Below are 72,089 nucleotides of genomic sequence, written 5' to 3'. Positions count from 1 at the left end.
TCTGTGGCCTTAAAAAGGGTTTCCTTGGCACAATAAGATGACCTTATCCTTGAACAAAACAGTATTATATGTCAGAAACATCTTTATTTCCTTACGCAGCAGGACAGAAAAGCCACTTTTTTTCCAAGCAATCCAGTTTGTAAGTACAAAACCTAAAGAGAATGAACACATCATGACACCTCAATACTGATTGCCTGACTCTTGAGATACGGGTGAGTGCCTAATAGCTAGTTTCCAGACAAAGCGCACTCAGCTAAGCACCAGGGTATGCGTCAAGGAGGTTTTAAAGGGGAACATTACTCACAGCTCAACAGCAACTAAAGAACATTGAAAGAGGTTGCAGAACTCTCTCTTCTTTCATTACACCCAGTGAAGGGGGAAAAAAAATCCCACAAACCCATAAAACTTCTCTGTCCCTTTCCTATCTGGAGTACCACCTTCGCTGGTTGTGTGCACCTCTATGCTGATCTTCAATGTGTTTGCTACAAGAGGCAGCACGCCACTTCCAGGATTCAAGGGTAGTCTCATTGATGTGACCAGACCCTGCATGAGGACTCTGCCACACTGGCCAGTTTCAAAGCCATTTGTAGCAAAAAGCATTTACCACAGAGCAAGGTCCATAAATCAGAATTCTTCAAAACATCACAGCTAATGTAACTGCAACCAGTAGTTCTCAGCCTGCAAAAGGGCATCTAAACTTTTGAATTGCTGGTTCCATTGCCTTTTGTTCTTGTGACATTTCTGATTTTCCCTCTGAAAGACGATGATAATTTACTCACTAACTTGTTTCTTGTCTATTGTTTATGGCAGGTACCATAGCTGTAGGCTGCACAAGGAAAAAAAAAATCTCCAGCACAAAGCTCTTTGCTTCTTTGCCCAGGACACCTTAGAATCATAGAATAGTTAGGGTTGGAAAGGACCTTAAGATTGTCCAGTTCCAACACACCCCCACACCCCCCCCCCCTCAATGGGCAGGGACACCTCATAATAAACCATGTCACCCGAGGCTCTGTCCAACCTGGCCTTGAACACCACCAGGGATGGAGCATTCATAACTTCCCTGGGCAACCCATTCCAGCGCCTCACCACCCTTACAGTAAAGAATTTCTTCCCTCATGGGGAAGTTTAACAGTCAACACAAAAATCCTTTCTACATTTCCAGTGAACTTGATTCTCCTTCTCCTCCACCTTTTCAACTGGAAAAACACAGTTCTTTGGACATACCTAGTATCAGTTCTTACATGGGAAACTATGGACTCTTCCCTTTAGTATATATAAACCTATTTTTAATCAGTGCTGATTTCCTTACTTACTTCTGGTTATCTCTGAACCTATTTGTTGTATTTGGAAGAACAGAGCAATTACCTTCTCCAGATCTCAGTGGTTTCCTTTGTTGTTCTTTGTCATGATCTTGTGAGTAGGTGTATGCCAATGGACCTTTGTGCTGGACTAGCTTTCACTGTTGGATAAAGGTCTAACATTTTATTTCTCAGAAGCATTTTTGTAAACAATCCATTTCCAGTGTAAGACTGTAACTGATGAGTTTGTGTGTGGGAAAGATCAAAGGCCCTGAAAAAATGGAAATATCATGGTTTTATGTTAGTTTAAAATCTGTTCTTGGAGCTTGTTGGTGACTAAGCCACTGAAAACTGGACCAGTCTATCAGAGTTTAGGAGGATAATCCATCAGAAGAGATTCACAAAGAAGTTGTTTTATTTTCCCCATTAATAGCTCATTTTCTGCACAAAGTAGACCCATATATTACATTAAATAGGTCCTCTGCAGTTTATTGTTTATTTATAGGCCTGGTCTTTAAAGGATAAGCCAATTCCCTGCCAAATGCAGCTCATTTCTCTTTGACCCATTTGACTCATTTCTCTTTGACCCATTTGACTCATTTCTCTTTAACAGCTGCGACAATCTGTTTGTCACAGAGCTTAGTACATACTGATTTATATATTAAAAGTAGCTGGAGGTGGAACAGTCCCATTTGTGGGTTTAGGACCTTAAAACATGGTGTGAAAATTCACCAGATTACTCCCTGTTTTTCAAATGATGACATTGCTTTCTAATTTTGTACTTCAGTGAGTTCTCTTATGAGAGTTACTCTTACCTGGACAAAAATAGTGTCCTGAAATGTCCTAATTATCCTCCATGTTACAAGTATGACAACATGATAGCATGGAATACATCAGGCTGAGGCCAATAGCAGGCTGTTTGCCATTCTGAGGAGAATTGTTTCTGGCTCGGTACCATATGCCTGATGGTGGCATGTGTCTTCTCAGGAAGGACAAATTGCTCTCCTTCATGTTTGGCAGGCTCCTGCTGGAATGCCAGGGAGGCCTATATTTAGTACTGGTATTGTTTACCCAACAGGATAGAAAAATTGTTATGATGATGTGACTAGAGATTTACTAAGGCTGTTTTCCAAGAGCTGAAGAAGATGTGCTTGAAGTGGGCGTTGGATTTCCAGCTCTGAATCTTATTGTTCCTATTTTCTTTGGGTACAGTACATCCTGCTCCCAAGCCTAGGCCTGTGGTGTTGCAGCCTGAGCAAATCACAGCTCATTTACTGTGATTTGGCATTGAATTCCTACAGAGCTGCTTATTTTGATATTCAGCCTGGCACCCAAAACTTTGATCTCCTTGTTCTCTTGAACTCTGACTGCAGTTGCTTCCTTTTCTGCTACCTTGATGACGTGTGCTGTCCTGGCTACCCAAAACACATATGCTCCCAAGTGTGTTGAGAGCAGAGATCCAGAGAAGCAATAGCTCTCATCAAACCCCTCTTTGCCTGTTTTCTGCAATGGGCACATGGCCTACATACAATTAAAAAAGCTCCTGAGATAGAAGGCAATATCAGCGCTGACACTCACTTTGGGAATTACACCTCCTCTGTTCTTTCCCCTTGTGAAACAGCAATATCAGGACCTCTCAAGGAAGTGGAACGATACCATGGAGTTGTCTTACTTCTTATTTATCTTATTTCCACTCTAAATTGGCCACAGGAACATCCACTGTTCAACAAGAGCATCCAGGGTTTCTTCTTTCAGAAGGTCATTCCTGTGGGAAGGATGGTTTTGATTATGCACTGTTTGTATTTAAGTTACATTTTCAACTGGAAATTTACCCTGTACTTAAGCTTTGCAGATATAGCAGTGTTAGCAAGAGTGTGAAAGAAATCACCTCTTGAGGAAAAAAAAAGCAAATATCCCAGTGTAAACATGATTTTGTTGACTTTATTTAGGCATGTGTGAATAAATGAAGATCCATATGGGATGAACTAAACTAAACAGGCTTGTTATTAACAAAACTTTTCAAGCACATGCTCTGTTCACAACTCAGTTCAAGGCAAAATATTAAGGAAGACTAATTTCCTCTTCCTTGTTTAAAAAATCCATACAACAATTTGCTTGTGTCTTGCCACACATTCTCATAAGCAAATTAATTTTGGAGGTATTCTTAAAAACATTGTCAAAATCATGGAATCCTAGAATGGTTTGGATTGGAATGCACCTTAAAGCTCATCCAGTTCCAACCCCTTGCCATCGGCAGAGACATCTTCCACTAGACCAGGTTGCTCAGAAATATACCATAATCCTTTCTTAGGGCATTTAAATCTTTTGTTCCATCTGAAGCAAGTGTTACTTTAGGTTATTGTAGCTATAGCCAAAACATGAAAAATCAGCTGTGCTTGGGTTGGCTGTATTGGAGTTTTCAATATGCAAGGCAGGAGGTTCCCAGGGCTTGCTAATACTGCAGGTATTTTCTCTTTATTTGCTGTTTCAGTACTGCTGGCAGCATACTGCACAACTAAGAACAAGGACTTTCCTTTTTCCCTATATGTCCCTTCTGTGTGCATAAAAATTAGGTTGTTCTGTTGATTTAGTTTCTTAGATTAAGCCTTCTTCTTAGGTTTCTTGTCACAATTTTGACATTTCCTGTGGAAGTTGTGATTTGGCACTTTTTATCATAGTACAATTTATAGCTCATCTTCCATTGAACAAATGTTGATTAATAACTCTTGGCATTAGAAAAAACTCACAGCTTTTGCTTGTTTTCAGTACTTTGGTAAACTGAGGGAAGGTCTTGACAACCTTCATTTGCTTTGATTAGTAGCTGATTGACTATTTTTGTATCTTTCTCAGCTTTCTGTCCATTGGACCAAGAATAATATAGGAAGCAGGTTGTGCATGTCTGAAACATCCATCCTGTACAGATCTGTTAAATCCCTCAGATGTCTGTTGTTGACTATTTCTTGAACAAATTCACTGCAAATCCCTTATCTGTCAAACACTGCTACATGGTGACTCACAGGTATGAAGATTCTCCAAGTCATAAACTGTCTCTAGTCTACTCATCTGCCAGGAAGGTATTTGCTTACACCTTCCAACAGAGCCCTTTTTCAATGCGTAAAGTAGCACTAAGAAAAGTGCAAACCACAAACCACTTGTTGCAGGGTAAGCACTCAAGAGTAAGCTAATGCACTCTCCTACTTTTACAGGAACAGTTCTGTAGTTTTCCTTACTGACTTTGGTCAGCATTAAGGAAAAGATGCTTTTATTTGGGCAAAACAGTCAAGAAACTAAGTTGCAGCAAAAGTTTTTAAACACAGCTCTCAGCTTTCAGGGCCTTGCTTTCATTTGGACTGAAAGCAGAATCTAGCAAGGACTTTTCCTATTGAAGTGATTCAATATTCAAGGACACTTTCAGCTGTCCTTTCTTTACAGGCCTTTTTATTCAAGAAAACCATCGAGCACAGATGAATTCCTGGACTTCATCCTCTGCAAAATTCTGAGACTAGTGGCAGATAACACCTTCCTTTTATTTCTTACACTTACTCATACTCAGTTCAACAAGTCACTATGTGTTGACGTTAGGTGTTGGTAAAAGTGCCAGAAAGCATTTTGCAAGTTGGTTTCTCAATCAAGCAGCCAGGGCTTGATGGTGCCAACATAGCCCATGTGAGGGGCTGGATACTTCCACTGGGCTTGGTACTAACATTAGGCTTCCTATGCTCACCCATTCCATGCCAGACAGTCACTTTTAGCTTGGTGTAAGTCATTGTAAATCATAGATTTTAGGAAAAACTACATGGCAAATTAACAATAAAGATCTTGCTCCCAGCAGTTTGCAGAGATTAGATGGGACACATAAACATCAACATGTATTGAAGATCTAAGTTTCTACCATTGTACACCTCTGCCCTCACAGCCCAGGAGCTTTGTATGGCTCTGTCACAACCTCATTTGCTGTATTGTTGGCTCCCATGTTGTTTGATTGAGACTGAAAAATCACCATAGTAATCAACTGTCAGCAGGTAATGGTTTCCTCTGAGTTAAGAAAGGGCAGCCACCAACTCCTGCTGTGCTCTGTTGTGTGCCTCAGGCATCACTGTCAAGTTCTTTGAGTTCTGCTTCTGGTGTTTTGAATGAAGGAAACAGTCTCTAAACATGTGGATCATTCTTGCTGGGGAAGTGCACAGCATTTCCTTGTGTGTACATTTGAGAGGTCTCCTCAATACCTTTTTCAGAGCCTTGAAATATTTTACTTGTAATGACGAGGCATCCTGTTTCTGTACTCAGTACTCTAGAGTTAACTTTGTTTCTTCCTTTCCGAAGTCTTTGGTAGCCAAGAATACTTTGTTGTTCTACAAGTTAACCAGGTTTCCTAAATTTCCCTAAAGGAGTGATTGACCTAAAAGATTCATTATCTCATTGGTGTAATTTTGGTTTTATTTCTAGTAGGCACTGAGAAGTTTGGGGAAATATCTGTTTCTCCAAATGTTGGGGTTTTTTTCAGCCTTCTGTAATAGTATTTTCTCTATATGTTTTTTCACTCCATGAATCATTTAAATCATGCCCTTCATAGATTTGTGAGATTTCTGACATCCACAAATATTTCCTTTCCCTGCTTGAGCAGAAATGTTGCTATAGGGATGTTTGTGCCCTCTGCACTCACAATAGCTTCTCCTGGTAACAGAGCCGTTCTCCCTGCTGCCAGCAAGTTGTATACTTCTAGTGGTGTTTAAAGAGTTGTGGTATGCTTTAAGACTTTGGGAGGTCTTGCTGTGAGATCTACTATATTTAAACAAATCCTGGCAGGTTGTAACTGTCTGTACTGCGGTTTGCATGTCTTTTTGACAAAATGGTGCTTTTAAATGTTTTACTGAGTTTCATGTTATATTCTCTTGATCTGGTAAATAACACTAACAGATCTTTCTGGTGCTTTATTTTTACTGTTGTTATAAATTAGGATATTACAATTATGATAAAGGCTCTTCCCTGTATCTTTTTATTGGCTTCTCTCTTGTGAACATGATATACTAAACGGCACTCTCTGAAGTACTGCCCTATGAAGAGTACTGGACAAATCTAACTTGCTTTTCTGTAGGTCCAGGTGCTGAAGCCACTAGCTGGATTGATCCCAGTTTTGAATGGGATGCGTGCATGCTACCAGCTGGGATAACTAAACTGTGGTGGCCTCACAGTATTCAGGTTAGTTGAGTCTTGGTCATCCTGGGGAAGGGCTGTATTTCTGTTACTACTGCATTTACTACATTAAGATTTTTCCACTTTTCCAGTCAAGTGTATATTTACTATAAAGTTCCTTTTCCACCTTGAGCCCACAGATAATAGTAGTCAGGAGGGTGAATTAAAGTTGGGAAAGCTTGGTCTTCCAGTGCTTTGCACCTTGAAGCATATACACACAACTTTTCCTGATTTATTTTTGCTGTTAGATTCATGTCCTAAAGGGATTCACAGTCAGGAGAATTTTTAGCAAGTTTCTCCCAGTGCAGGTGTTGACACCATCTCTAGTTACTCCGCTTTTGACACTTGGTTCCTTTGCTAACATTTCAGCTGAGCATTTCCTGGCTATAGGAAGGTTGGCACATGTTTAGGGTGATGGTGTTTGTCTTCCAAAGTAACCATTACGTGTGATGGATCCCTGCTGTCCTGGAGGTGGCTGAACACCTGCCTGCCCATGGGAAGTGGTGAATGAATTCACTGTTTTGCGTTGCTTGTGCAGCTTTTGCTTTACCTGTTAGACTGCCTTTATCTCAACACATGAGTTTTCTCACTTTTACCCTTCCAATTCTCTCCCCCATCCCACTAGGGAAGAGTGAGTGAGATCCTGCGTGGGGCTGAGTTACTGGCTGGGGTTAAACCATGCCAGAAGTGGACAGTCTAGAGTTTGAAGCCCAAGCAACAGCAACAAGAGAACAGAAGTGAAGGACTGGGGTGAAGATCCTGAGCAGCAGCAGCAGGGAATGATCATTCACATTATGGTTTTACCTACTCACAAAAGAAAAAAACAAAACAAAAGAAGTTTATGTTTTATAAATTGTATTTTTATAAACTGTGTTTATTGTCATTGAATAGTCCTGATAGTCCCAGTACTTGAGGACTGCGAGGGTAAGTTGTTTTGCGTTAACTGAAGACCTCTCTGCATAGGTTGGGTTTTCCCCAGCCTGTAGGCAGCTGATGTTATAACACAGAAATCTCTGCAGCTCATGTAAATCTTCATTGGGAAACATGAGGTAGAAGGAGAACACTTCGTTTTTCTTGGGTGTTCATTGTTCTTTTTCCAAATGCACTTTGTGGACCTGGTATAAGAAGAGGAATATGGGCTCCTGTGGGAAAGCAGTCCAACAGAGAGTTAGAGAGCAGGGAAGGAATGGTGGTGCCTTCTTGGAGGTGTGATGGAGGATTAGAGGAGACAGCACTGGAGCAGCAATGGAGAGGTGTGCATTCTGCAGATGTGCAGAATAAGACAATTGTGTGGGGACAGAGGCAGAGAAGAGAGTTAACACTCTAAAAGTATATTTGATGAGTTAGGGGGTCTTTAGTCTCCAATTTGGGGTGAATGTCTTGGGTGTCAGAGCCACTGAAGACAGCTGGGTCCTTTCTTCTCATGCTAACAACATTGTGAAAACAGTCCTCTTGCTCTTTTTAAACATCCTAATCCTATGCATTGTTGCCTGTGTTTAGATGCCTTGTGGGCATATGGAACTCCAGAGGACAAGGTAAACTAAACAAGCCTTTATATAAAGGTAAATATGGATTTTTAAGCCCACACTATTCACTGAAGAGTTCATGTTAGCATTTACAGAAGAAAGCAAGGATGGAATAAGGAAAGGAGAACAGTGGGAATAAAAAAAAACCTCTAAGAAAAAGTCCTCCAAGAGGTGCATTCCTCAGATCCTCAAGAGAGACACTCCACTAGCGTTGTGTTAATGAATTACAGCTGTGCACAGCAGTTGCATGAACACCATGAAAGGGTCCTTTCAGGAACGTGCCTTATCTGCTGAGGGGTCTAAACCCTGCTGGTGGTGCTGGCTGTGCGCTCGGAGCCCTTGAGAGGAGTGAGTGGTGCCATTTCCCCCTCAGATGGTCTGGGGTCTGCCTCTCATTTTGCAGAAAAACTGGCGCAGAATCTGCCATCAAATGGCTCCTAGTCTGGCCTTCAGTACAACACATCCACTTTTTGCCAGAGTTGCTGCCAATGGGTCCCCACTGCCCTGGGAAAGATGCAGCTGCACTCTATGGCCTCCTACTCCCCACAGGGCTGGTGTCCACCTCCACAGCACCTTCAAGATTCCAATCTGGTTAGAAGCCACTCTTTGCCCTCACTTTGATCTGCTCTTGCAATCACAGATTCCCAAAGATGGCCCTTTGAAAAATTAACATTTAGCTAATTAGCATCTCCCTAGAACGCAAGGTCTGCAGCAGCATGAAGGATCATTGCCTGCCTTTGCATGCAGCATCACCTTGAATCAAAAGTCCCTGCCTGGAGCATTTTTGCTTCAGACTGCTCTACAGCTGCTGAGATCTCTGGGTGTTCTTCTCTGCAGACAGGCAGAATTTCTCTTTTATAAAGTCTGGAAAATACACCGTATTCTGTGGGAAAGAGGCAGGTTTGTAAAACAGGGAGGCTGTTGTGAACTTCATCAAGATGAGGGATAACTTTGGCTGGAGGGAGAGCGTTTCACAAGCAGACCTGTTTATCTCACCGAGATTCTTCATGCAGAAACATTTGACAGCTGAGCAGAAGAGCTGCCATCCTGCACCAGAGCCAGAGTCTGTCCAGGCCCGTATCCTGTCCTTGACAGAGGCCAGGCTTCAGAAAAAATGCATTTCCATCATGGTGGGGAATAACTTCCCCATGTGATGAGTTTAATGCCAGTCCCAGACACTTGCTGGTTGATTTGGGGAAGAAGCACAAGACTGACTGTTCCTTTGCATTTTTTATTTAATCTCAGGTAATTTAATGGTAAATATTCTGAGCAAAATACAGCTCTGGCCATATCTTGAATTGTTAATGAACTCTTTATCATGGAACTCCATCATGGCAGCAGTTTTCTTAGGTTGTTAAGCAGTCATAGCCCTCATAGCCTTTTGCATTATAATTATTCTCGATAAAGGAAGATAAATTCAAAGGCAAAGGAGGATCTGGTACAAAGTCTGAGCTGTAATTTTAAAACTGTTTTGTACTATGGGCTATTAACATTTCTATTTTCTTTCTCCTTTCAGGGATCTTGCCTGGTTATTCTTCATTACATTAGATTTGAACTTCCTTTGTGTCTCTCTCAATGTTTATCTTCTCAAGAAATGCAGTTTATTATTTTCCATTTGTTTCTTCATGCACTTAATGAATGGCTTGGTGGTAAACTCTGACCATAGATAGAACAGCATTGAGAGCACAACCAGCACCTGGAAACTGTGACTCCTAACACGGAACACCAGAGAGATTGCACCGAAGTGTGGGATGCACTCGTACTTACTCGATATAGCTCTTCTGCCATACGCAGGTCTCTTTTGTTAGCTAAAATTAACTGGCATGTGTTTCTGGCACTGTGCTGCTGCTGTTTCCAAAGTGACAGCCTCTTCTTCTGCATCCTCAGGAGATTACCTGAGAAATGGTACTTTTCTAAACATTGTCTCCCTGCCTTCCCCAGCCTGAGGAGGGCTCTTGCCGTGTCAGGTGCTGCCGTACACCCTCCAAAACAACAAGCCCCCATTCCCAGGGGCAGGAAGGAGTGAGCTTTTAGTGTCAAGTGCCCACTTGCTCATTATCAACTGGCAGAACACCAGCCTCATTCTTGCTGGGTATAACACACTCAGTGATGTTTGAAACGCTACATCCTTCTAACCATAGCAGGTCACCTTTTCTTATCTCTAATTTGATGTACAAACCCCACATGGTTATAACCTTTATCTATAACCTTTATCTCTGATTTGTCCTTATCATTAATGGAGTAACTGCAGACAAACTGCTTTCTCTTCTCCAGCATGAATCCTATTTCTGTAAATATGCCACGAAGTTTAAAGGTACATTAGTACTTTTCTGGCTAATTCTGCCTCCAAAATGCTGAGTGGGGTGATCACAGCAGGAAGCTGCAAACTTCCATTCAGGAGAACAGGCAGTTTCTGGAGAGCTGTTTCCAACATGCATTGTCTCAGTTGCAATAAGAAGATTCATGACAGCATGGCAGTGTTTCTCAGACACTTCAGTGTCACTGGGGTACTCAAAGGGCCCACCAGCCCCTGCAGGTGGTTTGGTATCCCATATTTTAATCTCAATAGTTTCTTATATTCAAGACTACTTAAACTATGTTAGAAAGCCACCAGCACAGAGTTTGTCACCTACATAATCCCAAGGACTGCTCATGCAGATTTGCAGAACACTGCTACTACACTGTAAAAAAGGTTGATCATGAAAAAATACCCTAAAAGTTATAATTTACACTGATATTTTTCTCATCAGTTGTTCATATCTGTATTTCTGTATCACTGGTCCCATTTAGCAGAAATTCTGCTAAATATGTGTTAAATAAGGCTAAATTTACAGGTTAAAACTTAAACAGGGGAAGTTTAGACTGGATACAAGGAAGAAATTCTTTACTGTGAGGGTGGTGAGGCACTGGAATGGGTCACCCAGGGAAGTTGTGAATGCTCCATCCCTGACAGCGTTCAAGGCCAGGTTGGACAGAGCCTTTGGTGACATGGTTTAGTGTGAGGTGTCCCTGCCCATGGCAGGGGGTTGGAACTAGATGATCTTAAGGTCCTTTCCAACCATAACTATTCTGTGATTCTAAATATTCTGCTAATGATAGATTAAATATCTCTAACAAGAGCAACCAGTGTATTCAATGAAGATCTAAATATAACCATGCTGTACACTTCAGCTCTGTTTCAACTTCTCTTCCTGTCCTGGAATATAATGAGGCTGGAGCCTTGGGGACACACTCACTGCTAACCAACATCTCAATGATCTTGCTGGGGCCAAAGTATATGTCAAGTCGCAACTGAGTCTGAAACACTGACTCTAAGAATAGATTCAAATTTCCATTGTTAGGTGCAGTAGTGATGTGAATTCAGACTACCAAAAAACCCAGAATATATCTTAAAGTAGCCATTAAAAGCAATTTTCAAAAAATAGTCATAAAATTGTAGAATCACAGAACACTTGGGTTGGACCCTAAAGACCATTTAATTCCAACCCCCCCCTTGCTACAGGCAGGGACACCTTCCACTAGACTAGCTTGCTCCAAGCCCTGTCCAACCTGGCCTTGAACACTGCCAGGGATGGGGCAGCCACAGCTTCTCTGGGCAGCGTGTGCTGGTGTCTTCACCACTGCCACAATAAGGACTTTTTTCCTGATGTCTAACCTCAATCTCCCCTCTGCCAGTTTAAAGCCATTCCCCCTTGTCCTGTCCCTACATGCCCTTGTAAAGAGCCCCTTTCCAGATTTCTTGTAGGCCCCCTTTAGTACTGGAAGGCTGCTCTCCCCTGAGCCTCCTCTTCTCCAGGCTAACTGGAGACAAGGATGATAATGGAGACCTACTCAGAAAATGTAGTCATTTTCTGTCTCTGCATGCTGTGTTAGAGCCTGGGAAAAACACGGTTAGTGATTGATTCACATCTTCTGTTTTCTAGTCCCTCTAAACCAGCTGTTCTGAAGGGTTGGTGTGCTTGTGTACTGGAAGATGTTAGGCCCAAGCATGGGGAAATTGTGCTTCAGCTTCATATTCCGGCAGTGGTGGCTGTGCTAAGGCTCCAGCTTTCAAGGCCTTGGGTATGCAGCCACCACTGCAGAAAATGATGGCTGTATCCCACATGGGGACAGGCAGGGGTGTACTTGTGCCCATCTCCCCACCAGAAGAGCAATTCCACTCCACCTTGAAGCTGGGCTGCTTCAAAAAACATCTCTGCCCTTGTGGCAGGGCTTGCCAGAAAACAAAGTCAGTTGTGGGTACAGGTTTCCAGAGGTGCAGGAAAGCCAAAAGGTATACAGTCAACTCAGCCATACGAATGTGCCAGTAAGCTGCCTAATAGCTTGTTCTGTAGGTAAGAAGGAGATTTGGCAGCTACTTTTGATCTCCCAGAAGCCAGGCTGGCAAAATACCCTATGCCCGATATAGAGGGGGTCTTCTATGGAAGACACAAGGCAGCTCAGCACTGCCCAGGCAGCTCAGCCGTAGGCTTCACGGGCAAGGAAAGTAATGGAAGTCTGCTAATTCGCTCAAGCCAGAGGTGTTTCAGATGTTGGTAACAAACACTGTATACAATTCCATGTATCACAATGTAAACTGCTGATAAAAGTCATCAGCCTGAGTTCAGTGCAGGATAAACTGCTTTCCTCTGGGTGCAGATCTCTTGTAGACCTTTTCTCTGCAAAAGGAGGCCATTTCCCTCAAAGTCATGGTTAGCATTTATTTCCCCTTGCTGGACTTAAATTTAGCAATAGATCTACTTTTAAAAACTAGAAACTCACTAAAATCATCAGATTTTTCTTTCTAGAACAAACCAGGAATGGATAAAGTGCTCTCAGAAAGTGGTAATATTCTATTCATATTTTACAATTATAATAATTGCAATTCTAATACTCTAGACTATTAAAATTGTGATATCTGACATCATACGGAGTTATTAATATGGAACTAAACCAATTTCTCTCAGTGGGACTCCAAATATGATTTATTATTGAACTTACACAGTCTTCAAGTAACTGAATAAAAAATATTTGCATGTATTTTCAGCTGAGCTGCTTCCTCATGAATGCTAAGCAAACGAACAGAATATGTCAATTTATTTCAGATCTATAAAATACAAATCTAAAAATATAATTTTACAGACAATATTCACCATTTAGTTTATATTTTAGTATGGTCTTAAACCTATCTTGCGCAGAATAATAATGTAACAGAACAGAACAACAGATTTCCTTAGCTAGAGTCTGCCACATACATCAAAGATAGCTGTGCACAGTAATCGACTAAACATCTACACTTCAAGAATAGGCTGGCTGCATCTCATAACTGAGACACCAATTACAGTACATTTATTAAGAATCCTTCAAGAACACAGTCAGTAGTAACAGTGGTAGCAGTAGCTAAAATCTGAACAGTTCTGTGACACAATTGAAGCAAATGGTAACAGAATTAGAAAGTTCAGTTAATCATTGATATGTAATGTACAACCCATGTAACACTACAATGACAGAAGAAATTACACAGGCACAAGTGCAAAAAAGCAATATTGTAAGCCATCTCTCTTTGGTAAAAAACAATTAGCAGGAAGTATACCATAATAATTCAAGTCAAACACTAATTCATGCTGTTTTTTTCCTGTCCTACCACAGGCAGATTTGATGATTTGCCGGTATCCTACAGTAGAGAAGTTAAGATTCTATTTACACTGCCCATTTTTAACTCTTTTCAGTTTAAATAGTGAAATTCAAGATAAGGGTTTTTTCTTTCATAAATAGCTTTTTCAGTAGCAGAATCTCTCAAGGAATTTAAAAATAAATAGCAAAATATACACAATTTCAAAGATTACATTTAATTCCTTCTAGGTATATCCTGAAAATGTATCTCCAAAGAATAAATAACTTTGGGTTTCTCAAATATTTGGTAAAATGGCAATTACTCTTACATAAGGAGTTTTCTCAGGAATAAGGAAGTACCAATGTGTTTTCTACACAGCTTTTACCACCCAGGTGGAATTTTAGTAACTTTACATTAAGAATAGAATCTGTACTAGAATATGGACATTCCTCATTAAAAAAATATAGTAAAACTTTCAAAATGAAACCTTCAAAATTCCAGGTTCAAACCTGAGAAATATCCAGGTAACTCCAAAGTTCTCCTGGCAGGACAGTCAAGCTCAGTTGTCTATGTCAGGAGGCTACAATAACAGTAAGGTTATCTCCTCTAGTGGTAGAGCCAAAGCTGTTTCTACTGGCAACACATTTAAGATCCAAACAGGACAAAGTGTTAAGGAAGGGACAGAAGAGAAGGGTGTGGGTGAAGAACACCTGAGTGTAAGCCATCCTGAGAAAGAAGTGAATTACCTACAGGGATTTCAAGAGGACTATAGATATGAAATAAATTCTTCTGCTTTTGAAGGGCCTGACCCTCAAGAGCAATTAATGTCCTAGGGGATTTCTATTTGAATTTGCAGGCGATCATCTTACTCAAGCTCCTCCTTCATATTTATCCAAATTTTTTGCTAAAGAAAACAAGAAAAATGCAGGCCACATCAGTGAAGCACCTACGGAAAGGAATCCAGCAACATGAAGTCTCATTGGACATTAAAAAACAAAGAAAATCTTGACTGCAGGAAGATCTTCTGGAGGGGCAGAGCAAAAGTTCTTGCCTTTTCAGAAGATCCATTTAAGCTGCCAGCAAAGTAAAGGCAATTTTGACTGCTCATTTATTCTGAATTCATAAATAACACGTAGCTTCACTAACCTCCTATTCACACCCACACATCATTTACATAAAACATTAAGCAGAATGCTTTTCTACTCCTTGTTTGATTCCAAGCACAAGATGTAAAAACCAGTTAAATTGCACAGTCCAGCCCTTATCTCTGCAAACCTCTATCTGATCAAGAAAATGCTTTTTGGCATCTTCTTCACTTTTCCCTACTGTCAGCGCATCCCGGATATATTCAATATCCTCTTTACTGGTTAACTGGGGCATTCCAGTCATTAGCATCATGGAGAACAGGATGATCAGCAGGTTTGTGTGGTGTCGAAGAGCTAAATAAGCCTTCACACATACATCCTACAAGAGAGAAGAATTTTTTGTTAACTGATGAGGTGAACTGAGGGGTGGTGTAGAAATTTCACAGGAGTGTTCACCAACACTATTCAATCACTTGAGTACATCAGAGAGGAGACCCAACAAAGCTGTTTACCTGAGCAGAAACACAAAGTCAACTTTTGCATCTGTTACTTGGTATTATTTCGTTCATCAGCGCACCTTGGGGCAACAAGAACTGTTTTGGGGTACAAACTACAGCTCTTTTCAATAATAACATATCAATTATTGAAGCATAAAATCTTACCTTCACCAAAATTTCAAATTAATTTTCCTAATCTTTTTCCGTGGCCATTAAAAAAGACAGAGATAATTCATTGTCTTCCTTTCCAATTGGTATGTTCCCATTTAAAGACCACGGATGGCAAGTGCTACCAAATAAAGCAGCACCTCCAGGGGACCGTTCTTCATTTTATACATGTATCTATTAACTTTGCAGAGATGATGGCTTATTTAATGGGGAAGATTTTTCAGGCTTGGTGTTCTGAGACATTTTTCCAGCTGACAGCTCTAGTTTTCAGGCACACTGTCTTGCTGTAGGACTTCCATGTTTCCATACTTCATACTGGATTCCAGAGATTTATTTTTCACTGCTTTTCCACTTTCATATACAAGTAATCTGTGCTTAACAGCATAACCTTTAGAAGAACAAAATTTCTGCAGAGTGGAAAAATGAGCTATGCTTTTTGAAAGAGATTTAATGCTAAGTGACTAATACATAAAATGAAACAATTATTTCTTATATTAAATTTATTACTCAGTTTTAGAAATAACATCTTAAGGAAGACAATGCCATGAAGAAATCATATATTAGAAAGTTAAATAGGGCCTGCAATGCAGTAATGTAAAACAATGAAAAATATTTCCAAGAAGGTCAAAATCACAGCTGAAGCATGGTATTTCTTACCCAATTAAATATTCAATTTAACCTTTCCACAAATGTATATGGATTTATTAAAGAATTCTTAAGAAAGCCAAATATTTTCATGTGAAGTTCCAGCAAATCTCATCAGCCCTCTAGAACACAGTTTAATTTTTGACAAGGCATATGGGTTTTTTCTTCCTTAGAAACAGTAAGAAGTGCATAAATAACCTTAACATCTATCACTGTTTGCATCATAACACCAGGACAACCAACCAGACAGATTAGGAAGATAATAAGGAAGGAAGATGCTATGTCAAAGATCTGTCTATAGGGTTTCTTTTTTCCTGTTAAACCTTTCACTACTTCCAAATAAATTCTGTCCTGTGATGCGGAGAAATAAGATCATAATTATGAACTTTAATGTTAGTTTAGCTCTAGCAAAGCAGAAGATAAACCGCAATGGAAAAAGCATAATTCACAACAGAAAGCACCATCATCTTATCACAGGGATTAGCTTCTCACCATGACACCAGAGGAAAAAAGAAAAAATAAATTCTGCTTATGTATTATCAACTTCAAACAGGGAAATCTTGTCACAAGAGTTAGTGTGCGTTTTGTTCCCCTTGAAAGGGATGAAAGCTCTTTATAGTTATACCAAAGAAGGTTTTACATTTCAGTATGGATGATGCATCTCACTACTGCAGGTGTCTGAGACAGAAAACAATTATGCAGTCAAAAACCTGGCATCGCTGCATCTCAAAGGCAGTTCCTTCCAGGAACTCAAAGGATGAAAAAATCACGTATCTGCCTGTTACAGTTATTTATTCAGACAGGAGCTGAATGGAGTTTTGAATTAACATCTTCCAAGGAAACTGATTTTTACACTTCCAAGAGAGGCAAAGGGAACCAAAAATAACACATATGTATGTGTCAAGATGTTTACCATGGGATTAAGAAGGAAGCTGCTAACTAATCTAAAGCCATAGGCAAAATGATAGGAACTGAGGATAAAGCAAAATCCTATTGTCCAACAGGCAATAAAGAATAATTATTTTGAGACCCTGAAACTGTCCTAAGTGTTGGTATCCTAAAGGTCAGGCATTTTTATAATATAAAGTATCCAAGCTCTGTTACACGGGCCATCCCTTCCCTGTACAGCATACTACAAAGAAGTATTTTTCAATGACGAACTGGAAACCCTGTTGCTTTCTGTCACCTTTATTTGACAATCGAATACATCAGATTTTGTAAACAAAAGGTATAGAGGAATTGTATTAGTACTGAAAATACAGCTCTCTGTATCAAGTCGGCAGAGTAATGAAAAAAGAATGAATCAAATAAATTAAATATAATGAACAAAAAATGCATTCCAAATTTAATGCAAAAACTATCAAAGACAATTTTAGGCAAACTAATAATAATTAAGTGGACAAAGCTCAAAAGACTATGAAGATCTTTCTACAAGTAAGAAGTGAAAAGCTGCATATGCATAGGATTTAAGACAGCTGCATTGGTTTCAGCCAAAGTCTGGAAAGGAAATACCACCACGCATGACACCTACAGCAAGAGAAATCTGGACGGTACTAAGGCAGCTGGAAAATTCATAGATGGACTAGAAAAATATCAAGTCATGCTTAAATACGTTTTTGCAATTAGGATGAAAGACCATCAAATACTGCTTTCTACTAAGCATTTCTGCAATGTCATTAATAACCTTGGGCGAGTTTTCATTAAACCATCATAACAAACACAAACAAAAATGGAAACAACATTTGGATTAAGAGCTAATGGGAATGAGCTTTATTGCTAGTTCCAGACAAGTTGCCAAGTCACTGACAGCTTTAGAAGTCCACTAATAACCAACTATGCTCTGGTCAAGTTTATTTGTTTAATTAACTTGCTCTGATACCTGCAGTATGAGCTATGGCTCACACACCTGTATGGACTGTAACCAACAGGTGACAGAGAAATAAGATTTTTAAGAGTAGATATTTTAAAATATTAAAACCACCAAAGCCTGCAAAAAACCAAACCATTCCTCTAAAGTACAGCCTATTTTAGTGTTGTTGAAGTACAAATCAATGAGAGATGCTCTTAAAAATTAATGAAGGATAAATAACGAGACTTTCCCATTAATACATGAGAGAACCGGCAGACACACTGAATGAATCCCTCACTATTAGGAAACACGATGAAATCAGCCAGTTGAAAAGTGAAGCTATAATTTTGTTTACTTTTGTACTCTGACCATATAATTAAAGCACATATTTTTTATAGCAAAATATGTGATGCAGATCTTGCTTTTTATTACTATTTTAGTTACCTTTCATCTGGTTAATGGCAGTAGCAGAAATGACACTGGCACTGTCGCAGCATTCCTAGACCATCTGCACTAGTGGGATGGTAGCAGTATTTAGAAATATGTACCAGAATAACAAAATGTGTATTTGGTCAAAACCAGGAATGTATGGTGAAGGCCTGGCTTACTGAAGAGAGATTAAGACCAAAATCCCCTCCTTTTGCTTTTGGTATTTGGGTTGCTGAAGTAAAGGTCAGATGTTCTCTAAAAAGCTGGAAGATCCATATATATGAACACAGCATTACCTCAGTGCAGACGCTAGCAGGTTGATAGTCTTCCAATTCTACATTAGCACACTTCACATTTTAAACTATTTCCTGCTTCCAGAACAGAGGTCTTCGATGAAATGACACACCCCAGAGTGGTGTTTCAGTCCCACACTTGCACGTGGCTTACAGCTGCGGCAACAGCATCTTTCCTGCTTACAGCACAGCTCACAGGCTTCTCTGAGAGCCTGGGCTCAGCATTTCCACAGCAAAACGCACCCTGCTCTTAAATCTTTTTGAGCTACAAGCCCCTTCAAAACCCCTGCACTGTGATAAAGCCAGTCCTTGTGCAAAACAAAGACTCAAAAGTCACACTTTGATCTTTAGTTGCTTTCAGAAGTCTGGGCTCAAGGATGGCAATTGCCTCGTTACTTGCTGTACAGTCGTGTACAGGTTCAAAGGGGCATATTCACTATCCAGCAGTAAGAACCTAGTAAGTACCTATCAGGTACTTAGGTTAGAAAACCAGACTCCTCATGGGAGAGAGACACTGGTTTATCGACAGGGAATCCAGAACACCTAAGTTTGGGCTTTTGCTTCAACTCACATGCTGGAGGAGACTTTTTAATTTGATGTTATAGGGAACCTGCTTTTTAAATCAGGCACTTATCTAAAGTGCTTAAAGATGAGCACAGGATTACTACCCCAGACATCCCTTTTCTTCTGCTCAGCCACACTCTCAGCCATTTCATTAAACACACTAAACAGCATTTTGCTTTCCTCAGGTCCTACACAAGCTTGGAAAATCACAGCTTTTTTTTTGAAGGGCTTAATGGCAAATAGAAGCTGCAGCAGAATAAATTTTTAACAACATTCTTTTCTTTCTGAGTGTTAAATCCATTCACTTCACAAAACCAGAATCTGGCACAGCTTAGGATCACTGCAGATTTCTATTCAGATGCAGTAGTGTTTTGCTCCAGAACAGAAGGGCAGAACCAGCAAAGCCAGCTGAGGAACACCTCTCGCACTGCATGGCAGCCTCTGCTCAGTGCTGAGTCTCTAATTGCACAAATACTGAAGTCCTCTACAAAGACAGTCAAGACAAGAAACAAAGAAAGGATTGCCTATCTGGTCTACTGCTAACTGAAGCTTTCCAGTGTGGCTTTGTGGATTGTTGAATTCTAGTACCCATATCGCTACAGATAATTTTGCTCTTGTTTGGGCCTAAAATATCCCAGAATATTATTATGATTTGGTAAATTTTATTAACATAATATCCAGGAAATACCTTTGAAAACTAAGACGCGAATATTCATTTCAGAGGGTAAAAAGTATTGCATACATGATTTGCAGCTAGATATTCACTATTTACCTGAAATTTATGGAAATGGACACTTGTCTTCTTTCCAGAAGTCCCCATGACAAACAGAAAATCTGGAGTCAGCACAAAAGGAACTCTTTCCTTATTAATTCCAAGGAAGCTTTTATAATTCCCAAGAATATGGCCAAAATCAATATGGAAAAGGTTACCTTCGTAAAGAGAAGTCACAGTTAGGCTCAAATACAATAAACTGCCAAGAACACTTCAGCCACTTTCAGAGTCCTCCCAACCTACCAGATCTACTCTCTGCAGGCCTCTCAGACTGACATCTTTATGGCTTCTATCATTCAAGACAGCTCCGGTTAAAGACTAAGGCAAACCTGATCCTGACCACAACAGAATACCCTTTCTTGCTCTGTCTCCATATCTACTGACCTGTCCCTCATTTTCTGCCCATAGGCTCTAACATTGTTATGTTATGCTATGTCATGTTGTGTTATGTCATATAATGTCATAATATGTTATATTTATTACATTATATATAATGTCTATATGGAAGCATTTCTTTGTCTTCTTTTCCTCATGGACTTCTGATGAACTTTTTTACTGTAGTCTTCAATTAGCTCATTTCTGCCTTCAGGGTAGTTCTTCTCTCTAACCTTCAACTCGTAAAACTTCAATATGTTTAATACTAAATATACAGCCTCTAACTAAGCCCAAAAGTATTCTGTCTCTTAACATTATGTAAAGACTAATTATGAAGCAAGTGGTTCATGAAAATGGAAGTTAACTTCTGAGACCAAATAAAACTCCTCCATATGTATGGCTTGTTCAGGGGCTCCATCTATAAAATTAAGGATGAACCAATGTGCAGCTACCTAAAGAATTCTTGAAGTTTGTAATATGAAAAAATTGTGGTTCTTTCAGGAGGACTGCAACAATCCCACAGACTTCAGCAGCAAAACCAGTACCATCCACATACACTCATTTTCTAGGGTTTTTAACAAAGGTGCATAAAGCAATTATGTTCCTCAGAGTGAAAATAGTCCAGTAACATCTGAATTCTGACACAGATACAGTTCCACTGAACACTACTAGACCCACATCAACACTTCAGACAGGTGAACAGCTCCCGACTTTTTAGATTTTTTGGGGATTTTAGATCTTAGATGCTAAAAAAAAATTAGTTTTACATCCCTTGGGACATAGTTTGTAACAAACTCATCCTTGGAAGAGAATGGTATTATTAATGATAAATACCTAGATCCTACATGAAGGCCAAAAGGGGTGATGATATATTTCAATGTCACAGGAGGACCTGAACACATAAGCAATGCTGACAAAACCGGATTGTATCTCTTCATTCATTATTAAATACGCTATTTGTTAAAATTAAAGACAAATCTAGTTAAGTATAGACAGTCCCTTCTTCTTCTATGACAGTCTCAAATAATAACTCACCTGTCTCTGTAATCATAATGTTGTCATTGTGCCTGTCTCCTATTCCAAGTACAAAGGTTGCCACACAGTATCCAGCACAAGAATAAACAAATCTTTCCACAGCTGCCTGAAACTAAACACAAATCTTAGAGATGTTAAATGCTTCAATGCTAGAAACCAAATCCAGTCATTCTCAAAGTCATACGCCTTTCTTTCAACATGTATCTATCAACTGTCTTATAAAATACACTGCTGCACAGCAAAGATTAAGATCACAGCCCTGCATGGCACTCGCCGTACTGTGTGAGCAGGCTCTATCCCTTAACACATATAAAATAAGCATACCCATAAGCTGCGCATGCTTTCTGAGAAAAGAAGCTGGCAGAAAGCTCTCTTGTAGGTCAGTGGACCTACCACAGCAAAGGAGTTGTGAGTACCCAAACCTGCCTTTTAATTCTCTAAACCCACACTGCCTTCCAGTGCTCTTGGATGTCCTTTCAATCTGCACCTCATGTATCACTTCTAAATATCACTGACAGAGAAGTCATTTCTATAGCATCTTGTTTCGCAGGAGCTCAGCTGCCAGCTGGATCCTAAAGGCTCTTTCACAGACACAGGTACAGGGAAAATGAATGGGTTTTTCAAACTCATGTCAAGAAACACAGACACAATTGAGTGGGCTCTGTGCTCCCGAATTAGTATGGTGCATTTGAGAATCCTACTTAAAAATTCAGAGAACTCACCTTCTCTTCAATCATGCATCTTTCCTTGAGCCACTGGTTTAGTATTTCATCCTTAAATGCACCAGTGTTGCCAACTGTACTCTGTTGGATTTTGGCAATTGTTGTAGCATCTTTCACAATTTCAATCATTCCTAGAGAAAACAAGGATGAAGTTAGAAGGAATTATTAAATCTATACTAATGTGTATTAAATTAAATTTTCTCCTTCATGAGAACACAAAACCTTTGATAATGGAAAGAATCACATGATGAGTAGGGACCCTCTACATAAGGCTTTTTCCCAGGAGAGGAACTATCTCCTCTCCTCATCCCCTGCAGAAGCCCAGGTACCATTCACATTCCCATCTGCTTCTCTCCAACTTCACAAGTTTGAGGAGCTGGAGAGAAGCTGCAGTATTGCAGCAGCCAAGGGATGCGAATGTTGCCAGAGCTGTGGCAGAGGAACAAAGCCAACCTTTCTGCAGTAAATCCAATTTAAACTTAAATTTAAAGTGCATATGCACAGAAAGGTTCAGAAATACCAGTACACACTGAGGTACAGTAGTGGCATTGCTGGTGGAAAGCTCTGGCTGTTGGGCCCCAGGTGTTGGTCCCTAAACTGCAGAGATCCTCACAAAACCAAATCAGTACATCACAGCAATATGGCGCAGAAACAAAGACTTGTACTCTTCATACTAATGTGGCATGCAATGGAGGGGGAGCTAGACAGAAAAGCAGAAACAGAGGCTGCAAACACAACCCTGCTTGTAGGCAAGAACAGCAAATGCGGTCTGCCCTTGTACTGGGCATGCCTGTAGGGAGGAAGATTAGATTTTAGTTTAACTTAATTGGTAACTGGAAATACTATATTTTCTTCCTCTGGTTCAGGTTCTGTAGTGTCTGCTAGGTAAGAGCCTAGCTTCAGCTCCAGCTCAAAGATAAGCAAGCAAACCAAAACATCCCTTTCTTCCCAAAGTTATTCAAAGCAGTTTCTGATTCAGTTTCAGTCTGACTCTCTCTGAAATGGATTAATTTCTATCTAGTCACAGTCCTACCCTTTTGCCATTACTGAATTATGTGCAAAGTTTTCAGCAGCAGAGTAACAACCCAGTAGTTTCTTCCTGCCTCTGCCTTCCACGAGTGGCTTGAGTGATGGCTAAATACCCTCTGGAGGTATTTCTTCCATCTTGACAGTGGCCCTGATTTGTCTGTAATAAAAGTATCGTGGAAATAGGACCTCCGAAACCCACTGCCAACACCAAGTTTAAAAGTTCTACGTCTGGGTCTCCGCTTGTTAAGCTGCTGTTTTCCTCCTCGGAATGAGCTCCAGATCCCATTCCAGCTGTTCAAAAGGCTTCACTGCCTGTGCTCAAACCTCCCTCTACTGGCCAATAGCTCCCTGATTCCAAGGGAGTGGAGCTGCTGTAGGAGCCATCTTCTGCTTCCTCTTGCATTTAGAACTTCTCGCAGTATAGATATGTTGATTAGCAGTGTGAAAAGTCCCCAGATTTTAAAGCAGCTGCTAATGAAACCCTTTACTGATCATTCTCTTCTGCATTGCCATAAGAGTGGTATAAAACCTACAGAGAATGTTGTGCAGCTTATTCTGACCAAGTAAGTATGTTAAGGGTATCATGGTAAAGAAAGAGTTAGCTGCTGGAATAGTACAGATCAACTGGCAAATCCTTCTAACTACAGACATGCCTCTCAGTAAGTATGGCTAGTCCTAGGTTTCATTAACTGGGATCTCAGCTGGGTTGTATTCAGCTGGGAGGAAGTGCAGCAGTAAATGCACTGTGCTATGTGTTTCTGGGGATCTGTGGTACTAAAGCAGGTGACTCTTATATTAAGTGCCAGCTTGAACTGCTTATATTTGGCAGCGATGCAGCATAGCAAGTAGTGATAATTGCCTCTCAGAGCCAGGAACATATGGCGATGTCAAAGGGAGAGAGAATAGGGTATGGCCTTTTCCCAGTGATACATAGAAGAAAAAGCTCTTCCTGCAGAGGTCTGTTTGGCAGCAGCAGTGGAGAGGATGGATGTTTCCAAAACTGCAAACTGCACTGAATGCAGATGCCTTCAGCAGACTGAGGAAGCTCTATAGAAGAGGGGATGCCAGTCCCAGGTAGGAGACACGTGGCTGGTTCGCTGTGCTCACTACAGAATGGGGGGCTGTTCTTGTGCCAATACACGGAAACTGCCCCAGGTTCCATGGATATACTAAGAGGGAGGGAAGAAGAAAGTTGGAAGAAAACCACATATGAATACTGTGAAAGAATATTTTCAAGCCACTACTCTTTGGTTTGCTTCCAAAGAAGCATAAGCTCTACCTCAGTGTCCCACAATGGGTATTTCTAATTTAGGCTGCAGGTATTCTCAGCAAACCCAACAGGAGTCTTTATGTGATTAACCATGCCCCTACTGTGGTGCTGAAAGTATGCTAAAGTCTAACACCTCCCCATGCATACAGGGAAATAAACAATTATTTCCTTGAGATAAAAGAATGGGGAGTCAATCACAAATTCATGAAAGAATAATGAAGTGAGTAACTTGAATATATCACCGGCAGAAATCCTCCACCTTCCCCCATTTTTTCAATACATTACATTGTCCTTAGACATTTCTAAACAAAATTGAATTAAATCTGAAAAGTCTCCCTAAAAAATTAGGTTTGTTATAACGTACTTAAAGGAGAGGAAGAAACCCAACCCTCCGTATATTTACAGTTGGTATTTTGATATGTATTGTTCAATTTCCTTTATTGTTAGAATTCTATCAATGCAATTTATTTAATTTTAAAAGACTTATATTAGGAGAAACTCTTTTGTGCCACACTGCCAAATGTTTTATCAGTGGTTCGGGTTTTCTTCAGTGCTGAGATATCTTGAAGTCAAATGAGGGGATAACAAAAATTTCATGTGGCAATGGATTTTAGAGAGGAAGTGCATTACAGACTAAAAAGAGCTCTTAATTCTGCCAGCACTCAGCTCATTCTTGTTTGATCCATAAAGCAAAATGTATTTCTGAAAAAGAAAAGAGCTAGAAAGCTGGAGATCATGGGAGACACATTGCAATATTTATATTATCATTATTTTACCAATCCATGCAGTTACTACCATACTGCCAGCTACACCAGTGACAGTAATTAACAAACTTGCTAATTTTTACACATGTTCATGCTTTAAGTAAATGGCAGAGCTGTACTTGCTAATCCATCTCACTGACGCACTGTTTACACCAGCCAAAGCATTTTTTTCCCAGCACAATATCTTCATTTGGCCATGGCCAACTTTTCTACACAGAGGAGGCTTTCCTCCAGCTAATCATTCAAGAACTGCTCAGCAAAAGTGACTCTACAGTCAATTATGTATTATCTGGATACTAGGAAACTGCAGTGTGGATGTGCTCAGATACATAACATATACAAATCCACCCACAAAGAGTCAGTTTGGAGCCATGAGGATCATCAGTAATGGCATTTCTAGATGGAAACAGACTCTTCCAGAGCTGATCAGATGCTCGACGGTGGTAGGCTGACCCTGGCTGGTGCCCACCAAAGCTGCTCTATCACTGCTCTCCTCAGCTGGACAGGGGGAGAGGAAATATAACAAAAGGCCTGTGGGTTGAGATAAGGGCAGGGAGAGATCACTCACCAGTTACTGTCGTGGGCAAAACAGACTTGACTTGGGGAAACCACTTTCATTTATTACCAATCAAATCAGGGTAAGATAATGAAAAATAAAATCAATCTTAAAAACCACCTTCCCACCACCCCTCCCTTCTTCCCTGCTTTGCTCCTGAATTCTCTAACTTCTGGACACCTAGCAGTGCAGGGGGACAGGGAATGGGGGTTGTGGTCAGTTCATCACACATTGTCTCTGCCACTCCTTCCTCTTTAGGGGAAGGACTCCTCACACTCTTCCCGTTGCTCTACAATGGGGTCCCTCCCACAGGACTCAGGTCTTCACGGACTTCTCCAACATGGAGCCTTCCCACGAGCTACACTTCTTCATGAACTGCTCCAGCGCGGGTCCCTTTCACAGCACTTGGAGCACCTCCTCTCCCTCTGTCTTCACTAACCTTGCTGTCTGCAGAGAACAACTTGCTGCTCACTCGTATTCCCACTCCTCGGTATGGCTGCAATTGCTCCTGTGCAGTAACTTTCTCCCCTTCTTAAATACATTATACCAGAGGCGCTACCACTGTCACTGATGGGCTCAGCCTTGGCAAGTGGCGGGTCTGTCTTGGGGCTGTCTGGCATTGGCTTTATGGGACATGGAGGAAGCTTCTAGCAGCTTCTCACAGAAGCCACCCTTGCAGCCCCCCCCGCTGCCATGCAACCCAGTCCGTCTACACACCATCACACTGGTGTGTGGTTCTCCAGAACCTTTGTAAGCAACCGGAATTCTGGGAAACAGTTCATCTGTGCTACAGAACTAATGCCCGCTGAGAAATATTTTCTGAGCATCCTGTTGAGTGACACCGCTGCTTCTATGTTGTATAGGGTATGAAGCTTTAGGTCAGAGAATGAACATAAAGGTTTTGCTATTTTAACTCTTTTCTCTATTTTATTCTTATCAAATATCTTGAATAAGTCACTCACTTTTGCTGCTTTTTTATAACAAATATTGTTATAAAAGAGAAACTTACAGCAGGACCCAAACAGTTGAACTTGCACAAGAATCGGAGTCAGTTAAGCTAGTGCAGCAGTTGAAGAATACCCATCAGAAGGGCAGAAACCATGGTTAAGACACAACTGAGGATACCTCACAGAAAGTGCATTAAATTGCTATGTACCTCAGGACCAGAGCACATACTAGAATAGTTCTGCCATGCGCAACTTCTGTAACCATGGTATTTTGAATTTCCAGACACAATAAGAGTGATCACATACCTATTTTGTTCCCTGTAGAAATACAGCCATATGGTAACAAACAGAGGTCCAAGGATTCTGCTTCCCAAATGGATTCCATAATTCTAAGAATCTGGTGAAAACAAAAATATATGCCAAATTATGTGAGATTATTTGGACATTACTTGTTACTCACACAAATAACACTACCCAGACTGCTGAGATGGGTTTAAACTTACTTCTCTGTTTTACAGGTAAAGAGACAAATACAAAAAGCGTGCAGCCATTCAAGATTATCAGTTACAGAACTATGGTTTATATTTCCTCATCTGTCCTGTGCCCAGGCAATCTCTACTGTTTTATAAAGTATTAATAAATAAATTGCATGGTTTCTACATGAGCTGAGATTGAACACCTTAGCAAGTATATACTTTTCCCATAGATATCCCCAAAAGTGGTAACAAACCAGTTTGTCAGAAGAATCACTGAAATATTACTAGAACAATGCTACCTGCTGATTTCTTTTTCATTTGGAACTTCACGTATTGCATAAATAAATGATAAATATGATTCATCAGAAAAACTGGCCATCTTGCACTAAATAAGACTACTTCTCAAAAATACCTAAATGTGAAGTATCTACGGCACATGGCAGGAGAAAACAGGGTAACAGCATGTAATGGGTCTAGCTAGGAAGAGGTTAATTTCCTGCAGAGCGGCTCATATGGTGCTGTGGTTAAGGTTGCTGACCAAAGCAATGCTGGTAACACAGTGGTGTTCAAGCTATTGCTGAACAGCATTTTCAGCATGCCAATGCTGTCTCTGCTTTTCATTCTGTCCCATTGTGAAGAGATTGGGGTGCACAGGAGTTTAGGGGGGGGCACAATCAGGCAGATGACCTGAACTAACCAAAGAAACATTCCATGCTGAATAATGTCACTCTCAGCAATAACACAGAGAGGAAGGTGATTTAGGGAGGTTAACCTTCTTTTGAACAGGAACTGTCTGGGTATTGGTCTACCCATGGGTGACCCTCTTTGCATCATCTGTTTTGTTTTCTTTCTACCTTCTTCCACTTCCCCTTTGCTTATTAAACAATTTTTATTTCAACCCACAATTTTTCTTGCTTTTACTCTTCCTTTTCTCTTTCCCCATTCTGGGGTTAACCCACAGCACAGTTAACATAAAAAACTGTAGAACAAGAAAGAAGGCCCAGTTTTGACATCACCCTTCCCATACAGTTTAAAAAACAAAAGACAGCCTTGTATTTCATATGGACAATAAAAGTAAGGCATACACACTGATGAAAAGTAAACCAACTTTGAAGTTTTTTAAAATGTTCATGTTATAAATTTTATACATTTTGGCCACCATACCTGTAAAATCAGCATATCCTGACGGAGGTCATCTCCATGTTTAAAGATTATGCCTATGGTTTCATTTGATAAAGCTGTTGGATCTGCACATTTAAATTCAAGCCAGAGGGGCTTCTTCTTAGACGCCATTACTTTACATTTTTCTATCTGTGAAAGACACATTTGTTGCTTGTTAGCCATTGTACTCTAACATCAACACAACTAACCTTTTTACACACCTGCTACAGAGTACTTTACAAACTTCCAGTCAGTTATACCACAGGAAACATGCTGAAAGCACACGTAAGGAACAGTATCCAATTGCCACATAAAGCCTCACTGAATTTGCACAGATTTTAATACTGTCCATAAGAAAGGAGCCTTGACTCTCAGAACTGGATTTAGTTGTAAACCTGCTGCAGAAAGATAAAAACCCCAGAAACAAATAGAAAACACCCCCTTCACCCTCCACCCCCCAAATTTGAAACCAGCAATAAGAGATTCTGACAAAACTGGCAAATAAGGACTCTCACAATGGCACTCTGACAGAGGCTTTGCAAAAGTAGAACATGATCATTGTCTAATGCAATTTACCACATTATCCACCCTTGTGACTACCAGCATCATCAGTTATTCCAGATTGCCTGATTCAACTCCCTTAGTAAATCATTCAAATTCATGGGGAAAATGGCATTTGTGAAGCTCATTTAACATAATCATTCACAAAATAAGAAAATAAATTCCCTGCTTTATTACATTTTTAATCTTGAGAAATTCAGCACTGAAACTACTGAAATTGCAGTATTTCAAATGTTTTCTCAGATAATTACGTCTAATACAACTGCAGTATATAATACTTTCTATTCTGGAACTCCTGGTTCATTGTTGAACGTTACCATGTACAATCAAGCCTCTAAAATAATAAAAGGAAGTGCACATTAGTGTTTGAGGGCTGACATCAGCTCTCAAAATGAACTGATGACATCGAGAAGAGTACTTTGGAATGTTCGTGTTTTGCAGATTGAGCTTGTAGTTTAAAACAAAACAGTTTTTGCCATCCTTATCTTTAAAAAAGGGAGAAGATGTTAAATCTTTGTATTTATTAGAAACACTGATCTTGCTTCCAATATTTGGTTTAGACTAGTCAAATTTTAGGGTTTGAAGGTTACAAACAAGTAGCACTTACTAGAATGAAGATGAAACAAAAGCTTACCCATACAGTTTATGTCAAATATTTTTGTTCAGTCGTCAGGGGGAGAGGAGAAGGCCCTAACCTATCTATTTACAGACACAGCTACCTTCCCTTGTAAACCTATTGCTTCCTTCATCTCGAAATGTCCTGGGAAGGCTGAATACTTCCTAAGTGACGGAAAACTAGAAAGTCCAGAAAGATGTTTTATTCTATTTTGAAATCCACTTTTTGTCAAGTAGTTGGTGATTTTTGTACATAAAACACTAAAAAGAGAGAAATACAATAAGAAAATAATATTTAAGAAGCCACAAATTCAGTATTTCTGAGTAAACAATGTTTGAATTGATCGGCAGTACTTCAGTCATGCCCAGCTGGTTGGTGTTTAACTCTCAGCTTGGAGACAGATAAGCCTGTAGCCTATCTATCAAGGCACAGGCTTATTTAACTGAAACACAGCTAGATCTAGACAACTAATATTAGTTACCCAAAAGAGTACCTGACTATTTGGCAATTCCTCGATGGTTTGCCATTAGTTAAGAGAAAAATCAAAGGATTCTTTTCTTGTAGGCTTCTTGTTCCACAAGTGAATCCAAGGATCTTCACTATGCCTCTTCACCCAAAACCTGCACACTACTTGCATGAGCCAGTTCCCTTTCACTACACATCTACTGATTTATTCATCTTGTTTTTAACTCTGAGTCAATATTAACCATTGAAATTTCACCACAACACCTGAGGCAGCAACACAGAAAACCCCACGTGCTTTTTAATGTATTTCTACCAAAATCTTAATGTATTCCAATAAAACCAACAAAACAACCCCCAAAAAACAGAAATAGCTAAAGAAGACATTTTTGTTTGTAAGATGAAGGTCTGGACCTAAACCTGAATAACAGATATGAATCAGAATAAGAATAAGGCAGAGAAAGTAACCAGAGGAATAAAAACTGAATATCCCAAGGCCCCTAAAGTCAGATAAAACAGTTTTATACAGGTATTTAATGAAAAAAAAAAAAAAAAAAAAGCAGTTACCTGCTTAAATTCTGGACTAATGGAAGAATCATAATTGCCATTTAATGATCAGGACTTTACGGGTTCTTGCATTTTTTTAGTGCATGATGGCATGCCATTACACTCAGAAAAATGCTAATAGCTTTGGGAACAAAAACCTACTGAGTCCATCAACTGTTACTGTATTCACAGTGAAATTAGACCTTTAGACATATTTGCAAAATTTTTTAACAAATGACACATTCTTCCAAATAGGACATCGGGGGTTGTTAAATGGGTTTGCACAAACTCAGCATATACTTACCACCAATGCTCCTGCTCTTAGGCCAGGATCATATGGAACCCTAAAACTTTCTGGAAGTTTGCTGCTCTGTAGCTTTTCAAGTTTTTGTCTCAGCTGTACAATAACTGCAATTACAAGAAAACTCACTGAAATCAAAAGTTGGAAAGCAAAAGTTATGGGTAATCAAACTTGTTAAGCTAAACCAGTGATTTAAGCTAGAAACCTTCTCTGTTTAGTTACTTTTTAAATGGCTTTCCTCAAGCATCTCCTGATCTGAGCAATGGAGAAGAACTCTTTAACTTGCACTATTAACAGACAGAGCTGTTTTTAGACACCTAAAGGTAAAATCTTTAAGCACCTCACAAGTCATGTAACCATTACACAGGGTGCACGATGTTCTTCTGAAGACTCAGAAGGTTACATTAAAATGTCAACTTTAATTTAAAAAACAAATCATAGTACAACACAAAAAAAATAGTTTGCCGTTATAATTACTAAGGAAATGCTAAACTATCTGCCCTAAAGGCTCAGAAGAAGGAGGCATTTAAAATTACCTCGCATTTTCCAGTATTCTTTTAACCTACCTCATTGCTCTTGAACACAGATTCAGGGCTTTTGAATTCTTGGAGTCAATTATACTGTAATCATAAGGACTCTAACTATAGAGATACTGAATTTCATATTCTCCTAAAACTCGCTTCATAGTGCAGCTTTGTTAACCTCACATTCCAGTAAGAAGAAAATTTGCTGTATATTTATATGAACAAGAGTTTCAATGTTCATATATACTGAATCTTTGAATTCATAAAGCCTCAAGTTTCTGCATCTTTGGCTTAGAACAGTATGCATTATCCTACATGTGATGCATTTTGTTCATCTCAGCTAGCAGGTGTTAGCAGCATAAGATGCTTAATATAATAATTTAATAATATAATATAATATAATATAATATAATATAATATAATATAACATAATATAAATAACATGTCTTACCCTGCATTAGGACAAAGACTTGAGCACTATTCTAAAAGAAACTACACAGGAGAGGCTGCGTATAAATGTTCAAGTAATTTTTGGGATAAAAATTAAAGAGAAAAAAATGTAATGAGAAAGCTGGATGTGGATCTGGATACCTAATATACAAAATCATAAAATCACACAATCCTAGAAAAGTCTGGGTTGGAAGGGACCATTAAAGGTCATCTAGTCCAAGCCCTCTGCAGTGAGGGGGGGCACCTTCTACCTTGAATGTTCCAGGGACGGGATCTATCACCTCTCTGGGAAACCTGTTAAAGTGCTTCACCACCCTCATTGTAAAAAATGTCTTCCTTATATCTAGTCTGAACTACTCTCCTTCAGTTCAAAACTGCCACCCTTTGTCCTGTTGCTAAAGGCCCTGCTAAAGTCTGTCTACATCTTTCTTACAAGCCCCTTTTAAGTACTGAAAGGCTGAAATAAGGTGTCCAACAACAAGCTCAACTCTCTCAGCCTTTCCTCATAGGAGAGGTGCTCCAGCTCTCTGATCATTTTCGTGACCTCCTCTGGACCTGCTCTAGCAGGTCCCTGTCTTTCCTGTATGAGGACTCCAGAGCTGGACGCAGTACTCCAGGTGGGGTCTCACCAGAGCAGAGGGGGAGAATCACCTTCCTTGACCTGCTGGCCATGTTGCTTTTGAAGCAGCTTTCTGGGCTGCAAGTGCACATTGCCAGCTTATGTCCAGAAATGATGACATTTCAAAAGCTGCTATCAAATTAACATAATCAAGCCAAAATAATTACCTGAGAACTCACAGAACATAAACGTTACACCTATCCTAAAGGGGTTTAGAGAAGAACTACCTAGCACTACGAGGTGACCAATGTGGCATCTCTTCTGGTAAAAAATAAATAAAGATGACAGCAATATACAGCTGCCAATAAGTGGACTTTACAATTAGACACCTTTCCAAAAAAAAACAACCCAACCCAACAAACCCCAAAACAAGCCATTATAAAAAAACCCTCTAGGTCATAGTAATGTGGGCCATGAAATAGCTTTCTAAAAAGTAACTATTGATTTCCTAGACAAATCTAGCTTGATTTCAGTAAGTCTCCTCATTGTAATGAGGATGCAATGTAATTCAGGGTAATTCAACGTAATTCAACGTAATTGTATTCAATTCAATGTAATTCATACAATTTGAAAATTGCATGCCAAGCAATTGAAGCTGGTAAAGATTAGGGATTAGCTGATTTTAAAACACAAGTGAAGGCGCTTACTAAAACATTTTTCAAGTTGAGCTGGCTTAAGAACAAAGTGTTATGCATTTTAAGAGAAGAAACAGCTGCACAGACACATTCTTGGGAGACAAATCTTCTAACACAGAGTGGTGATGAAAGCAGATAATCCTATGCAAGCTGTAATATTATGATCTTAAAAAATTGTTTATTACTACTTGCTATGTTCAAATATAAGCAAAGAGATTAGATGATCAGTGAAAGAAAACAGTTTGACAGCATGATTGCTACTGGACTAGTCTGAATCTAACAGGAAAGAATTTATTCTTTAAAAAACCCAGAATTACTGGAGGAAAAAAAGTACATACAGAATTAGATGAGGCTGCATGATGGAATGAAATGAAATAGTCTGAAATATTCAGACTGAAAATATGAACAACTGTGAGCATTAGAAATGATGGGCCAAAAGAGAAACAATAAGCTAAAGAAGAAAGTTCAGGATATGCATTTCTTAAAAGATACGAAGTCGATGGTGGCTGAAGGAAAAACCATATCCTCAATAATCTGAGAATAAATTAAATTAGATACAGCATTAGTAGGACATGCCACAGTTTCAGGAAGCCTTATTCAGTGAAAATGTCAATTATATAAGTCATATTTCAATGTTCTGTTTAAACCACGACAACGTTACATACAGAGATTCTTTAACTTCAAAACCTGGTGGGTGTTAATGTGATTGCTTTCTCTTTAACCTTTTCTTCTTTGCCCACATATCCTTCAAAGATAATGTGATGGAAACCACCGCTGTTACAGACACGTATATCTGCAAGGCTAAATTTCTTTCCAAAACATGGGATTCTGACCAGATACATTTAGATTATAGAGCACTTTAAGATAAAGAAAGTTTTTTAGAAAGAATATTTTATACGGGGGGTTCTGTAAGTCCCCTAACTCACACTATGCGGTAATGTAATTGATACTACATTACATATTGAAGACTAAATGCATATTTCCTTCAAATTTATTTTGAAACACCACCACAGCCACTTCTGCATAACCAGAGTGGAAAGACTGTCTTGAACCAAGACAGCCTTTGGAACATACTAGTAAGTTCCTGGAACATACTAGGCTGAACACGCAGGAAGAGCTGTAGAATTTCAGTATTGTCATATGTCTTCTCACACTTACTCCCAACACCAAGCAACCAACAGGAATAATGACAAACAAGCTTTTACGGAAGTTGGAAAAAAAATAAAATAAAGACAGGCAAAACACACAAGTAAATAAGCATTGTATAACCCTACTGTGGCTTCCAAAGCAGTGCTTCCAAGAGCTAGAAATAACAATACCACATCTGTGTCTCACGAGACTCCTATTCAGCACATCGAAAAGCCCTAAAGATGTGCTCTGCATATCCACTGCTGATCCACCAGCTACTTTGTGGCATAGCAGAGGCTCTACTGGACTCCTCCCTGGTTTCCTTGCCAAGCATTTTTCAGTGACTGCTTAGGGTAGGGCTGTGTTTCTTGGCAAGTGTCACTTTATTTCTTTATTTCCAGTTAATATTTGTGTCCTGGGTTGTTTCTTTCTTTAGTGCTGGCATTCAGCTAAGGATTATGTATAAGAACTTAGCTGTTTCCAAGGTGCATGGTGTGAGGTTCAAGAAGATAAGTCAAAACATGGGAATGTACAGGGTGTCTATAACACTGATATTCTTCCCCTTTTGGGGTGGAATGAGCAAACAAATGTATTACTGGTTCAATCACTATTAACTTACACTGGCAGTTTAAAAGAAGTAATATAATGATGCCATTTGACAGTAATTCATCCACAAATGTTCTAAATAAACAGGACAATTTGCTGCCTAGATTTTTGTACCCAAAGAAGAAAAACAATATTGTTACAAAAAATGAAATGCCTGTTAGCAAATACCTTGAGAAGTGACATCATATTTTTCGGCAGAAACTGATTTTATCTCCATTGTGACTTTATGGAGCAATTCAATTACTTGAACCTGCTTCATGAAATCATGTAGCATTGCTTTTCCACAGCCCCTAAGATAGGCTTCTAGGATGACCGCAAACCTCTGCTGGTAATGCATGGACTGGGCAATCTCGCTTCTTAAGAACCAAAACAAGAAGTGACCAATTCTTTTGTTCTAGAGGTAAAGAAAAATACTACAATCAGCATGCATTTCTTGACAAAGGGTTTTAATCATGCCAGTAGCTTTAGCAAAAGTTGGCTGTACTGTGAAGTACTTACTCTCAAACCACGTTTTAGCAGAAATCTGGCTAATGCGCTGTCATGATATGGCTCAAATTTCACTGCCTGAGTAATACAAACATAGAAGACATGTTATTAACGTGTTTAACAACTCATTCCTCTTACAATTTACCGATGACATCTAGAGAACACACTGCTGCAGGAGTAGAAAATGTGTAACAAAGCAGGTCTTTTGAGGATACAGAGCTGAAAGAACCAAAAAGCAAGGCTTCTCTGTCTCATTCGGGAGGCACTTTTTCTTTGCAACAGTTTCTTTTTAGTTATATTATTAAAGCAACAAATAAAGCCATGCAGGAAGCAGCTATCTGGGGATACTTATTTGAGCACATGGAAGCATGACAACAAAGCAACTACGTTCTCAGGCTGTAGCAGAAGCCAGCAAGATCAGAACAGTCTGCAGCCTGACACCGACATATCTGTAATCTTTCTCTAACCAAAACTGTCAATAATAAAACACTGTTTTTTGACAACATCTGCCACTTCGGGACCAGGGCACCAGGGTTCACTGCAGGGCTCCCCAGCAAACATAGGATACAGGAGCAGCTTTTTGGAGCACCTTTAGCCCCTAAATGAATGACAAAATAGAATAAAGCCCCTGATACACATCCTATATTAATGAGTACAATTAAGAAGACTTCACCAGAGCTTGTGAGCACAGATGTGATTTTTCTCTTCCAACAGCTGCTCCCCTCCACCCTAGCCCACAGTATTTCCAAGCTACTGCCAAAAAAGGGTGGAAACAAAAAGTCACAACTTTTTTGAAGTGTCAGGACTGGAATTTTGTTGCTGTTATCCTCTGCCCCATCCCAATAACCAAGTCAAGTAGTCTACCAGAAAACTAGCACACTTCCATGTACTGGGCTGTGCCAGTGAACTTGTCCACTTCAAGTGGTTTTCCCAGCAGCTTCTTTCCTGTTGCTTGAGGGACTCCAAGTTTGTAGGTTTGTATGAAGATTAATGGTGGAAAAAAGGTACGCATTTATATCTCATGGCAAGAAGAGTGAAATAAGAAGCATATAACCTGTGGGACAGGGTCACAGAATCTCTGTCATGGACTGAGGTGGTTGGTGAATGACTTCAGGTTCTGGAAATAGAGCACCAGGAAGCAGCACGTAGGGAGATTAAGGGAGAATAAAGTGATGTGCAGAGAGCTGGCTGAATGTAGCATACTCAGCTTTCAGAAGTAACAAAGTAGGCAAGCATCTACAGAATATAATGCCTCTTTCAAGTTCACTGTGGTCTGCAGCTTGCAAAGGAGCAATCAAGCTATCACCAAAGGTCTACTAAATTCATCAAACAAATGGCAGGGGTTTATAAACTCTTAAAAGTACTGCAGCACAGTTGTATCTTTATTATTAAAATATCAACACTATTTCTGAAATGCAGATCATCCTGCGGGTTTGTTCAACAGGAAAAAAAGGAAAAATAAACTGAGCTTTTCAGTCAACCTTCTAGAATGAATCGCATTATAAAATGCTACATAGACTAGTTCTTTCCAGCTGCTGGCTAAGAGACAAACAAGAAAGCCAAGCACCAGACTTGCCCTTCTACAGTATCATAATTCTGCAAGACCTGTCTTGATCATTTCTGCAATACTGTTTTATTTCCCCAGGCAACACCGTCTTATTTAGGAAAGATGACGAGAACTCACAAACATAAACTGATTTTAAAATACATAATTCCTTTTACTTTGTGTATGAGATTATAAGGTATGAAGGGTTTTTTAATAAAAATTCATTTTCACTGCAATAAGGCACCTAAAAGCAATAATTATTACATAAATTCAGATGGATTTGCTTACAGTTCCAAGAAAACCTATTAAAAACCCCATTCTGGTATATACTTGGCTGAATGTTCTCAGTGCACATCTCTGAAAAGCAATTTAAGAATGAAATACAGCCAAACAACCAGACACTGCTTCAAAACAAAACCTCCCTATATTACAGTTGCAAATACATTGTAATATAAAATTGCATTCTGAACACCCTTACTATGCTGATGTTTTAGAAATAATTGTTTTTAAAAGCCAATTCCATTTTTGTTTTTTCTTCACAAAGTCAAATATCAACATTTGAATAGCAACAACAAAAGCGAACCATTGAAAAATGGCTGCTGGCCATTCATCAGGTCCCTGCATCTACCTTTGTCTGTCAGTTCAGCAGAAGAGCTTTACTCACTGCCATTTACAAGCAGAACAGTTGTTGGTGTTAGCTTTACAATGGATTTTGTTGTATTTTAACTATCCTGTCCATGTTTTATCAACTGCACAGAGAACAACAGACCTTTATAGAAAGGTCAATAGATTTATTTATGGTATGGCTGCTTCTATTTGGGATAAACCTGGGGGGAAATAAAATGTTTGTTTGATTTCTAACTCTACTAGAAGGTAAAATGGGAATATCCTGTGCAGAGTGAAGTAAGTCATAAAGCTTTCATGAAGGCATGCATGGGAAAAGTGATGACTGTTTGCAGAAGAGACATCTCGGATGTGTCCATTAGAGCAAAGGAATGGCTGACATACATTCTCTGAAAAATGCGGATTTTCGAGTACACTGTGGTATGAACATTTCAGTGCAGGATACTGATGGACTACGCTCATTGTTAGCCAAGGAACAACAGACAAGGAAGCAGCAAAGAGGCAAAAGCTGGAATATAACATTTTTTTCCTTTGGGGGGATGACAGCCTCTTAATTTCTTACTGAATCTCTTAGTAAAAATGACACAGTGAAGTTAAGCTCCTATGATTTTATGTTACAGTAATTTAATTTACCATTGGATTGAGTCTTTTTAAAACTCTCCAGATTTGTACTTCCTGAAAGCAATTTCAAAAACAAATGGAAAAACCCCAGTATTTTCCCCATTCTCTCAGGCACTTTGAAACCAGCCAATCACCATCCCAAACTCCTAATTTGGATACAAAAGCGAACACAATCGCTGAGCCACATGTATACAGCAAAAGCTCACAAGCCAAGCATATATATAGCAGCAGCTACGTGGGAGGCCCAATGAGGTAACCGTGGTGACTCCTTTGGTTAATGCAGAAGTGCATAAATTCTGCCTGGGGAGCCTCATCAAGCAAAGACAAGGCAAAAAAAGGCTTTGTTTAAAGCACTACTGATGCGCAGCAAAATCTGAAATACCAACTTCATCTTCCTGGGGACCCTGGCTCTCTCTGAACCCACAAAAATTAAAAGCCCTATCCCACAGCTTCGCTGGCTGTGGCAGTTCCTTTTTTCCCTTTTAAATATTGAATGCCATTTTTGTCCTCTGACTCTTTGAAATAAGTATTTCCTGCTCTGTGGGGCGACAGCCTTTCCACAGGAGCCAGAGCCTTGTCGGGTGTGGGAAGCCTGCAGACTCACCTTGCTTTGGGGGATGTGGGTACTAGGAAAAGCGGCAGGATTACAGCTTTCACTGGCCACCAGACGTGATTCTGCTGCTGCTGACAGGCTGCCCAGCTCTGGCACCACGTTGTGGAAAAGCAAACAAACCAATTCTCTTGTATAACTGATATAAACCTTCCTGATGTTTCATCTGGCAAATCTGCGCACAGAGTGCTTCAAATCGATGCAGCAGTGATTCACTGCCATTAAAAACATCATTTTTCACCCAACTTCCCAGAATGAACTAATTGTATTATGCAGTCCTAGCAACCCTTTATTTACTTCTTAAAATCTTCTGGAACATTCTAGATGAATTTGGTCCCCTTAACAGTACCAAGACTGAAGTTACTGCAACATACTATGTAACAACGCTGTTATTCTTGACCTAAAACCCAATGCCAGACTTTTCTTCAGGCCTTGCCCATGTCAGCATCTGCCTCCACTTTCTTTCTGTCTACACTCTTTCTAAACTATTAGCAAAGCCAGTGAACAATTCTTCAGTGCTGTAGGATTCACACCTGATACAAACAGGATTAGAGACAACACAGTTAGGACTTGCTCCCATCATAGCTGTGCTAGTGTTGACAATTTCCAGAAAAACATAATACTGTAATCACAAGAGCAAATCATAAGACACAAGGCAACAGTAACACAAAAATAACAATATAGGCAAGAGGCAAAATGTAGAAAACATGGCTTGGGTTAATTTGGTTACTGCTTTGAATAAACATTAAAGACTTCAAAACAAGGGATTACTAAGTAGACCTACTAAGATGGGAATGATGATGGGATAATGCAAATATACATGGAAGGCAGAGCTCAAGAATGCAAATACACCTTACTTGAACAAGCTGCAGAAGATAATGAAGAACATCATCATCTTCCAAACTTTCTAGTTTTTGAACTGCCATTGCTCGGACATTTTCATCTGAAAAGTTACAGTCCAGAAGTTGCATTGTGAGTCCAACATCTAAAGTGCTTTGATCCCAAACTTCCTTTTTAGCTAGCAACTGGTATGTTTTGGCCACTATTTCTTGCTGTCCCCATTTCACAGAGCTAAGCAGCTTAGGATACGCCTTAGGGTGCTTTATGCTTTCATATCTAAAGTGCCACAACAGTTCTTTGTCCTCAGGAGAAAGTGGATTAAGTGGGTCAGTTGCTATGATCTCTTCAAGTTGCTTGCGAAGCTGGTTGGGCATTTCAGCTCGTGTCCTGTCCCCTTGGGGGTCTGATGTTATCCTGTGCTTGGGCAAGGCAATTGGGTGACAATATTTATCCAGCACGATAGAGATAGCCATTGAGTTTTCTTTATCTGGGTTAGTTGCTGATGTGAGTTTGTCTGCATTGATACTTCCTTGTTCTTCCCCCTTGCCTGGAATTTTCCACATGTGGAGCACATATTCCCCACTTCGTAGCAAGAAACGGTGATCTATTAACAAAAGATTTACATAATAGAGAAGCTGGGTTTTGCACTTTGGATCAGAGTTGGGGGATTCGTGTGACTGAAGGTTCGTCTTTGTGGACAGTCCCTGTGCTTTACCGCAGTATATCTGAAGATTCAGGAGTGCCCCTTTAGGCAAATCCTTGATTTTGATATCAAACTCCAACCAAATATTCCACAGAACCTCCTCAGTAAAAGGCTTCGATGAAGTCCTCCTCTGTGAAAGGAGCTGCTGCCCGTGTTGAATGTTAGCTTCCACAAACACAGTGAGATCAGTATTTCTGGGTAAAACTGGGATATCGATGCCAATTATTTTCACCCTAAATTTCCTGTTACAGTCCCACAAAGAAATAGTGAAGACTCGCTCATGATCTTTTCCATCTATTGTTAATTGTTCATGATACCCTGTAACACCTGTACAGTCATCCACCAAAGGCCACTCTTCCTTTTGAACCTCATCCTCACTCGGATCAGGGGGATTGTCTAAGACAAGGTGGATTTCTTCACCATTCTTAAGGCATTGTCTTATCCAGTGAAAATCTTTGATTGGTGTCTCTCCAGTAATGTACTCATCTCTGCCGCAAATCCTGAGAACAAAATCCAGTTCACTATGATCTTCAGGAATGTCCATCAAAGACTTTTTCTTTGCCATTTTTGTGAAAAAGCTGTGGAGAATCACATCTGGAGTGTCATCTATGGACACTTTAACTTTTTGGCTAGTTGTTCCTCTATGTATGATTATGAAAATGTTATTATTAGTGATCTTTTTTAATAAATATTCCGGGAGTGGCTTGGATGTAGTCCATGGGTGCATTGCATACAACTTAGGATCTCTACAGGCTACCTCTATCATTCGTGGAGTGACTAATCTACGACGGGTAAATTCTAGTTCATCGTCATGCACGTTGCTTACATCAGTGACATCATAACCGATTAAATCATTAAGTTGCCGCTGAAATTCCTGGACTTCTTCTGATGGGCTTTGTTTCTGGACAACATAGATCTTGCCCACCTTTTTCTGTAACACTTTCCAGTACAGTATGCAGTCCAGTGTCTGTAATACTTGATGTTTATCATAAATTTCATACCATTGCCCTTTCTTCTGATACTGCAAAATAAACTGATCCGGGGTGAATGTGTGGTAGAAGTCTGTGGTTTGACTCATCTCTAGTGCACGCATCCAAATCTGTGCTTTCATTTGCTCAACTGTACAGTTGGCAGCTATTTCGAGTAACATCATTTCCGGTACTTTAGTATGTTTATTGCTTGTAGGCAAAATGAACTCAATGGATATCAGTTCCATTGATGACAAATTACTCGATGTACAGTGAGGTTTCATCCTTCTTCGCCTTCGTTTGTTTTCCTCTCTCATAACAACGGGCTGTTCATGGAGTTCATCCTCCAACTCCATGCCAGAAGAAATCTAGCAAAACATACAAAGGCTTAATTACTTTCTCATTTACATTTTTAATAACTCTTATTTTTTAACTCTTCTTCATAGGGCAGTCAGAATCCTACTACGTATATGCTTTCTTAATTTCTGGTCATAAATAAATGATTTACATAAACCACCTCAGACATAATCTATTCAATTCACCTCCAAATACACCCCCCCACCCCCCCCCAGGAAACAACAAAGCAACCCTCTGATTAAATAATTAAAATAGAAATTTTAAACTGCCTTTCTAGATTTCACTGAGGATAAGCAGTCTGACTACGTATTTCCTCCACAATGATTTGTTCTTGCTTCTATTTGATCAAGCACGGATTCGTTTGCTGCCTTATCTATTTTGATGCTGCTGATATTAACATAAGTGGATTTTCATAGAAATCAAAAGACACACAGCTGTGCATCATGAGAATGCCATCCCACTGAGCTCCAGGAATGACCAAAGGTAACAAAACAAGCAATCTGTTTGCAGACTCAACAGAGGTGAGCCTATTCCCATTTTCCTCTGCCTTTCTTTTTAGTGATGAGGAATAAGCAAGAAAAACACTTAGGAGTCAAAAGTCAGGGACTACTTCTGAAGACAGATATTTAATATGCATCTAAATTCAAGCCTAGTATCCTTAGATGTGCTTCTTTATAATAAATCATTTCACCTGCCCAATAACATCCATCCACTTTAAAAGTAAACATTTCCAGTATAAACTATTAGCTTTTTACAGAACAAAAACCTGCCAAGCTGATGCCTATACATCAAATCACACCCAAAACACCTGTAAAGCAACATCAAACACAAGTAGCCTACCTTATCAGCTTTCAGTAAACAAAACATATAGTTGCTCACAGTTAATCTCCACTGAACAATATTAAAGTGGAAATGATTCACCAAGAGCTTGGAAGAAGAAGGCAGCGCTGACTGAGCATTCTCACACAAGCTAAGTTACAGCAACATACTGAACTTCTTTTCCAGACAATGTATTTTACACATAAAATCTCTCTGTAACAGCTGGAAAAAACTAAAGCCAATGTAACAATGCCTTAGTAGATAATAAAACAAGAAGATAAAGATGCAAAAGGTTAAACTGAAACAGCAGAGTTTGCTAACTAAAATTCTTTTTTCAAGTTCCGGAAAGCAAAGACTGTGGACACACCCCATGTATAACTGATAAAGGAAATATTACCTGTTCGTAAAATAAAGGCTGAATTGCTGAAGACGATTCATTTGTTTGATATCTGAAGTTCCTATTTTTTTTAAAGGAAGACCATGTATGCAAAAAGTTCTTTGTTTAAGCTGTTCTGCTTTTCTTGCTCGCCCTCATATCCAGATGCAAAGGAAGTGCTGCGCTTACCAGGAAGGAAGTTTTAACCAAGTTGATTATACATATGATTGCTCATTTTAAAAAAAGTCAGAATGTTTTTCCTGTTACAACAGTAAAAATACACTGACAGTACATCAATTTGATTCTAATACACATGTGTAGAAGACATGCTTGAAGCCTTCTAAAAGTAGCTAAGAATAACCCCAGCAATAAATTTAATGAATCAAAACAAAACATTTTAAAACCAACGTATTTTAGAGAGCCTAAATACTTTATAATGAATAAACAGGAATACTAGGAAAGAAGACAACTAAATCTGCAATGTTTCCTTATTTCTATTTCCATGGTGATAGTCCTTTGAGGGCTCCCAGCTTAAGTTCATTAGTTTTTTTAAGCCAGTCTCCATACCAAAGTCACATGGAGATGGTATCTGCCAAGGATCTTGCATGGTCACCTCAGCAATAGAACTGCAGGGCAATCTTCCTCCTAGTATTTTTAACTCCATTTATAATTACAAACACATGGTCAAATCCACTAGAAATTATGACATAAAATTCAGGAAGTATTTAAACCATGGACTTCCAACCCTAATTCTTGTGGTTAGCTACAATCTGAAGAGCTGTTCCTTTACTAAATAAAAAAAAAATCCCCAACAGAAAACAATTTGGGAAAACCCATACAAATCAGAAAGACAAGATAGAAAAACCTGTAATTGTATCCTTACTCATTATGACACTTGCAGTGAAATACTGACCATCTGAACAGCAATATCCAGCATACACCCTATAGCAGAAATATGCTGACTCTTGAGAAGAACAAGTCTCTTATCTGCCTCCAACGTGCCACTCACACCCTCTGAAATAAACACTTTGCAGAGGTTAAAAAAGAAAATACCCTCCACCACAGACATAGTCCTTCTTTCTCAGAGCACCTTCTCACTTGGCAGCTAGGATTGATTTCTCTTCACAGGTTCTTATTCTCAGGAAGTGACTTTGGGGGAAACACACTCTGTCCTATCTCCCTCTACCTTTTAGAGCCAGTGTTTGAAATGTCAAAAGGAAGTGGCAAAGTTGCCTTGAACATTTTATTGCTGTCATGAAATCTACACATGTTGTCCAAGACATCTCCAACACTCATCCTCCACACATTCATCAGCCACAGTCTCTGGGGCACCTCAGCACTACACACTGCTTTCCTCTCCAGTCTGAAAAAAGCACTCAGTGGCTGGAAAACTTGAGCATCAGTAACCTCAACAGCAACCTCCAGGATGACGGAGGAGAAGGAAGCAGCTGATTTCATGTAAAAAGGAAAAGGATCTCAATGTATAGGAAAAGAAAAGGAGCAATGCTAAAGGGGAAAATGTGTTTTGCAAAACCTGTGTTTTGAAAGCCCTGACTGTGGAGAGTTTGACATAGCAATGCTTTTGTGGAGTCTATCTTACGAAGTATAATTTCTAAAACATGTAATGTAGTCTTGTATTTTTCTTCATTTAAACATAAGCAACTAGCAGTAAGGGTTTTTTCAGGCCAACTGGCTTACATAGGTTTTTTGCAAATATTTCTCATTCTAAAAGTCATGCCGATCCTGTTAAGTAAACCTGGACTTGTATCAGTTTCATTGCGTTTTGCCAAAGCTAAGACAGCATGCTGGTTTAAAATGTCCTCATCTTGCTGTCATGTGCTATGCACTTACAGATTAACTTCTCAAACACATACACATACAAATATTCCATCTCTGCTAAAATATTCTAGAACTATTACATTGATCTAGACAATCCAAGGCAGCATCTTTACCTCAGGCAGCAGAGAAGTACCCTGCACATTGCTTGATGAATGCAGCTGTTTGACACTGTGATCCACTTAAAAAGACAGGTAGAGCAGTACCGTGAAAGGTTCTGACATCCCCCCCTTCCCTAACTGCATCAGATACAATGCAAAGTGCTTGTCTAACTGCCCACACAAGACTGTGTTCTCCCACATTCATTTGGGCTCTGACCTGTCATGTCTAGTCCAGTTCAGCTCTGACCCCTTTACATCAGGTTCAGAAGACAGTTCTTGAAGCAATGATTGTCTCTAATCTGTCTCTTGCAATGACAGCCACAAAAGTGTCCCATTCTTAGGACGACACCAAATTGTTTCTATTTTCTTTTAAGCCATGTGTAGGCATGGCAAACCCATATTTCTTTATGCACATGCATCAGGAAACTTTGATTTTATAACACAAAATCTTTTAAAATCACTTCTTTAGGCACCCTTTGTCGTGCCTAAGCATTACGTTATTGACATTTCTACACACCTACTGCAACAACACCAAAAGAAAATCTCTTTTTTCATGTCTAATTCTAATCAGCCTCATAAACCCTGAATTTCCCTGTATTAGACCTGCCAGAGGTCCACAAATCCTGATGGTGGCAATGGAGCAGGAGGAGGTGTGCCTGTAAAAGGTAGCTAAGACAAGCAAACAGGTTTGCCTTTGTCTCCAGTCATGTTCCTATCTCATCACTCAGGCCAGCAAACACAAAAATTTGGTTAATTTTTAGCTGGATCAGTTCCTTGATCTGAGTCATCACTTGCAGAAGTGGTAGGACAGGGATGGGAACTGAAGGGAAGGGAATGGAGCCAGCACAGTTTAGGCTGAAACACAATTCACAGCAGGATTAGGAGATAAATTCATGAGAAAACTTATTAAATTATTTGAAAACACTGGCTGAAAGGTGCCTTAAAAAGACAATGTGGTACTATCATGAATTACTTAGTATATTCTACTACATAACATCACAATATTTGTCAAACTTCACTGCTTTATTAGGACTGTGCGAAGAGTTTTACCAGTTACTCATTCATCACCAGCTATTCTCATGCTAATTCTATATTAGTCCCTGCTTCTGGTTTAATCCACCATGGGAAAACCTCGTTTTTAAAACGATTCTTTGCACTTTAGTGTGAACTTCCCGGACAACAAAACCTGCAAGAAAGCAGGCGCAGGCACTTTCTACATGAGTTAAGAATCACCTTATTCTCATAAAAATAATGCTGCATTTACATTCACAGTTTCAGATAAAGTTAACTTCCAAAATGAATAAAACCAGCAAACAAAATCAACAAACAAAACTACCATGACAGCACACTGCATCTACTTGCTAACATTGCTCTATAGTCAGAGATGGCTTTGCATTTGCTGGATAGGAGTACAATACATCTTCCCTGCATCTACAGATACAGTACTGAACTATGCAGGCAAGATACAGCACCACCGTGTTAAGCATGAACACAATGAACAACATTCTGCCCAGTTCTTTTGTCAAATCCTCTAGCAACTACCAGCTCTCATGGGAATTAAATCAGGGCAGGTTCCCATTAGCAACTAAACTTCACATGCAATATAGTTGCATTCATCATCTAAAAGTATACTAATCAGCAGATACAGCTCAACATCTCAGTCAAGAGATGCTGACTGCTATTAGGGGTGCAATATTTCAGGATAAACTTGCCTTCACTACAGACCTTTGCATATTTTGATTTCTACACCAGGTATCTACCTTGGGGTGCTTCTGGAACAAGCAGTAACTTCCAGCAGGTTCTGACAATTTTGGTGAGAATTTTAGTAAAGTTGTGGTTAGCCAAAGTTATACAAGTGATGGGTGATCTACCTTCAAACCAACACTTCATGGAGTTTGAAAACAAGAGATTGCAGCTGCAGCTTGTGCAGGGACACAGTCACTATTTGGGTACTCCCTGTCCTCTCAACTTGTGCCATTTTTTAAAGGTGACTGTAATGGCGAGGCCGAATCTACAGTACCAACCAACTCCAGAATGCCCTCAGCTGTTACTTCAGACGATTTGCGGTGGGGGAAGCTTTTATGGTCTACATGTACCTGACAGCCACAAGAAGTTTGCTGGATGAGAAAATACAGTTATTTATTGCTTAAAAGCTGTGTTGGAGCAGAGCTGAGTCACAGATCTTAAGACCAGAGGGAACTGCTAGCGCTGTCTCGTGTGATCCTTCACTTTGCATTGTTTCATTCAACATTCTTAAGTTTTCCTGTGCAGGTTTTGCATCAAACCCGTAACTCGTGCTGGGTCTGGGATGTGAGCTAGGACCGAGGCCGCGAAGAGCGACGGACGGCCAGCAGCCGTGGGGCTCAGCACTGCTGACCCCGGTCACCACACGTCCGGCTGGAAGGGGGCTCTGGCCTCTAGCTTCGCCTGCGCCAAACCCTGCAGACGCGCCGCGGGCCGGGGCTGCCTCCCGCACCCGGACTACGGCCGGGCCCCGGTGCCGCGCCCGCCGCCCCGAGATGGCGGCCGGGGCCGCGCCGCCCCGTAGCTCCCAAGGGAGCAGCAGCGGAGCAGTCGCCGCGCGAGGGCGAACCTCGCCGCGCTCAGCGCCGCGGGGCAGCCGGGGGCCGGCCGGGCGGGTCTGGCCACCGCGGGGAGCAGGGACCCGCCACCGCGGGGTCGGGGCCTCCGTCGCCACCTGCGAGCCCCGACGTCGGGCAGGGTCCGCCGGCGATCCCCGCCGGGCCCCGGGATGGAGATACTTACCGCAGCGGCGTGGCCGCGGCCCCGGCTCCAGCTCCGGACAGGTGTTTCCCCTAGCAGGAAGCGGAGCGGGCTGGGGGCCGGAGGGGAGGCTCCATGGCCGGCGGTAGGCAGCTCCGGAGCCGCCGCCAATCACACGCCGGGCAAAGAGGGAACCGGCTGTGGGGCCTTCCCGCCCAGCTCGGCCGCCGCCGCCCGGGCCCGCCGCGGCCCCGGGGCGCCCGGCCACTGTCCCCGGCGCTGCGGCCGGCCCACCCCGCGGCCCGCCGAGCCGGGCGCCCGGGCCACGCCGCTTCCCCCGAGCGAGGCGAGGGCCCGGGGAGGGGGCCGGCGCTGGGCCGAGACTCTCCCCGGTTGCGCGGAGCGCCTTCCCCCGGCCTTGCCGCCTGGAGGCAGCGGGCAGCCCCGCTGCGGGCCGGCCCCGCTGGTCCGGTACGGCCACATCAACCAGAGCAGGGCTATACCGGCTACCGCGGTAGAGCACCGCGTCCAGGTGTCTGCACAGCCAGCAAAATCTCCCTGGAAGCATCTTCAAGGTGTTCACTGCACAGAGACCCCAGTCGCCCCCGTGCCCGTTGCTGAGCGGTCACCACCTCGGCAGTAGCCAGACAGGGCTGCCCGGCAAGGCCATGCCGGGTGGTGGTGACAGCACGACCAGCCCCATGCACTAAGGCGAGGACAAAGCTGGTCTGTCTAAGCTGTCCTCAAACAACCCTGGAGACAGCAGGCTGCTCTAGCGTGCAGTGGCCTTCTCCTTCGGAAAGATTTTCATGCCGTCTGATCAAATGTCTGTTTTTACAGGCTGAGCCTCTTTTTTTCTGCAGCTGCATTTTGTTCTAAGGTGCTGTTTTCATTTTTTTTCCTACTATTTTCTCATCTCCAGACTCGGCAGTCCTGCTCTCTCCTTTTAGGTCATGTTCCTTAGACCTTGTTTGATTTCTGTATCTCGCCTCCAGCTTCTTGCCAAATGGACCACACCGTTTTTGGAAGGCACTGTACAAAACTGGACATAGTAGTACTCCAACTTGGGCTTTGCCAAGGTCGCCCACAGCAGGAGGATTAATTCATCAGCCTTATGGTGCCAGGGCTCCAAATGCAGTTCAGGCACAACCATTCACATCATGCAATTCAAACAAACAACTCCCCCTCACCACTCTTTCCCCACCCTGACTGCTGGCTATTTGGCTCTGAATGGAGCTGAGTGTTTGTATCCCTGCAGATCTTTTTTGGAATGAACAGCAAATGTCTTTCCATTATTACGCCGAGACCTTTTTTGACCCTGAACTTGCAATTAGATTCACAGGTGAACTCTTGTACAGTGCAGAGCCCACATTTACGCTCTGAAAGCCATGCTGACATAACTTTATATCTTCAGCGAATGCTTTACAAGACCATAGGCTGCCTCAAAGATTATAAAAATGAATGGATTTTTCTAAGGAACACATTATTAACTTCCATAGAAAGAAAATATTAGAAGAAAGTAACAAGTGTGTTACACATACAAGTGCTAGTATAGTAAATTGGATAATTGTCATTACAGCAGTGGGGTGCTTTTGAGTTAAAAAATCATTTGCATGACAACATTAAGAATCACAATACCAGCCTGAAGCAGAAAGTAATTGAGCAACTATTGTATAGACATAGAGTTTCAAAATTAATATACATACACTGAACTGTGGGTATAAGAAATCCTAACTCTGGACTGGCCTCAAGCTGCCCTTTTTACAAAGATGAAAGCAAAGTAAAAACCTTAAACAACCTTCACGTGATGTGTCTGCAGCATAGGGGAAACACAGTGAAGACTCACTCCATGCTTGGTTTTGCTTGATATAATGAGTAATACCGGACAAAGAAGTTCAGCTTTGCCCAGCATGTGTATTACTGAATGCTTTAAAAGAGATTAAAAAACCTTATCAAAATAGAAAGCCTTTTTTTGTTGTTGTTGGCTGGATCCCCAGATGCATCACTCCAGAAACACAAGTGTAGCCAGTTTGGCGACTAATCCTGTTAAAATCCATGGACTTTATTTGGAGATGCACAAACACATGGAGATTTGAGCAGCTGAATAAAAAAAAGACTGTCATTTGTCAAAAGACAATTATAGAGGGAATAATTTACAGCCGGAGCAGATGACACCTTTCATGTTGACTTTAGCTAGAACTGCATAGAACATTTTTTAAATAGCGCTGTAAGTCAGCATAATGTTATTTGCCGTGAAAGAGTAAATTACTTTGTGTATTATATTTAAGAAAATCAGGTAAACTGAAAATCTTGGTCTTTCCAGGATTTAGTAAGTTAATAAAATATTACAATTTTGCAGTTAATCTTCAGCTCCTAAGTATACAGCACAATTTGCTTTATCACCTTTTGTGGCAAATCATGTAATTCAAACTTTCCTATTGCCAAGGATGCTCTCTTTACAGGTTGCATATTCTTTGGAAATACACATTTTAACATTATTTTTTTCCTGCTGATTTCCAAATGTGACTCAAACCCTTTCCCATAAGTTATCTGTTGGTCTTTTTTTTTCCAGTCAAGAACAGCCTGTACAATAAATTGAAATGCACATTTTACCGTATTAAAAAAGGAACTTTAAAAGAGTCAGGAATATCATAGCTTAATGAAGGAAGGTGAAGAACACAATTTGATATTTAAATGAAGCTGATTTAATCAAAATTAGTCATGCAAAGAAGCAATCATTTTGCTAATATAATCTTGTGGCTGCAGTCAAAATGCAATTATTTCCTTTATCTTTCAGCTGTAACAAAAATATGACATGGAATTGCTGTCATGATCTTAAATGGGAGTTTTGGAGGTTGGAAAAAATGTAAGATGGTATCTTTTGTGTCCTCTGCACAGTCAAACATCAGATTTTATATTGTTTCATGGAGAACTGCAATAAAGAATAACAACCACATTAAATGCTCAGCAACAACTTTATATACTGACATATGTTGGAACTGGATGTAAATGTTGTCATTGACAGATGGTTCATTGCAATTTAGTAAATAGTATCTAATAGTTTGGGTTGGTTTTTATTTTCTGCATTGCCAGCAGAGAAAAAAATAAATAAATGCAGAAGCTTTACAGGTCTCGTACCAACAAAGCCAGAGCCTGCTTGCCTAATCCCAGCAATAGTTACGTTCAGTTAATTGCTTATGTAAAGAAAATGGAAAAAACTCCAAATACCAAAATCAAACAGTGTGGGACACATTGTGCTTCCTGAAGGAAGGGTAGGTAACTTTCTTGAAGAATTTATAAGTTAGAATTTTCTAATTGAGTTGTAAGCATTTTATGAAGCATTCAGCGCAGGACTAAAAAATAAATTGCCAGAATCCCTTTATTGTACAGCTCTATTCTGAAAACTCATCATGTAAATATGCAGTCAGCTGTGTTAACATCATTGCAGTTGCTTTGGCCACATGCACAATCATATGGTAACTTTGGTATCAAAAAGGAAGGGGTTTTTTTCTTGCTATAACTTGCCAACAAGAAGAGCAGGAGGGAGCTGGATTTTAGTTTGGCTTTTGCATCAAGTATGGTAGCTGCTTGTGTAATGGATGTGATAGGTAAGTGTTGCCTGCAGACCTGTTCTCCACCCACAGGAAAAGGCAGGCCACCTCTTTTACACCCGTTCTGGGTCATTGTTTGGAGTAGAAGGCCCTGGGGAAGTGGGAAGAGATCCAGAAGAATAAATTAAGGGTGGGCTGTTGCTGTATCCCGCTGAAGGGATGCCAGCGGGCAGTTAAGACATCTGTAAAATGTATCCTACATGAGCTTGGGTTCCCAGGGAGAGGTGTCCAGGGGAAACTTTTAAGATCTGCTTAAGATCTGGGCATGAAAGTAGCCTTGTGTCCTGATCCATAATGATCTTTGAACCTCTGTAGGCAAAGCAGAGTCAGGAAAGCTCAAACAAAAGAGCAAGGCTTGCCTATTTCTACTCCCTTCTCCTCCAAGAAATACCCACTCTTCCCTTTTCTCTTGCTAGGTCAGTGTTCCTGGTGATCCAAGGTTCTGCACAAAATCCCTCACTTCAAACATCCAGAACTTTCAAAACAGGAAACGGCAGGTGTTCTGAGCAGCCTTCTGAGATACATCTGCTGAAGGATTTGTCTCACATTTTACTGATTTAGGTTCTTCCAAATAAGTATTTAAAGCACAGGGGTGGGAGTGCAAGGTGTTTCCTCTGTGCCACATATGCACGCACATCAGCTGAGATGTAAAACTCACATAATACCTCTTACTGGCATGAATACATATTTTTGTCTGCACATATGTGTATGAGTTCGTCAGAGAGAGATGCAACCCTCATGGTAGCAGAGTGTGTGTAAGCAGATCTTTAATACCACTGGTTATTCATAAGGGATGGGGAAAGTTCTGAGTTTTTATGGCTCCTGTCAGAGGTCTCAGTATTAGGTGGTGATGCAATATTGCATCATCTTGTGGTGTTGGGACTTGACAGAGGAAATTAAAAAGGTTAGAAATGGAAATGTAAAGAAAAATAGTTCACACTTCCAATAAGGCCTCTAGTCTAGTAGCATTATATTAAGCACTCCTAAATATAACATATGGATAGTTTCAGTCTCTGAAAATTTCTGACTCCAAAAATAATTAATCTAATTTGCTGCTCAGAAACTACATTACAAGGTTTCTCTAGACAAGCTCTCTGAACTGTGTTAGTATGTTATCTTCCTGTCCTGATATTTATTATTCTGAATCTTTGAAAATTTGCTCAGCTGCATACTTGTTTGTTGGTGCTTCCTCCTGCCTGTGAGGACATTAATGTATTTGCATTGCATAGGAGTTATGCAAGGATTGACTTTTATCAGAAGATTTCTGAATTTTTGTTGTTGTAAATGTGCAATGTAAAATGCTTTCTCTTTAACCTACCTCACTGCCTCTGTCTGTATATTAAAGTAACATATCCTTTACACACAAAAGGCTTACCAGAGTTCCAGGCACCCTGCAGGTTCATTGACCTGCTGTCACAATACTGTACTTTAGTGAGTACTAAAAAGATGTCAAGTAGGAATATGTTTATTCCACAGAGTTTAGTTGAATATAAAATCAGGTACCAAGAAAGCTCTTTTCCAGCCTGCTGTTTTCTGGAAACACACCCTTAACCTTCTCCAACATCTTTAACAGAAGATCACTGCATTTGTTTGTTTTGGGTTTTTTTAACTGAATAAGAGGATTTCATTCCAAAGCACTGGATTGCTTATATGGAAACCCTACCAGCAGGTCTCTTTCTTTCAGGGTTAGGCTGGGATTCTCTCTGGGTGCTGGGGAACCTATTGGGGTGCTGGGGTGGCTTCTGCAGCAGCACGTCATACACAGTAGACAGTACATCATCATAATGGTAACTTTGCTAAATAAACACCTATCCTCACATTGGAATATAGAGCTTCTGTCTTTACAGACAAATAAAAGCCCTTGCAGCCAGCCAGCACAACCACAATGACTAAAAAGCCAGATTCAGACCCGGAACTTTATATATTTGCTTCCTAGAAATGAAAAGATAAGAAAAGCTGGGAATCAGTGGGATGGGAAATGTCAACCCTTACACACAAAAGGAGGGCAGCTTTATTCTGTAGATATCAGTGCTTCATCACATGGCAGTCTGGTCTGCATAGATGGTCCTCCACTGTCTGTGTCTGCTAGGGATGGTTAAAGACAAACATGGGAGCATTGCCCAGATCAGACAGCTGGTCTTGCCAGACTTCCTGTGTATTTTAGGATTCCCTGAGTTGCCAACACAAATACTACATTACTTAAAAAATGCATGTCCCCATATTTTTCTGCCTGCAGTGGAAAGGTAGGGTGCTCCAGCAACCTTTTGTGAAGCTTCTTTTCCATTTTACAGCACAAAGACTGAACTGTTCAGCAGGGGAGGACATGGCAGCTAAGCCCAGTTTGGGCAAGACTATCCTGGTCCTTTGTGTAAGGCAGTAACTGCTGCAAAGTACTGCTCAGAGCCTGTGCTCCACATGCTCCCTGTGCCCAGGAAAGCTCTGCTTTATTCTCCCCTGATCTGCAATTCTGCACCCCAAAGCCCAAAGTGAATGTAGCAATATCTGTCTGCACGGTGATTCAGCCAGTCACGGCATCTCACGTATCACATAGATAGGTGTGATAGAAACTTTTAATGTCTCTTATTTTTGCAGTTAAAATGTGCCAGATGGCCAGATCATGCTTTCCAGAGCATGTAGGACACAGTGATCCCAAGCACTTTTTGTCAGACCGATGTACCTCCAGGCTTTGTTAAGCCACTTTGCCTGCATGCAGCTATATGGCTGACAACAGGCAGGACATGGAGTTAGATCTCTTTATAATTGTTCATCTGGTTGTCTACCAGCTACTGAACAGATGTGGCCCACAACAGTCATCTTTTGAACAACATTAAGACGCTCTTTGATGAATTTCAGAAGCTATGGGAACTCTTCCTAAATTCACATAATGAGGCAGACATGCAGGAGCCTTGTGTTTTATCCCATCAGGGAGCAGTTGTTCTTCTCTGGGAAGCTGATGTTCTTTCCCTGTAATGTGTCTCCAATAACAAAATGCTTTTGCTTAGATGATGTGATTTTCTTCCTTGGACAGCGTACTAGATAGACCAAATGCTGCAGTCTTTCTAAAGTACAACAGTACCCCAGAAGTGTCCGGCAGGTTGAAAAGAATAAGGATATAGAAATGAAGGACACATGGAAGGACACAAGGAGGGTATTCTCTTTCTGATCTAAGATGAGCTAAAATACTCCAGATGGTTCTGAGACTGTTCCTGGATTCCGTTAAAGAGAAGAAAATAGATGCATGGAAGGTGAATCACTGCTATGCCCAGCGGAGGAAACCATAGAGGAATGATTGATGTTAGGGATGTGTAACAAACCAAAATGAATGCGTGACTTTGAAGGCAGTGTTTTTAAAGTCCCTCAAGAGGTAATTCCCCTGATGGACCACAGAAGGCTACATAGCACAGATTGGTTTAGGCACAGAAGTTGCTGGTACTGGGATAGCAGGCACTGCAGGGCCTGCCCAGAGGAGTGGCTGCAGATGTGGTAGGAAGCCTGTCTTCACAAACAAGGATGGTGAGTTCTGGATCACTGCTGCACAGCTGGCCCTGAGGAAGGGTGATCTGGTGGCACAAGGCTACATGGTCCCTTGGGTGTCAGCACCTGTACAGAGAACGGGGCTTCTCAGACTTCTGTATCATCAAAAAGTGAAACCCAGAAGAGTGTAGTGACTCCTGTATCTTGTCAAGCTGAGCACCGGAGGTGGCAGCCACTCTCTGCTTTTCCTTAGTTTTGACTATGTTTCAGTAATCAGCATAGTTGTACATGAAAGGGACCTCTGAAAATGTGTTGCTGGGAGTTCAAGATTTGAAGGTTTGCATCCAAGAAGGTCTTAATAAGGGGAAGCAGCCCAGAAGGCTTGACTGAGACATGCTCAATACATGAATTGCCTGTGTTAATAACTCAGGAAAGAAGACTGCTGGTGGATGAACAGGAAGATACTCAGGGCAGTGTCCACCTGCTAAGAGTGAAGGCATGTCAAAAGCTGACTGATCTGAAATCCCAGCTTTGGCTTGCAAGATGCTGCAGTACCAGCAAAGCGAGTACTATCAACTAACCTCACTGAAACTTAGAATCATAGAATAGTTAGGGTTGGAAGAGACCTTAAGATCATCAAGTTCCAACCCCCCTGCCATAGGCAGGGACACCTCACACTAAACCATGTCACCCAAGGCTCTGTCCAGCCATGCCTTGAACACTGCCAGGGATGGAGCATTCACAACATCCCTGGGCAGCCCATTCCAGTGCCTCACCGCCCTTACAGTAAAGAATTTGTTATATCCAATCTAAACTTCTCCTGTTTAAGTTTTAACCTGTTACCCCTTGTCCTATCACTACAGTCCTAATGAATAGTCCATCCCCAGCATCCTTATAGCCCCCCTTCAGACACTGGAAGGCTGCTATGAGGTTCCAGACACCCTTCTCCTCTCCAGAAGAGAAGCCTATCTTCATACGGGAGGTGCTCCAGTCCCCTGATCATCCTCGTGGCCCTCCTCTGCACGTGTTCCAACAGCTCCATGTCCTTTTTATGTTGAGGACACCAAAACTGCACACAATACTCCAAGTGAGGTCTCACAAGAGCAGAGTAGAGGGGCAGGATCACCTCCTTTGACCTGCTGGTCACGCTCCCTTTGATGCAGCCCAGGATACGGTTGGCTTTCTGGGCTGCGAGCGCACACTGAACCTGGCTCATGTTCATTTTCTCATTGACCAATACCCCAAAGTTCTTCTCCACAGGGCTGCTCTTAATCTCTGCCCAACCTGTAGCTGTGCCTGGGATTGCTCTGACCTAGGTGTAGGACCTTGCACTTGTCATGGTTAAACTTCATAAGGTTGGCATCAGCCCACCTTACAAGCATGTCAAGATCCATGTGGATGGCATTCCTTCCCTCCAATGTATCAACTGAGCCACACAGCTTGGTGTCATCGGCAAATTTGCTGAGGGCACACTCAATCCCACTGTCCATGTCAGCAACAAAGATGTTGAACAAGACTGGTCCCAACACTGATCCCTGAGGGACACCACTCGTTACTGGTCTCCAGCCGGACATTGAGCCATTGACCACAACTCTTTGCGTGCAGCCATCCAGCCAGTTCTTTATCCACCGAGTGCTCCATCCATCAAATTGATGTCGCTCCAATTTAGAGACAAGGATGTCGTGTGGGACAGTGTCGAATGCTTTGCACAAGTCCAGGTAGATGACATCAACTGCTCTACCCCTGTCCATCAGTTCTGTAGCCCCATCGTAGAAGGCCACCAAATTGGTCAGGCAGGATTTCCCCTTAGTGAAGCCATGCTGGCTGTCACCAAGCACCTTGTTGATTTTCATGTGCCTTTGCATGCCTGCCACGAGAATCTGCTCCAAGATTTTGCCAGGCACAGAGGTGAGACTGACTGGTCTGTAGTTCCCTTGGTCATCTATTTTCCCCTTCTTGAAAATGGGGGTTATATTTCCCTTTTTCCAGTCATCAGGAACTTCACCTGACTGCCATGATTTTTCAAGTATGATGGCCAGTGGCTTAGCAACTTCATTCACCAGCTCCTTCAGGACCCGCAGATAGATTTCATCAGGTCCCACGGACTTGTGCACGTTCAGGTTCTTAAGATGGTCTTGAACCAGATCCTCTCCTACAGTGGGCCTGAGGTCTTCATTCTCACAGTCCCTGAATCTGCCTTCCAAGTCTTGGGTGGTGTGGTCAGAGACCTTGCCAGTGAAGACCGAGAAAAATAAGTCATTAAGAACCTCAGCCTTCTTCAAATCCAGGGTAGCCAGTTCTCCCGATAGCTTCCGGAGAGGGGCTACACTGTCCCTAGTCTGTCTTTTATTCACTACATACCTATAGAATCCCTTCCTGTTATCCTTAACATCCCTAGCTAAGTTTAATTCTAACTGAGCCTTATAAAAGATATGGCAGATAAAATATATGGCAGCCAATAGACTATACAAGCTATCCTTAATTAACAAAACTTTACTTAGGTAATACATGGAAAATGCACAGGGGGCTAAAAAGGTATTTTCAGATTCCATGTTGCTAAGGAATGAAAAGTGCAGAGGCAAGAACACTGGATGTTCAGGAAGGACCCAGTTTTGGGCACAAGGGTGCACAAGGGTGCAATGGTGGCTGTGTCAGTGCTGGCAGTCATTTCAAAGGGACTTAGCATTATTCTATTATCCTGGCCTAATCCCATGAAAAGAGGAATACAAAACCCAAGGATTTTCTTCACTAGCGATAGGCAAAAAGGCAGCTGTTTGAATCTGAGTTAGTCTGATAATCCCATTTAAACAAATTATGTATCTTGAAATGCTGTCGATCCCTGAGATAAGCAAATCTGTCACAGGTCCTGCAGTGAAGCTGAAGTGAAGGTCTTTGTGTTTGATGCGTTTGGGGAGATACATGTGCAATTCCTGGCGCTGTAGCTTGCCAGGAAATTGAACACAAGTCAGATTCAGCCCATGGAGGAGGGCTTAAATAAACCTTTGGAGATGCATATCTAGGTGTGATGACCACGTTATCTGGATGTAGCTAGGCTTTTCAGCTGTGCCACAGACCATGAACACTCTCTGTGACCTGAGCTCCGGCACCCAACCTCTCTGACCTGCCATCCCATCCAAAGATGTGTCCCTCACCCCAGTCTCCTGCCCCACCGACGTACGGGATGACCATCCCTGGGCACGCACCTCATACTCACCCGCCGCAGGGCCCCGGCCCTTCCCCACCCACAGCGCCCTTCGGCGGCGCCAGGCCAAGGCCACCAGACGACGTCACTTCTATGAGCTGCTGATCTCCACAGGTACCCGCTCGCTATGGCCGCTGCTGTTCGCCTGCGTCACCGCCCGCGGTGTGGCGTCACCGCCCGCCGGGCCCGCGCCTGCGTTGCGTCATGCCGCACGTACAGCGGCGACCCTGGTGCTGTGGTGCCCCCTGCTGGGCCGGCAGGAACATCACCGCGGCTCCTTGGCTCCCGGCCCTCCCGCCTCAGGGGGTTCCTCCTGGTCCCGCTCCGCCGCCGGGCGCGGGCGAGCCAGCGTCCCCGCCCGTCTCCGGGAGCCTGCCCTGCTGTGGTGGTGCCTCCGGGGGAGCTGTGCCTTCAGTCCGGGAGGTGTAAGGATAGCGTCCTCTTCCTTCTTGTGGCCATGTCCCTTAGAAATAGAACTGGAACACAAACAAATTTTGTGAGCAGATTTTGGAGCCGGTGGATCTGGGTCATCTTCACACTTGCAGTGTGACTGCAGGGAAGGCCTTGGGCTTTCTGTCATGACCTACCTCTTGTGCATTCATGGGACGTGGAGAACAGTGTCACTCACAGTTACCCATGGGCTCTTCTATGATTTCATTTACAGTTGAAGTTATTTGAGATCCTTATGGTATGGAAATGCAAAGTGTTTGTGTGTTTACAGAAAAGACTTGATGACACGATTTTATGTATCTGTGTTGCAACTACATGTGTCATCCAAAGTGAGTGTTAGCAGAACTTTCACATCCCACCAAGTCACCATACATAGCGAAACACTATAAACTGTGTCATGTAGGCACCTAGATCCGGTTCAGGACTCCCAGCAACATGAATCTTCTCAACTCCATTTTAGTTTCCTTTTTTTTTTTCATTTCCCTGACTGCATTTTCTGCAAAATGGACTCCCTACTTTGTATGTGCTCCCAGGAGCACAGGCTTTTGTTGAACCTTTCCAACAGCCCTGCACTCTCCCTTTGCTCAGCTGCATATTGGCTGGATTTGAGGAACTTGCATACTTCACTTCTGCTGTCTGGATCCGATAATCACACCAACCATGAAGGCCTGCATGAGTGATATCAGAAGTGTTGCGCCTGCCATGTGTGATGCCAGACATCGACATGAAGGTGTTAAAATCCTCCCTCGCACCCAACCAAGCTTTCTCCCTCAAACCCTCTGCTTTTGTGCAGCCACCTTCTCTCCACAGCTTCTCAGGTAAAAATGTTTGAAAATGCTTAAATGGAAGCTACTGTCATTCCAGTTATTAGACACAATTGGATATCTATGACAAAATATTATCTGCCAGAATATCACCATGGAGGATGGTAAAACTCGGCACACTCACAGCACCAGCATATCTTATCTAGAGCTGATCAGCTTCTATTCAGGCTCATAAGATAATAGTTATCCCTAACACAGGAAAGTAGAGTACAGGACAAAGAAGTTACTAAATTCAGATGAAAAGATTCTAGTCAAGATATTAGCAAAAGGGGTACAGCAAATGTTATCAAACTCAGTAAAAGAAGCCCAATAGTTCTGAAACATAAATACTTTTCCAGTAACATGAGAAGGGGATCAAGTTATATTGAATCAAAAAAAAAAAACCAACAGAAAGAAAAGCACGCCAGTAGAACTGCATGCTGACTTATGGGAAATGATATTTAAAAAAGGAGAACTCACAGTTTCTGGGGAGCACTATGAAGTAGAATGGTATGCAGTCAGCAATATTAATTGGTTTCAACACCAGGCTTTTCTGGGGCAAATTGAATATTTTATGAAATCTCTAGCTTGAAGTTGAAAGATGGAAATTTTAAAAGTTAGACCTCCATTAGTAAGTTTTAAATACATTTAGAAAATACAAAAAAAGAAAAAAGAAAAAAAGAAAAAAGAAAAGCCTCATTGGATTAAAAAGTTTTCTGGAAAATCTATATGGGCAGGTAGAAGCATGAACTGACCCTTTGGAACTGGTGGTGGCATGGCCCTCACTTCCTCCTCATTCTTAGTCACTGGCCATGGGAGAGAGACCAGATTTGCTAAGCAAATTTGCTTATTTGCTAAGTGGTCTTGCCCCATCAGTGGTCAGGAAGAAACCCCAAATACTTGTGAGGACACAACAGTCTAATTCCTACAGGAAGAGCTGGCACTGTCAGCCTCAGTGCAATTGTCTGCTGGGAGATAGAGCTCTTGGGCGCTCACTTGGTGGGCTTAAGCTGAAGAAAAGCCTGCTGTAAAGTTTGTTTTCTCGCAGAGAAAGGAAAGGAAAAAAGGAAAGCAGAGAAGCTGGTTGTTTCCCTCTAGGAAGAGAAAATATCTGCCATTTGGCTTGGTTTGGTTGGAGTGGGTGTAGCTTGCTGACATGGAGTCACAGAATCATAGAATCATAGAATGGTTTGGGTTGGAAGAGACCTTAAAGCTCATCCAGTTCAGCCCCCCCTGCCATGGGCAGGAACACTTTCCACTAGACCAGGTTGCTCCAAGCCCTGTCCAACCTGGCCTTGAACACTGCCAGGGATGGGGTAGCCACGACTTCCCTAGGCACCCTGTTCCAAATATTCTACAAGGACTTTCTACATGGGCATGCTCCTGCCTTCAATCCATTCCTGCCAAACACAGGGACAGCACAGGCAGATGAGCTGTCCTGCACTGGGGAGCAGGTCTTACCATGCTCAGCCACTCTGCAGTGGTCCAGCTGGGCCAGGGGCAGGGTGATTCTGCCTACAGCACTCATGAAGCCAATGTCATCAGTATTGGTGCTGCATGCAGTGACCTCCAAAGTACCTATCAGGAGAAGGAAGACATTTTTGCATGGAGGTGAGGTTAAGGCGTCAGTGATGTACAACAGGCAGCCAGGAGGTAAATGACTCATATGGGCTGGGCAGGGATGGTAACACAAACAGGGAATGTCTTCTGCTCACAGCCTTGCAGGAACGAATGGTAAGAATCCAGATGATGGCATTTTGGACTGCAGAGGAATTCAGCACTGTGCAATGTGGAGGGCATATTCCTGTTCCTTTCCAGTCAGTTGTCTTATTACTGCTTGACTGGTGTTTGTTTTATGACACTTTAAGGTAGGTAGATATTTTATGGTTTGGATTCAATGCCTTGCAATTTTTGCAAGTGCTCATACAGCCCCGTGCCACACAACCAAATCCATTTGTTAACAAATTCAGTGTTCATGAAATAATCTTGATATTATTTTATAATAATTTTATTGTAGTAATAGCATAATAATATTAATATAATTAATAATAAAATTATTAATGGTAATATAATAATTTTATCTTATTGGAATTGCAACTAGCTACAAATTGTGTACACTGAACTTAAACTGGATTGCAGCTGTTTGGCGTTAACTGAAGCACGGTGTTCTAAGGGTGGCCTGAGCAACATTCAGTGGAGGGATGTTTACTGTGCACAGGTGGATGGCCCAGGACATATCAACCTGTGCTGGCAGACAGGATGCCCAATTCCAGGATTTTCCAATATTTCCCACAGGTACCAAAGCAAATACATACAGAACCTGTCCTTAGTTGCCCCCTATTCTGTCAAAAAATCTTCAAGGAAGTGACAAGCATCTCTTCAGGGTAGTATCTGTCTTGTTCTCCCTTTGCTTTCTGTGGATCCTGATGTCCATTTATCTTGGGTGAAGTGTGATGAGCGTGTCACTGCTGGCCTTTAATATTATTCCTGCTTGTAGCAGATCCAGAAGAATTTCCTCGTATTACTTCTCATGATTTAAACCCAGCTGGTAACTCAGCAGCACATAGCCCCTTGCTCATCCCTCATCTTCTCCTTCTCCACTCTCCAGCCCATGTGAGATGGGGAGGAGAACTGGAAGAATGTAAAACCCACAGGTTCAGATAAGAGCAGTTTAATAACTAAAATAAAGTAATATAGTGATAATAGGAAAAATACCAACAATAACAATAATGATAGTAATAGGAAACAAGAGAAATGAAAGCTCAGAAAACAAAAGTGATGCACAATACAATTGCTCACCATCCACTGACCAATACCCAGCCCAAACCAATCGGTCCCTTCTGGGTAACTGCCCCCAGTTTATATACTGAGCATGACGTGCTGTGGTATGGAATACCGCTTTGGCTAGTTTGGGTCAGGTGTCCTGTCTCTGCTTCTTCCCAGCTTCCCATGCCCTTCCTCACTCGTAGAGAATGAGAGACTGAAAAGCCCTTAGTCAGGATAAGCATTACTTAGCAACACCTAAACCATCAGTGTGCTATCAGAGTTGGTCTCAGACTGAAGCCAAAACACAGCACTGCACCAGCTACTAGGAAATAAAATAACTGTTACAGCCAAAACTAGGACTTACCTCAGTACAGCTAATGCTTAGAAAATAGAAAAGTACATCAGTGCATGAGAAAATCCAAGAATGACATCCTGGGCCATGCACAGTATCTGCCTTAGCATATTTTAAACAAACACAGAGCATCTGAAACTAGAAGGCCACATTTTTTTTTTCTTTAATTGAAGAGTTATGCATTTTCCATGAGCATTTCAATATCTAACTTAGATCCAGAAAGCCAACCGTATCCTGGGCTACATCAAAAGGAACGTGACCAGCAGGTCGAAGGAAGTGATCCTGCCCCTCTACTCTGCTCTCGTGAGACCTCACTCGGAGTATTGTGTGCAGTTCTGCTGTCCTCAACATAAAAAGGACATGGAACTGTTGGAACAAGTGCAGAGGAGGGCCATGAGGACGATCAGGGGACTGGAGCACCTCCCATATGAAGATAGACTGAGAAAGTTGGGGCTGTTCAGCCTGGAGAAGAGAAGGCTGCATGGAGACCTCATAGCAGCCTTCCAGTATCTGAAGGGGGCCTATAGGGATGCTGGGGAGGGACTCTTTGTTAGGGACTGTAGTTACAGGACGAGGGGTAACGGGTTAAAACTTAAACAGGAGAAGTTTAGATTGGATATAAGGAAGAAATTCTTTACTGTGAGGGTAGTGAGGCACTGGAATGGGTTGCCCAGGGAGGTTGTGAATGCTCCATCCCTGGCAGTGTGCAAGGCCAGGCTGGACAGAGCCTTGGATAACATGGTTTAGTGTGAGGTGTCCCTGCCCATGGCAGGGGGGTTGGAACTAGATGATCTTAAGGTCTTTTCCAACCTTAACTATTCTACGATTCTATGGCTAAAGTATGTGATTACATCCTTCACTTGCTGCACTAAGACAAGACAAGTTGGATATTTTAATCAGACTGCCAGGTTTCTATTTCCTCTTATTAAACTATGTTGTTCAGCACATACCACCTTATATTAACATATTCCCATTTAAAAATGGTTATGCTAAGAATCTCCCTTTTTATTCTTCCCCCCCCCCCCCCCCCCCCCCCCCCCCCAAGGCTTATAGGTACAGCAATCATGACAGATGCCTTTTACCAATATTTATTCCTTTTTAAATTAACAAGTGCAAAGTTTGTAAACAAAAAACACAAGTTTCCTTGTAGGGTTTAGATTTCACATGCTAAAGGGGAAGCCTGGGCCTCTGTCTCTGCCATGATTCCCACCCTCAAATTAAGTCCACCCAGTTGCAGTATCGTTCAGAACTGTAATTTTATCTAGCCTTGTAATGTTAATTATTATTTTCAACCTCATCAGTACAGCAGCTCTAGGTACCTGGAGGAGGATCAGCATCTCCAGGCTAGCCTCTGGGCTTAATATGGAGGAAACAACCAGGCTTCTCACTAGCACATCCAGACCAAAGACTGATCCTGAAGTATGATTTCTTTAGTAGTGCCTGGTAGATTATTTTCAGCCATGAACTTGTCTAATTGTTCTTTGAATCAAGTAAGTTTTTGAAACATCTTGCAATTAGTTCCACAAATTAATTATGCACAGCATAGAAAAGCATCCCTTTTGTTTGCCACCTGAGAATTACATTTTATGCCTTCTAGGTCTTGTATTACAAGAGACTGCACATAACTGTCTTCCATTTGTCCTTCCAATGCACTAGTGATTTTTCTCTGCCATAAACCTATTTTTCACAGACTAAAACAACCCCAGTTCCCTCAGTCACTCCTCGTTAAGACTTGTGCTCTCGACCCTCTGCCACTCCCACCGCTCCTCTTTGGACTGACTCCAGCACGTCAATATCCCTCTTGTAATGAGGGGCCCAGAACTGAACACAGTATTCAAGGTGTGGTCTCACCAGTGCTGAGTACAGGCAGAATGATGCTACAGAAGAGATACTCTCAACATGCAGTCCAGTGGTGCACCAAAGCCAATGAATTCAAATGCAAGCACAGAAAGGATTTGCCCCTCACTGGCTGGCTATGACTAGTCTTATTCAGGAATGCTATGCACACTATGCAAATACTACTTAACAAAAGGATGATAGTAATGTGTACTGCTGGCTATCTGAAACTACTGCTATGGTGCTTTCCAAGCAGTTGCTATTGCAGTGCAAGGAAGGGGACAGCCATTCAGAGGCATCTCAACCTTTGTACAACGTTTGTGAAGTGTGTTTTCACCCACAGCAGCTACAAATGTTCCTTCCAAAAACGAATGATGAAACTGCACATTTTTGGCTAACCCATTGCAGTACATCCATAGAACCATAGAATGGTTAGTGATGGAAGCAACCTTAAAGCTCATCCAGTTCCAACCCCCTACCATAGGCAGGGACACCTTCCACTAGACCAGGTTGCTCCAAGCCCCATCCAGCCTGGCCTTGAACACTGCCAGGAATGGGGCAGCCACAGCTTCTCTGAGCAACCTGTGCCAGGACCTCACCACCAGTTTCCCTCTTGATCTCTTCTTCATAATGCCTTTTGCCTTGTGCTGTGCACTGAATACATTTAGGCTATGAATTTGTGGTACTGTAATGTTGTTTATTTCTTCATAAACAGGTTCTGGACTATTGCTTTTAGCCTTTCTTAGGTCTCCTGAAAACACTTCATATTCTCTTTGCAATTCTTTCCAGATTAACCTAAGTTCCAGCTGCTGGTTGCCAGACTTTCTTCATTGCACAGGAGACCCACATTGCTCTTGGGCAGGTGATGTCAATGCTAAACATTCACATGGGTTAGGGGAAGCCTGAGCACAGTCATGGCTACTTTGTGGCTTCTCAATTGCTCAATAACAGAATCACTCCACCTAATGTGGGTGCTAGCCCAGTTGCCGGCCACCACTTGTGGTCAGAGGATCTGCTCTCCCCCAGCATCGAGCATAAACAGGGACATGGAGGCATGTATGAGTAGAGTGGAGCTCTTTTTCTCGCAACTTCACAACACTTGCACAGAGAAAGAAAAGAGGGTCACCACCACAGCACTACACAATTCCCACCTTGTAGATGAATTTGCAGCACTTTTACCACTGCTGGCTGAACCTCCGCCAGTACCACCACCTAACCACATCAAGTGGCATGAGCCAAGAGGTGCACTCTGATAAAACGCAACTCATTCTTTGCCTGTAGGCAAGTGGAAAGGAATGACATGGTTTGGTGACTGGTGAATGAAAAATAAAATAAAAGAGACAAAGAGGAAAATGAAAACAGACTGAAAGCAGAAGGAAACTGCATGTAAAGAAACATTATAAAGAGAGCAAATGAAAGATGAATAGGTTTTGTTTGTGCTAAAAAAAGAGGCAATAGGTGGAAGGACAGGAGAAGCAGTAGCTGAGAAGGTTAGTGATGCACATAACTAAGGCTGACCCAGATAGCCCCTGGGGGCACAGGAAAATTGGGGAATGGTGAGAGCTATTTATTCAGGTGATGATTTGTAGGTTTTGCTGTACTAAGGCGTTGGGTGCAGCAGTTCCCAAACATAATGAGAGATGAAACTTCAAAAGATGGTGGTGGCAATTCTCACCATGTTGGTGCTAGTGGTGGTGGGCACTGAGGGCTGCAGCCATAGCGGTGCTGTGGGTGTTAGGGGAATAGAAAATACAGAGGAAGACAGCTAGGAGCAGAGCTTCTTACTCAGTGAGAGTGCCTGACCTACAGAACAAACCAAAGAGGGTGAAGCTAGTTCTTTTCTACAGCTGGCCACTATCACAGAAGACCTTTGGTCTATCCTAGTACACCACTGTATTAAGTTAACTCCAAGGAGTTTGGCTGGCTGAGTCAAGCTCAGCCTCTTCAGTGGTACACGCTGTTGTGAGAGAAATGAATAGAGGGGGCCTGACCTCCCTCCCCTGGGAGTTGCTTTTCAGTTAATGCTCCTTTGCCTGGTGCTGCTTGCGCTACCTCGCAGCTGGGCCGTAGCTGTGTCTGCACTTCCTCTTGGACCTGCACCTTGGCTCCCTGGTTTGACGCGGCTGCCTGGCTTGGCCTCAGACCTGCCTGATGCTGGCTCTGATCACAGCCTCCAGACCTGCTCCTCATCCAGACTTGCTGAGTCAACCTGCTGACACCTCTTTGGTGAGGCAGTGCTTCTGCCTGCATCACTGTCATCCTCAGCTCTTGCCCTCTTTCCCTACCAGTGCTGCTTCCAGAACCTCCTGTCACCTTACAGAGCTCTGCATCTCAAATGCAGAAACTGTTAGACATGGAGTATATTTTCATGTCAAATTCCAAGCTTGGGCAGAAGAGTTTTCTTTGTCCTGAGATATTTTCAAAATTTCAAAAAGATTTTATCTTGCCATAGACATCAGACTTTTCAGAGTAGTTACTTCTGGTGATAAATGCAAAGTAAGCAACAGCTCAGGGTTTATAGCATTTCTGGGAGACCATGGCTCATTTTTTGATACCAGTGCATGATTAGTCAGCTCTACAAAATGCAGTAGTGCCAATGTATTATACTAAAGGAATCCTACACTGTATTAGCCATAGTTTGAGACAACCGCGTTGAAGAGTGATAATGGGAGTGGTAGAAGTCAGACACGTAGCTCTAAGGAGCTGTGTATCCAAATGGTTTCCCAGTGAAAACTCTTTTACCTAGTTTTTCTAGGTTAATTCATCTTTAGTATCAGCACATGTCATACTGGTGAAAATAATGCCTTCTTTTACTAGCAATACCCAAATGGTGCGTCTCTGTATCAGAACATGGAGATGCTGTTTGAAGTGGCAGTAACTAGGGATTTGACCAAAAATATGGAATAATGAGTGACTTTAGGAAATCTAATGTACTCACAGATAGTCCATGAGGAGGGGCAGGAGAAGGCTGTACAGGAGCTAAGCTGATTTAGCAATGACCAATTTAATTTTGTTACAGATGTCTCCACTTCTGCTCTGGGTATCTCTTAACCAGTGGTGGTTAATTTAAATAAGAGACTGGCTGAAGGAAATGATTGGTTTTGACTGAAAACATACCTACCTGTGATAGAATTAATTTCACTGTAATCAGGACTCCCAGAGGATTCCCATCTAAACTAGTCATTTTTTTTTTTTTTAAATCAGTAAAGATAAATAGATAAAATGCCTGCATTCACCCTGACAGCTAGCCTGCATCAGACCCTTTAGTGATTTAAAATGGGTCTGATTTAGCTTGCCATCAGGTGAGCCATTTCCTTGCAATCTACTTTTCTTTCTCTGCTCATTTTCTAATCCCTTTCTAATCCTTCCACTGCTCTATCTGTCCAACTGTCCATCTTCATGTATTTTAACCTCTCCTGGTGCAACAGCCATCTGCTAGGAAATGCCTGCCACCTGTGGAAGTCATTCTCTGCTTTGGTCAGACAGACTGTAGATTTTTTTCCCCCTCCAAATTTCATGCAAATACAGATTGCACCTGGCAAACATTTTCAGCTCTTCGTTACTCGTAAGTTCTACATTAGTCCTAGAACCTTAGCTTTTCAGTTTATCGTTTCTTTCCTGATTTATTTTTTCCTTTGCTATTGTAAATGGCATGTACACATGAAGATATGAATATTCTCATATTCACTTTGTATCTGAATTGTTTAATTCTGTAACCATTGTGGGACAAAATAGAACACACAGCAAACAAAGCAAACCTGTATTGTAACATATCTTTATAACTGGGAGGAAGTGGTGAGTTTGGAAATAATGGCTCATTTTAGCAGGAAGCAAATGAATAGGAATTTCAATGATTCAGCCTTCAGTTAGGGAGGGACAGTCAGGAAGAATCTGGATCAGGAAGAAGCTAGAAAAGGAATGGAGAGTATGAGGAATATGAAAGGAAAAATAGTTCTGGCACATGTAATATGTAATGCTCAGGATAAATGTGGTATTTCTCTGTTATGATGTGTACACTCCATTGCTACAGTCCAGAGATTAAAGACACCAGTCTTTGTTTCAGACTGAACATGAGGTTAGACTCTGGAATCTTCATTTGCACTTCTAATAACGACCACATTTTCCCAAAGTGATGGGACATTTGCAGTTCTCATTCCCTGCAAGGGAATAATGGCTTAGGCCATGAACTGAAAATGCTAAGCATTTAGCACCTCCCTCTGGAAAATACTTTGGGACTTTAAATTTAGGCTCCTAGTGTCAAAATCTTAGGACTCGAAAAGCAGATGTAACAGAATGCCAACGAACAGTGAAAATTCTGGCTTACTTAGATGGTTTTAATTGAACCCGTGGTAACTGTTACATGGGTACTCTTAAATGTGAGCAACAATGGTTCATTGAGCTTAAATTGAATGTGAGCCAGTATAAAATAAACTGAAATATGCTACTCAAACTGGAGCAAGTGACAACACTAGGGTTTGGCATGGGTTTAATTAAATTAGCAAAAGATTAAACCACTACCATTTCTTATTTGGAAGAGCCTTCCAAGGGTAGCAGAGGGGAATGGGGATCGAATGTGGGTGATCTGTTCACTTTGGTAACTTTTTCACTTTATAATGAAAGTTTGGGGCACTTGAATATTTTGGAAAGTATTTAATGCAATTGCTGGTTGATGGCATTCATACCCCTCTGTGAGAATACACGCATTAAGTAATTCACTGCATTTCTGAAAGACAATTTTAAAATACTGGTAAATGAGCTACTCATCCACCTGAAGCCATTCCAGGGTCACCAAGGATGAACTTGCCTTGAATATTATTGCCTTTTGAGGCAAGGCTTTATAATAATGCAGATCATGTACAGGGTCAAAATCTTAGCTAGTATCTGTGTCTGTATCGAAATGAAGAGTATCTACAGCTATAGCAAATCTTTTATTTCATTTTAAGATGAACAATTTGAAAGCCCAGTTCTCAAGGTATTTTCAATCTATTTTTATTCTTTATAACAATATTTCTGAAAATGGTCAAAATAATTAATGTATTCAAATTACCCAGTTTAGTTCTGTGCTGACATGAATTCACAATAGTTCTAAATAGAGTATAAGGAATACTACCAACCAAGTGTTACCAAACTATAAATTATTAGAATATTTGGGGAAATTAATATAAATCACAATTCAGGCATTTTGTCCTAAAATGGCATTTGAAAATCATTCAAGGAATAGAAAATTATACCACTAAAAGTAATAGGAACATACTTCCAGCAGGTTTCGAGTCAGGGCAGGATCTCAGTTTAGTAATGAAATTCATCCCAAGTGAGCCGGCCCCTGCTTTGCTCCCTAAGCCGGGCTTCCTGTGCCGGCTTACAATGCTGTGAGCCACTGAAACCCACTGCTCCTCTGCAGCAGGGCAGAGGTCCGTTTGCAGGAGGAACTGAGAAGTGCAGAGATAAGCTTTCCAGGCTTTTGAAGCCCATGCCTAACAAGGAACAAAAGAGAGATTCAAAAGGAGGTGTTAATGCTAACAGCCAACATCTGCATTATAATTGAGTGCTTACAACATTCGCTGAAACAAAAGAGATCAAGATCCTTTTCCACTTAAGGTGCCTGAAGTTCACACTCCTCTGCCCTGTGAAAGTGACAAGGGCCTGAAAAAGAATCACTTTCAGTCACTTTCCATTACAACAAACACAGCGAGGAAAAAGGTCTGCAAGATTCATGTGCAGAGAGAGAATAAATAAGAGCGAGCCTGACTAAGAAGTCCAGTGACACAGTAAAGCTGCTGTAAGTATCCATTTAATAAAGCCACATCCATACCACACACAAAGCTGAGCTGGTAACAACTCCCTCAGTCTAATTAATTCAAAGCATTTTGAAGGGTAACTTTCTCTCCAGGAACTTTATGCTGGATCACATACCGTGTCGTCCCTAGGCCAGCATAAAACATAAATCCAATATAAACATTGCATTGTATCCTGTGGCAAGTTCAACAAAAAAGAAAAATCAATTGTGTGCTCCCACTGTTCTGGAGTGAATTTTACTGTCAGCTCATCTGGTAGTGCGTGAATCTGGTAGGAAGGAAAATGGAAGCACAGGCTTGAGTGTATCATGAAAAGAATTTTTGAACTGACAAGCTCAGCAACACTCAGTATCAAAAAATAAGATTTAATTAATAAGGGTATTAAATAATTGCTAGTAGGCTTTAAAAACTGTCTGGTTTGACAGAAATGAATGACATTCACATTTGTTTTAATAGTCTCAGTGCTTTAAATAGAGTGTCTCAGGAAACACTGTGATCAATATTACAAGATGACGTGGTCTGTTATGTATGAGAACTATATTCTTGAGCAACATATTTCCTATGTTGGAATTATATTCAGAAAGCAGTACTAGACTGACCCATTTTAAACGTTTGATAATACAGAGTTTCGACTAAAAACATACCAGTATTAGAAAGTAGTCCAGATCATCTTCCTGTTTTATGAACGAGGATTATCTTTTGAAGAATGTACAGCAGGAAGCATATTTTAGAGAGAAAGTGAATGAAGAAATAGAAGGAGAACGTTCCAGCATAAATTACACCAGCAGAAAATAGAATTTAAAAGAAAATTATATAAAAAAAAAAGAAAAAAAACAAACCAAACTAAAACCAAACCAACCCCCAAAAATGTTATCATTGAATCACAGAATTGTGGAGGTTGGCTGGAACCTCTGCAGATCATCTAATCCAACCCCAATTTGAAAGCAGGGCCAGCTACAGCAGGATGCTCAGGACTGTCCCCTGTACATGATGGAGACTCCACAACCTCTCTGGGCAACCTGGTCAAATGTACAATCACCTTACAGTAGAAACACTTTTTTTCTCACATTGCTGCAGTCTGGTGAAATCCTCTCACGTCTCCTTTACCTGCTGACAGATTCTTAATGATGCATGTCTGCAGGCTTAAAGACCATCTCCTGCTGCCCCCACCCCAGTGAGAGGCCCCAAGCACTCCCTGCAGCCTGAGACCTGCAAAGCTGCATCCTCCTTCTGAAGCTCCATCTGGAATTTGTCCTAGAATAAAATAGGCGGGAACAGAGAAAAAAGTGGAATAGGTACCCTGAAATAAACTCATTCTGGAAGCATTTACTTTAAGAATATTGAAGTTTTTCCTCCTGATCTAGCATATTCAGTTTCCAAGACCTGCATGCTCTATTATGTACTTCCCCCATTTGATTTCTCACCTTATTAGCTTAATCAGAGAAGACCAATTGTGGCGACCACCATGACTCTCACTTTGCATTGGCTTTCCAAAGAAAGCACAGTTAAAGTATTGCTACCTTGTCTATAGTAAATTTAACATCAGCTAAACTATCTTCTGGGTAGAAAAGATAGATTTGGAAGCATAATGCAATCAAAGTCAACATGGGTAGTTAAAGAGATGGTCTAGGTGGACTGCCTAGAGAAGCTGTGGCTGCCCCATCCCTGACAGTGTTCAAGACCAGGTTGGACAGTGCTTTGAGAACCCAGATGAGTGAAAGGTGTCCCTGCCCATGCAGGTGGGTTGGAACTGGATGATCATTAAGGCCCCTTTCAACCCAAACCATTCTATAATTCTATGGGGGTGTTGGTCGATGAAAGAAAGCCAACCATATCCTGGGCTGCATCAAAAGGAGCGTGACCAGCAGGTCAAAGGAGGTGATCCTGTCCCTCTACTCTGCTCTTGTGAGACCTCACTCGGAGTATTGTGTGCAGTTCTGTTGTCCTCAACATAAAAAGGACACGGAACTGTTGGAACAAGTGCAGAGAAGGGCCATGAGGACGATCAGGGGACTGGAGCACCTCCCATATGAAGATAGACTGAGCAAGTTGGGGCTGTTCAGCCTGGAGAAGAGAAGGCTGCATGGAGACCTCATAGCAGCCTTCCAGTATCTGAAGGGGGGCTATAGGGATGCTGGGGAGGGACTCTTTGTTAGGGACTGTAGTGACAGGACAAGGGGTAACAGGTTCAAACTTAAACAGGGGAAGTTTAGATTGGATATAAGGAGGAAGTTTTTTACTGTAAGGGTGATGCACTGGAATGGGTTGCCCAAGAAAGTTGTGAACACTCCATCCCTGGCAGTGTTCAATACCAGGCTGGACAGAGCCTTGGGTGGCATGGTTTAGTGTGAGGTGTCCCTGCCCATGGCAGGGGGGTTGGAACTAGATGATCTTAAGGTCCTTTCCAACCTTAACTATTCTATGATTCTATGATTCTGTAAATGAAGGGAATAAGAGGGGGGGAAAAAGCTGAAATAAAAACAGGTTTAGGAAG

General features: G+C 41.4%; 1 protein-coding gene across 2 annotated transcripts; it reads right to left on the bottom strand.

Annotated features, from left to right (window-relative positions):
• Positions 1–13,221: 13,221 nt before the first annotated feature.
• On the bottom strand, positions 13,222–47,580 carry PIK3CG (phosphatidylinositol-4,5-bisphosphate 3-kinase catalytic subunit gamma). Of its 2 annotated transcripts, none has more exons than XM_062638280.1 (11): positions 47,349–47,580; positions 39,440–41,461; positions 35,194–35,259; positions 34,864–35,089; positions 30,737–30,840; positions 28,251–28,397; positions 26,917–27,007; positions 22,045–22,175; positions 21,323–21,434; positions 19,913–20,070; positions 13,222–15,074 (listed from the first exon to the last, which is right to left on the bottom strand). In XM_062638280.1, exons 2-11 carry the CDS (start codon positions 41,447–41,449, stop codon positions 14,793–14,795), a joined length of 3,327 nt encoding a protein of 1,108 aa, XP_062494264.1. In that variant the 5' UTR covers positions 41,450–41,461; positions 47,349–47,580; the 3' UTR covers positions 13,222–14,792. The 2 variants fall into 2 exon arrangements, with proteins under 2 accessions (XP_062494264.1, XP_062494265.1); XM_062638281.1 differs by lacking the exon at positions 47,349–47,580 and adding an exon at positions 42,667–43,071.
• Positions 47,581–72,089: the final 24,509 nt, after the last annotated feature.

The sequence above is a fragment of the Pezoporus occidentalis genome, unplaced genomic scaffold, assembly GCF_034315485.1.
Source record: "Pezoporus occidentalis ecotype Australia unplaced genomic scaffold, CSIRO_AGI_Poc_V1 ctg56, whole genome shotgun sequence".
Taxonomy (NCBI): Eukaryota; Metazoa; Chordata; class Aves; order Psittaciformes; family Psittacidae; genus Pezoporus; species Pezoporus occidentalis.
This window is presented reverse-complemented; position numbering and strand designations above follow the sequence as displayed.

Excerpts from the sequence above, each read along its gene's own strand:
- PIK3CG (XM_062638280.1), bottom strand. The coding sequence starts at position 41,449 with ATGGAGTTGGAGGATGAACTCCATGAACAGCCCGTTGTTATGAGAGAG. Across the intron at positions 35,260-39,439 it reads ATCTTCTGCAGCTTGTTCAA|GCAGTGAAATTTGAGCCATA; the intron begins GTAAGGTGTATT and ends TGTATTACTCAG. Across the intron at positions 35,090-35,193 it reads TGCTAAAACGTGGTTTGAGA|AACAAAAGAATTGGTCACTT; the intron begins GTAAGTACTTCA and ends CTTTACCTCTAG.